A 72,089-nucleotide genomic window follows, 5' to 3' on the forward strand; every position below is an offset into this window, starting at 1 on the left:
GTGGATACACTTTCCACTAACACTGCAGAAGCTCTATTACTTGTAGATACTGAAATGGTAGCTATAAGACCTATGGTTTTGCAGAGACACCTTGTGTTAGACATTCCCCTTGCCAAAGAGGGCAGAGTCTGTTGGATGTTAAAGCTCCAGCAATGCTGCACCTACATCGCTGATATCCTTATGGACTTGAGAAAATACATTAAGAACATCACTGATCTGAAGGAAGATTTGAAGGAGTTAGAAGAGACAGGTGCTTGGGAAACTATTGGATATGGGTTTGCTGCAGTTGGTACATGGGTTGGAAATTTAGGAAGTGGACTAGTAGGTTCTGTTTTGAGGCCACTTGTGATAATTTCTCTGTGTGCTATATCTTCAGTTGTGACCTATATGGTGTATAAGAGGATACAAGCAAGGAAAGGAGTGAAATGAAAGAGACAGGACATAGAATTGGAGAAGAGTCAATGTAGATATTATGATGAGATGAAACATATGGGGGAGACTAGAAGAAAATACATGAAACCTATGAGATTTTGATTGGTCCATCTGATAAGAGTCTAATCTTGATTGGGAAGGCTTGATTGGCCATCAGAGGAGGGATTTGAGCAGCGTAATTGTGGCTGCACCCCTGCACATTACAGAACTGATGCAAAAATTTAACTGACATCAAATATTCTGTGTGCCTTAACATTATTAATGTAAAGTGAAGCATCAAAACATTGAAGGTGTATTTACTGTAGGAGTTAGAGTATATTCATATATATATTTTATTTTCACTGAAATAACAAGGGTTACAGGGACATTATAGTTCGGTTCTGAATTTCCTTGCACAAAAACATAGAAATTTAGCAGCTATAGTTATAGTTAACTCAAGTAACTATAACTTGCACTCTAAGGTAACCATAACTCCCCTCCACCATGCACAGTTTTCTCATCAATAGTTTTATTACCAATGTTGCAGTCATTATATCAATGATATAATAGATAGAAAAATCAGCTACAGTTACTTGAGTTAACCACAACAATAACTGCTGAATTTCTATGGTTTTGTGCGAGGAAATTCAGAACATAACTATAACATCCCTGTAACCCTTGTGTTTTTTTTCTGTGAATTTCAATGGTTTTTTAGCACTCACAGACATAAAGATAACCATTACATGGGCCGTGCCCCGCAGGTGTTGGGCAAAGGGCCTGGCCTATGGCCAGGCACAGCGGCCAAACCTCCTGCATTCACCCAAATCCATGACGTTGGATGCAGTGGGTGGTTTTTTTGAAGTTTTCCCCTGATCTGTGGGTCCGCAAATCCGTGGATCCACCTGTGGATTTGCGGATTGGATGAAAAAAAATACTTGGCAACTTTTGGTCCGTAACCTCTCTGTGTCCTATGGGGTCAGGAGACCTCTTTCCTGACCCCTTATGTGTTTTTGCACTCTTTTTTTCCCACCTGATCCTATGTGACAATCAAAATTGCGTCCGCAACTTTACTGTCAGGTTGTGGCCAGCCAATCAGGGCCTTGCTTTTCCTCCGGATCTGCAGATCTGGACCTGGATCCACAGGTCCTGATCTGTGGAGGATCCGCATCCGTATATATCTATATTTTTTTAACTCTAATATCTCAGAAACTACTGAACGGATTTACACCAAATCACCAAAAGCATGCTTTCTGGACCAAGAGCTAGCTTTCTGCCAAATGTGGTGTAATTCCGTCCAGTGGTTTGGGCTGTAATCATGTTCAAAAATTGGAAAAATCCCACTGATATCAAATGGGGAAACAGTGTTTAGGGACCCCCTTTTTCTCAGCCCCCGCTCGATGGACCAACTCGAAACTTTCAAGACAGCAGCTGAATATAATAAAGTATAAGTTTTAAAAATTTGAAAATGTTGTGAAGATTCAACAAACAGAGCCAAAGTTATTGGCAAAACAAAAAATGCTCCAGCGATGGAAAAAAAGGCCCTGACTATAACTACCTTGTGGCGATATATATTCACTTAAAAAACAAAGGTTACAGGGACATTATAGTTAGGCTCACATGTTAAACATACAAAACCATAGAAATCACCAGTTATAGTTACCTCAAGTAACTATAACTCGTGGCCTAAGATAACTCTATGCACAATTTTTTCATCAAACATTTTAACGCAAATACTACATTTATATTATCAATGATGCTATGAAAGATGGCGTGAGTGTCGTAATTTGTAGGGTAATTAACAGTTCATGACGAGGGCACGAGCCACAGCAAACAGCTATGTCCCAGAGGTGGGCACCCCGGGACATAGCAGGAGCTGGCCCTGGGGGGTAGAGGTCCTTAGGGCCAACAGTGGCTCCAGGAGGGGGGCCGTGCATCCCCCGCCAAATGTGAAGATAGCCCAGAGGCTAATGGCGTCACAAAGGGACCCTCTTTCTTACTTTAAATATTTGTCCTGGGGGATGATGGTCTCCAGGGCAGTGGGTGGGCCACAGGCCCCCCGCATACTATTATGTGAACACCCCGCATATTAACACACAGCCCTGGGGAGGTGGTGGTCCCCAGGGAACCGGGGGGCACGTGCCCCTCCCCCACCTACAAATAATAAGCCCCGGGGAGATGGCAGCTCCTGGGGCAGTGGGAGGGAGACAACAGACCCACCCACCCACCCACCTGGGGGCATGATATTAACAAAGCACGGGAGACTGCGCTTCGTTTTTGTTTTATTTTATGGCAGATCCGTGGATCCACTGCGACTCCACTCGTAAAAGAAAAAAAAATGCTTTTTAGCTCTGCTGGGTCCCTTTGGGACCATAGCACCAGAGCTGAGGGGTCAGACTGTCCGTACCCTGGCCCCTTTTTCTTTTTTTTAAAAACTTTTTTTTGGCACTCGGGTTCAGCCGAGTCCCAAGATGACTGACTACACTTCGACAACTTCAACAACTTCTGTTGTTGAAGTGTTATCAGCCAATCAGATCTCTGCACGAGATCGGAAGGGGTCGTGAATCCTTGGCGTCCCTAGATATACACATTTGGATTTTCTTTAATTTCTCTAAAATTACTGAATGGAATTACACCAAAAAAGTGATATTTCTGGACCAGGACCTACCTTCTTGACAGATTTGGTGTAATTCCGTCCAGTGGTTTGGGCTGTAATCATGTTTAAAAATTAGAAAAATCCCACTGACATCAAATGGGGAAACAGTGTTTAGGGACCCCTTTTTCTCAGCCCCCGCTCGATGGACCAACTCGAAACTTTCAAGACAGCAGCTGAATATAATAAAGTATAAGTTTTAAAAATTTGAAAATGTTGTGAAGATTCAACAAACAGAGCCAAAGTTATTGGCAAAACAAAAAATGCTCCAGCGATGGAAAAAAAGGCCCTGACTATAACTACCTTGTGGCGATATATATTCACTTAAAAAACAAAGGTTACAGGGACATTATAGTTAGGCTCACATGTTAAACATACAAAACCATAGAAATCACCGGTTATAGTTACCTCAAGTAACTATAACTCGTGGCCTAAGATAACTCTATGCACAATTTTTTCATCAAACATTTTAACGCAAATACTACATTTATATTATCAATGATGTTATGAAAGATGGCGTGAGTGTCGTAATTTGTAGGGTAATTAACAGTTCATGACGAGGGCACGAGTTATTGTTATCTTAGGCCACAAGCTATATTTACTTCAGGTAACTCTAACTATATTTGGTGAATTTCTATGGCTTCATATGTTTAAAACCTTTAGTTTTTTAAGTGAATTTCTATGTTTTTTTTCAATTATATTTCCTAACTATAAGGGTTTTTTGACGTAGAGTAATTTTAATTACTATATATATATAAATATATATATATATATATATATATATATATATATATAAATATATATTTAATAATTTTTAAATAAAAAAACCCTTTGCAGTGTCATTGCTTCAGCAAGCACGGAACTGGTTTGAAAGCAGCTCCATGCTTGCTGAAGCATTTAATCTCTGTCCCCAGAGATGAAAGTTTCGCATTTTAAGAGCGGGACCTGCTTTACAGGTACCCCTGTCAAAACCCGGAGTGTTTGCTGTGGCTTGGCTGCAGCTGCAGAGCTGCATCCAAGCCACAGCAAACAGCTATGTCCCAGAGGTGGGCACCCCGGGACATAGCAGGAGCTGGCCCTGGGGGGTATCGGTCCCCAGGGCCAACAGTGGCTCCAGGAGGGGGGCCGTGCATCCCCCGCCAAATGTGAAGATAGCCCAGAGGCTAATGGGGTCACAAAGGGACCCTCTTTCTTACTTTAAATATTTGTCCTGGGGGGTGATGGTCTCCAGGGCAGTGGGTGGGCCACAGGCCCCCCGCATACTATTACGAGAGCACCCCGCATATTAACACACAGCCCTGGGGAGGTGGTGGTCCCCAGGGATGCGGGGGGCACGTGCTCCTCCCCCACCTACAAATAATAAGCCCCGGGGAGATGGCAGCTCCTGGGGCAGTGGGAGGGAGACAACAGAACCTGGGGGCATGATATTAACGAAGCCCGGGAGACTGCGCTTCGTTTTTGTTTTATTTTATGGCAGATCCGTGGATCCACTGCGACTCCACTCGTAAAAGACAAAAAAAAGCTTTTTAGCTCTGCTGGGTCCCTTTGGGACCATAGCACCAGAGCTAAGGGGTCAGACTGTCCGTACCCTGGCCCCTTTTTCTTTTTTTTAAAAACTTTTTTGGGGCACTCGGGTTCAGCCGAGTCCCAAGATGGCTGACTACACTTCGACAACTTCAACAACTTCTGTTGTTGAAGTGTTATCAGCCAATCAGATCTCTGCACGAGATCGGAAGGGGTCGTGAATCCTTGGCGTCCCTAGATATACACATATGGATTTTCTTTAATTTCTCTAAAATTACTGAATGGAATTACACCAAAAAAGTGCTATTTCTGGACCAGGACCTACCTTCTTGACAGATTTGGTGTAATTCTGCCCAGTAGTTTTTGCTGTACTGCTGTTCAAAATCCCTATGTGAAAATTAACGGGGAAAACGTGTTTTGGAACCCCCGCCTTTTTTTCTCATCCTCACGGATGGATCACCCCAAAACTTTTCAGGCAGCAGCTGATGGGACTAGCAAATTTTTTTGGGAAGTTTCGGAAAGATTCGTCAAGTGGTGCCAAAGATATAGGCAAGCAAAAAAACGCTTTCTGTATAGAAACTAGGTAATAACTATAACTACCTAGTGGTGACCGCCACTAGGTAATATATATGCATGTGTGTATGTGTGTGGGTGTGTGTGTGGGTGTTAATGTTTAGCTGTAACATGAAAATTGCAGTTCTCTCATTCACATTTATACTTGTATTGTGAAATGCTGATTTTATTGAAAAGCACATTGTATATGTAATAATGAATCCATTCATTCATGTTTTGCATTCATTCTGGCACAATGTATACACCCCTAATTGTGTATTAAGGCTGCACCTTGACAATGATTTATTAAGTTGACTTAACTAGGGCCTTGGTGTAAACTGAGATGTATTTTTTCTGCTCTGCATGTTTTTCTTTTGCAGGTTCGTGTTTGTGATTTCTTAGCTAGAGAATGGAGTATTGTGTATTAGAGATAGAGAGGCTTGAAAAAAGAAATTTGCACACAGACTGGACAACGAATGAGCAGAAGAAGCCTCCTATTCATCACATATCTGTAGTGAAGGCATTCAAAGATAACATTGTCATTGGAGCTATGTTGGATGGGAGACTCGTCCGATGTTGCAAGTGTGCTGCTTGAAAAAGAGAAATAATTCTGGCTTCTGGTGACATGTTTATCGATGTGGATGCTCCTGGAACTTTCCTCTTTAAGTTAGTGTTACCTTTGTTAGAGTTACGGAAGATTATTTTAGACTTGGAGAGGGGCAGACCTCTCAGCACCAGTTTGCCCTTAGAATGAGTAGCTTCATGCTAACACTAATTTTCTTTCTTCGGAAGACTTGTATTGAGGTCTTTATGATGTTGACACCTGCCTTGCTTCATTCACAAACCCCTAGAGCCTTTTAGCATGAATTACCTTTATAGAGAGAACTTGAACTAGATGATTTTAAAATGTGTTCATGTTTAGAAGTAGCAATCTGAAATCCTTTAAGAATGTCAAATTATGGGGGTCATTCCGACCCCGGCGGTCAAGGACCGCCGGGGCCGGGGTCGGCGGGAGCACCGCCAACAGGCTGGCGGTGCTCCGCAGGGCATTCTGACCGCGGCGGTATGGCCGCGGTCAGAACAGGAAAACCGGCGGTGTCCCGCCGGTTTTCCGCTGCCCTGAGGAATCCCCCATGGCGGCGCAGCTTGCTGCGCCGCCATGGGGGATTCCGACCCCCTCACCGCCATCCTGTTCCTGGCGGTTCCGACCGCCAGGAACAGGTTGGCGGTGAGGGGTGTCTTGGGGCCCCTGGGGGCCCCTGCATTGCCCATGCCGATGGCATGGGCACTGCAGGGGCCCCCGTAAGAGGGCCCCACTTTGAATTTCAGTGTCTGCTTAACAGACACTGAAATTTGCGACGGGTGCTACTGCACCCGTCGCACCCTTCCCACTCCGCCGGCTCCATTCGGAGCCGGCTTCCTCGTGGGAAGGGGTTTCCCGCTGGGCTGGCGGGCGGCCTTCTGGCGGTCGCCCGCCAGCCCAGCGGGAAATCCAGAATGGCCTCCGCGGTCTTTCGATCGCGGAGCGGCCATATGGCGGTTCCCGCCAGGCGGGCGGCGACCGCCGCTCGCCGGCCTCAGAATGAGGCCCTATGTTTCTTAGTATTTGTATTGCTGTGACTAAATTTCTTATGCCTTGTGCTATTGAGATCAAATTTATTTTGGTGGTTCAGCTTGCCTGTTCTGATTCTGTACCTTTAGAACTTGAGCTTGATCTGCGCACATATTGTAGTGCTTACTCATTTGTAATAAACCTATTACATTTTCCATACTGATACCTGGTTCACATTGTGTGCTGTGGCCAAATGGGCTTCACAAGTTTGAAATTGTAAATCTGTTGCTAACTCCTTTGTCTTCCAGTCTATTTTAATGTCCGTCGGAGGGAGACTACCGTCCGCTTCCATGCGTGCTCTTAACTATGTTTCCCTGACAATTCACAATTATTAACAAAGAAGGAGAAAGTTGTGGTAGAGTGTTCATTTCTTGCAGTGCTTGGGGTCAGTGTAGAATATGGAGGGGCCTTGCAAAAGGGACTTAGGTTCCTGAAAGCCACCCACTACTGATCAAAAAGTGGTAGAAACTAACGGCGTGCTACAATTTGTACCTCCCATAGTAAAGAATGTCCCTCGCCAGCCCACATAACAACTGCCTTAAAGAAGTCACCTTAAACCTACCAAACCCACATACATATACACAGGCCTCAAATCAAGGCCACACAGGGCCAGCTTTAGAGCAGTGCGAATTGTGGGGCCACATTGGGCACGGACCTGGAGGGTAGGTACTGACCTGGGGAGGGTGCTGTGTTGAGCAACATCTTAAAATTTAAAAATACCTGCTGCAGTGTCCCTAGTGTCTCCATCTTTCAGGCAGCAATAAAAATGTAAAGATAACTCTTGTGATTAATATTCCTGCTACAGAAAGACAGTTTTGTCTAGTGGCAGTTTTGACTCACCATAAAGTAGTGCTGAGGGTTAATATGCCTGTTGCAAAAAAACACATCTGTATTTTATGTGGCTATCTGAGTGGATTAGTAGAGCCAGCCCTTACTTACCAGAGCTTTAAAACAAAAGAAATGTAAGATATGAGGGGCGCTTTTTCCTGGTGTTGTGAGGGAATCTGAGGAAGATGTCATATGTGGGGGCGCCAAAAACGATTGCTGCTCTGGGCACCATGAGCTCTAAAGCCGGCCTCGAGGCCACATAATGAGCAAAGAAACATCAAAACATAAGGTTGTAGAGGTGGTAGAGCAGGGTGAGCAGACTCTGTAAATGAGTGAAGCAAAGTTCAATTACAACATATGTGGGCCAGTTCGTCATACAGGGTAGGGTAATGGCAAACTTTATCCCGTTATCTTCTAGGTTCTCTAGGGGTTCGCAGTAGATTGATTGACCATTTCCCATTTCAATTTGCTGGTCTCCAAGGGTCAGCAGCACTCTTTTGGGTTTCATCTTTGCTTACGTCTAGATTGCTGTTTCCTGGAAAATTAAGAGATTCGGAAGTTAACAACGCTCCTTCTTTTAACCCTTGCCTTATCCTCCCATTAGCTAAGGATTCCTCCAAAAGTACCTTCCTCCTAAGTCAAGTGGTTTGCTCTCTTCTCCTTTTTGAATGCATGCAAAAACATTTTTTAAGAGCAGGCAGTGGTCCCACGGACCACTGCCTACTCTAAAAAAATGAAAATAAAACTTTTCATTTTTCTTTTCTAAACGCATCTTGTTTTCCTTTAAGGAAACCGGGCTGCATTTAAAAATACACGATTGCTTTATTTAAAAGCAATCACATACATAGTGGTCTGCTGAGCCCAGCAGGCCACCATCCCTGTGATTGTAGCCATTCACAATGGGTCGCAAATTGCGGCCTACCTCATGAATATTAATGAGGTAGGTCAATTTGTGAGCCGTTGGGAAACGCTAAATGAAACGCCTGGAGTTTCATATATTCAAATAGTGATTACCTAATTGCGAATCGCAGAAAATCTCAATTAGGTAATCGCTACTAGGAAAAATTATACATCTGGCCCATAGAGAGGTAGGCAGAGAGAGGTGAAAATAGAGCCAGAGAAAGAGAGAGAGAGAGTCTTTTGACTATCCCAGTCATTTTACCGGAAGGGTGGGGACGAGCTGGGCAGGTGGGGACACTAGGCAACTGCTCACTATGCCCATTCCTTCATTAAGTCTCTGTAGAGATGATTTCAGGAGCTAACGGTGGAGCTCTGGTGTGCTCCATACCTCTGAAAGGGTGGCGACTGATTTTCTCCACATAACAATCAACTTAAGTCAAATAATGGACAACTCTAACTCCTGGCCGAATTAAGGTAAAAGCAATGTCTTAAGGAATACATACCCACGCACATAATGTTTTGTTATGTGTGCTCCACACAGATCCACTAAAGGATCTTGCTGGCCACTAATAAATACAATCCATCACTGAACAATAGATTGGTTTACTTCAACCTTATCTCCTCTGTCCAATATGGGTAACATCTAAACAATACAAGCCAGAGCCAGATACAATATCAAAGAATGTTTTGACTCTGGGGGCGTGGCCTGCTGAGCAGCGAGATGGCCGCTCTTTGAGTGAGCTCCGCCGGCCGGAACGTAATCCTTTAATTATCCTACACTTGAGGGCGAGCCGTAGCTGCCAGGACCGGTAAAAAGCTTGCAGGTGGCGGCGGGGCACGGGCGGAGATACGAGAGGCTTATGCCCTAATGCCCGCGAGGAACTGGGGACCGCGTGGCCTGCGGACGGGCCCGTCGGAGGCGCCTGCCGAGGAGCGCCGCTGGGAGCGCTGAGACTCGGGCCCAGGGCGCGGACTGGCAGCGGGGCCCGAGACAGAGCAGCGCCGGGACGTCGAGGATCCCGGCACAGACAACAGCTGGCCGGGTGATCCTGCGGGCCGGTGTGCTGGTGCGGCCCCCGGGCAGCCTAGGAGCCGAGATCTTGGAGCCGCGCGGCCGGGTGGCAGCCCAGAAGTCAGGGCGCTGCCCGCCGGCGCGGTCGACACTGGCAGGTACAAGGAACCCCTAAAACAATAAGTTGCATGAGCGACACCAGGGCTGCACTCTGTCTTACGGAGGCGGCCCGCTGGACACCTTCGTTGTGCCTAAGGCGAGAGCAGTGGCGGCGGATTCTGGAGGTGGCGGATGACATTTAGGAGCCAAAACACAGGCCTAAGAGTGAGACGGTGCGAGAACTTGTGTGCGGTTGGGCATTGACGCGGGGCCCCGCTGATACCGTGGGCGCACAGGTGAAGGCTACTGGAGCACCGGTGGAGGTAGCAGTGCCTGGCATGCTCCAGGGATGCCGAGGTGAGGAGACAGGGATCCTACGAGCAGGCTCAGCTGGGCTGGAGGCTGAAGGTGGTCAGTTGGGACAGGCGCTGCTGTGACGGGGCCAGTTACCTTGCGTGTGCGGGGAGTGTATGAAGGGCCTCCCCCCCATCGGTTTTTGGTCATGGAGGATATAGTGGACACTTGATTACATCCTGGCAAAGGTTTTGGTCTACCGTGGAGAAACAGTCTAATGGGAACCCAGTGGAGGTGCTGGCAGCGACTAAGTGGTTTACAAGTGAGGAATCAGTCAGCGTAAGCACCAAGCGGGGGATAGAAGTCCCCGGCTACGACTGCTTGGAAGTGGAGGTGGCTGTAGGCCCGGCTCTTAGCTCGCGGCGCGACCCGGTTGATATCTGGCTGCCATGGGGAAACATGATGCTAAGCAGCCTAAGCTGAACTTTGATAACAAGCGCTCTACACGTCATGGAGAGCCGGAGCAGGGGACCCAGGCGGCAGGGGGCCCGACCTAATCGCTGATGATCAGGGTGAAGATTTGCGCACATTGATGCTGGAGATGCGTTCCAGTCTCAGGAATATAGACACTAAACTGGACAATCTTACCAATCAATTAGACTCTGTGAAAACACAGGTGACCACTCACGAGACGAGGTTGGACACGCTTGAGGCTCGCCAGACTGAGTGTCACGAGTTTCAAGTGGAAACGAGGGACCAGCTCCTACACATGGACAAATTGCTGGGAATAATACAGGCCAAAAATGAAGTCTTGGAAGCGCGGTCCCGGCGTAACAATTTACCTATCAAGGGGATCCCGGAGACCAATGCCATAAATAAGATGGAAACATACATTACTGAACTTCTACACTAATTATTTGACCCTGACCTCTTGGCGATGTTTGCGGTGGAGAGGGCACATAGGTCATTGGGCCAGAGACCCCCCTGTTGGAGCGCCGCCCAGGCCTATAATTGCGAGAATCCTGAACTACCAAGACCGTGATTTGATCCTTAAACTGGCTAGGCAGAGAGGTTCCATCACGCACAGGGGCAACAGCATCTCCTTTTACCCCGACTTCACCCCAGCTGTGCAGGCTGCCCGCCGGGGGTTTCTGCCTGCTAAGCGACTTCTGCTACAGGCGCAGGTCCCTTATTCCCTTCTCTACCCGGCCAAATTAAAGGTGCCCTTTGAGGGGTCTACCCACATATTCATGGATGCCAAGGAAGCGATGAAGTTTGCCAAACATGTGGGACGCAAATCCGCACAAAGATCAAGAGAGGCTGCAGAGACAATGGATAGCAGGCTCAGTGACAATGAGTAAACGCAGGCCCAATCTACTATATCCTTTGGGAATGACTCTTACTTAAATGTGTCCTCTATTTGCTTGAGGGGGTGATGCATATGTGTAGCCTGTGATTCAATCTCTGTCATCTGCTATTTTAGATAGATCTAAATTATAAGGTTTTGTGCGGCTCGGTTCCCCTGCAGTTTTTCCGGCCACCCCGTTACATACGGGGAAGTAGCTGGCATCGCCACACCCTCTCGGGAATGTTCCCTTGTTTAGTACAATGTCTTTTTGGGGATAGTATGGGGATGGTTAATCTACGACCCGGTCGGGGGGTTGGAGTGGGTGGGGGGCGGCTGAATGGGGTTGTTATTTTGTTGTTTATTGCCAATATCTATCGTATGCTATTTGTGTGGTGTCTTGAGTGTAAGGTAGGGTCACTGTCTACATGTCCTCCTGCACTTTACATGATGTGTATGAGAAATGTCAAGAGTAGATAAAACCTTGAACTGTCTCACCTGGAATGTTAGGGGGCTCAACGACCACAGGAAGGCTAGGTTGGTACATGCCTATTTGGTACGACATGGTGTGGATGTCTGCCTATTGCAGGAAACTCATCTGAACACCGCCCCTGCCCAAAGACTGCACCACACCAGATGGGGGCAAGTTTACTCGGCTATCTACTCCAACTATGCTCGGGTGGCAATACTGATACGTCGCGGGCTGGACTGGCGTGAGGGCGTTGTTCAGTGTGACCCAGAGGGGCGATATGTTTGGGTACAGGGTGTTATATGTGGTGTTTTGGTAATATTCGTGGCTGTGTATGGGCCTAACGCTGACTCTCCAGGTTTCTTTCATAAGCTGTGGGGACAGGTGAAAGCCACTGGGTGCGATACAATTATATGGGGAGGCGATTTTAATGCAGTACTTGATGACAGAGTGGATAGGAAGGGAGTGGCTCGCACTTTAAATCCGTTGGCGGGCTCCGCGCTGCGGGATATAATGTTAGATGGTGCGCTGGTTGATGTGTGGCGAGGTAGGCATGAGGACCTGAGGGAGGGCACTTGTATGTCAGCCTATAGCGGCGCGTGGTCCCGTCTTGACTTCTGGCTGGTGTCGCGGGATGTGGCGTTGTGGACGGTGCAGGCGGAGCATATGCCCCGCACGCTGTCAGACCATGCACCCTGCATGCTGAAGTTGCTGCTTCCGGGGGGTCCACTCCCGGCTTTCTCGTGGCAGCTTCCACCCCAGGCATTACTTGATACTGTATTCAGAGAGGAGATACGGACTGATATCACTGACTATTTTGAGCACAATGAGGGATCGGTGGACACAGAGGCGACTCTGTGGGAGGCCTTCAAGGTCGTCATTAGAGGCCAGTGTATAGCCCGACAGGCAGGTGTATTAAGGGCGATAAGGGGCACGCTGGTGGGGCTGGAAACTGAAATAAAACGTCTTGAGCGCACTTTCTTGGAGGCTGGAGAATCAGAGGTGGCGGGCTGTTGAAAACCAAATTATTGGAATATGAGGAGGTGGCGCTACGGGAGGTCAAGTTTCTAGGGAAATATGCGGAGGCGAGGCGTTACGGAGAAGGAGGGAGACCGGGTAGCGTCCTGGCAAATATGATTAGACCGCCTCGTCCCGCGACTTATATCCATGAACTACGTACAGCGGATGGCGAACTGCTCCATGACAGGGAGAACATTGTAGGAGCATTCTCCAAGTTTTATTCTCGGTTATATACCAACACTCATGATACATGTCCAGTCGGGTTGGAGCCCTATCTGGACTTCATTGCATTGGCATGGCTCAATAATAACCACAGAGAATACATGGACCTCCCGATAGACGCCGGAGATGTGGCACAAGTCGTCAGGAGCCTACCGCCTGACAAGGCACCGGGACCTGACGGTCTGACAACAGCCTTCTATAAGGCAGACGCAGATGAGCTGTCGCCCAGGTTGCTGGCGGTGTATGAAGAGGCCCTGGAAAGAGGGGTGTTGCCTGCCACTATGCGTGAAGTGCTGATTATCACGCTGCTGAAGCCAGATAAACCGGCTGACGATCTAAACTCATACCGACCATTATCTCTGATTAATGTAGATGTGAAAATTTTGGCCAAATTGATTGCGAACCGGGTGCAACCAATGCTGCCGATGATCGCACTCCCTGACCAATCCGGTTTTATACCAGGAAGGGCGACCTCCCATAACCTACGAACGATCTTCGCTACATTACATCACCTACACCCCGAGATTAGAGCGGCCGTGGTGTCTTTGGATGCCACTAAGGCCTTCGATACTATTGAATGGCCATATTTATTCTGTGTTTTAGAGAGGATGGGGTTCAATGCGCTGCTGATTAGGAAAATCCGCCTGCTCTATACAGTGCCTACAGCCAGAGTGCGGGTGAATGGTCTGGTGTCTGAGCCTTTCCCCGTCTTGCGTGGTACTAGACAGGGTTGCCCTTTGTCCCCGCTGCTATTTGTTATAGCTATGGAGCCGCTGGCAGCGAGGATTAGGCAACATCATTCTGCAAGAGGTATAGGATTCAGCTCTAGAAACCTTCTGGTGTCACTATACGCTGATGATGTGACCCTTTACCTTACCAATCCTTCGGACAACTTGGATCCCATCTTGCGGGAATTTGTCCGCTTTGAGGGCTTCGCAGGTATTTCCATCAACTGGTCCAAATCAGTTATCTTTCCTCTCACGAACGCCACCACGGAAGTGCGCTCTGAATATCCTTTGCGTTGGGAGGCAGGAAGGGTCAAATATCTGGGAATTTGGATTAGCCGGGACCTTCAGGAGATTTGGGGCCTTAACTTTGGTAGAGCAATGTTATGGCTGAGCGAGAAAGTGAAATTATGGGCTTCCCTGCCTCTGTCATTGACTGGGCGGATTGCGCTAACAAAAATGATAGTGTTACCCAAATTCCTTTACCTATTCGTCAACATACCTATACCGCTTACGGCACACTTTTTTGCCACTTTGCGGTCACGCCTGGTGGAGTTGGTGTGGGCAGGTGGACAGGCCAGAGTGGCGTTGGACACGCTGACACTGCCATTGCGATGGGGAGGTTTAGGTGCCCCAGATATAAAACTGTACGCCCTCTGTGCTCAGGCTCAGTTCTTGCATTTTTGGTCCCACCCGGTCCTTTTTCAGCCTCACGTGGCGGTGGAGCGCGATGTGGTGGCGCCCCTTCCCATTGGAGTGGCGATATGCGCTAAGGCAGGGCGTCCCAGAGCAGACGTAGACACGGCTAGGATGCTGCAGTGGGTATGGGAGGAATTGCGCAAGAGGGCCGGGGTACCACTGTTGTATGCTCCATCGCTCCCGCTATTGCATAACCCGTTGCTGCCTTGTGTGGCTGATGGGATGGCTAGACATCTGATTGACAAAATGCACCTCCACCCATTTGCAGACCTTTTTCCCAATGGTAAGTTTATACCTCCCCCGACGTCAGAAGAGGGAGGCACAGCGCCTTTTTCTGAACTATTTCTATACCACAGGCTACGTGCGGCGTGCCGGTCGCTATTTGAAAGTTTCCCTGATGCACCACCCGTATTTACAGCTTTGGAGGCGGTGGTGAGCTCCCCTTCCCCCCGAAAACTGGTAACCCGTATTTATCGCCATATGCAAAGCATGGCACCGGAAGCGACGCCTAAATCTATGCTGTGTTGGAATGAGGAGCTCCAGCCTGAGATTACTGAGGAACAGTGGGAGTTCTGTTGTGGGCAGCTTACTGAGCTTTCGCCAAATTACAAGCTGCGTTTAATACATTTTAAATTATTGCATAGGTTCTATAGAACCCCCATCAACCTGAGAAAGATGGGGCTTAGGGAGACAGATGAATGTTGGCGATGTGGGTCTGTCTCTGCCTCTTTTTTACATATAGCGTGGTCCTGCCCAAGGTTAAAGGGTTATTGGTCCCAGATCTTTGTGTCGGTAAATCAGATAGTGGGCCGCTCGGATGTCCCCTCTCCTCTGCTTGGGCTTCTGGGATATGTCAGGGTCACTCCGCCAGCAATGCGCAGGCTGCATGCACTACTACAACTGTTTGCTAAGCGACGGGTGGCAATCCACTGGGGTAGGCAGAGGGTACGTATGGTGAGAGATTGGCTGGCTGATGTGACTTACGGACACACGCAGTTAACTACATTCTGGGAGTTAATGCCAGCTGCATCTAGGCCCCGTGACATCTGGGACCCGTTTGTGAGTTGGGCTCGGGAACATCGGAGCAGTAGGTTGGGGAGTGATACTCCGAGTGAATGACCCCTGGGAGGGGGGGGGCGGTGGGTGTCATATTGTTCTTCTCCCCTTTCACATCATGTGGGTGGTGTCCATATCGCTAGAGTGTGCTTGGTTACTAACCCTGTTTTCTTCCGCTACTGCCCTATCTACATGCTAAAGCAAAATACTGTGGCCCTCCGATCCATTGAGTCCAGGCTAGAGGCTTGTAATCTCTATTAATACGGACATGATGACTATTGTAACACGTTCTATTTATTCGACACCAATAGCATACCATATGTAACACACTATGATGATAACTGGCAAGTTTGTTTGTTGTATTTTTTATACTGTAAAATGCTCAATAAATAAAAAAAAAAAAAAAATAATAATAATGTTTTGACTCTGGTCAACAGATATCTATTGCAGTGCTTCTACCATTTTAAACGGTGAATACATTTATAAATTCATGCACATTACGCCGGTATGAGCCACATTCTTCTGGGTTCTTCCCCGGCTTATGAATGACTGTGATGGTGGCCTCCAACATGCTGGACGTGAGGGTTCTGGTCACCAGAAAGGAGTTAAAGAGCCGAGACAGGAGCGGAGCCAGTTCCGGGCAGAAAGTCTTATAGAAAAGCACGGTGAAGCCTTCTGGGCCAGGCGACTTCCCAACTTTCAGACGGCAAATCGCAGAGATCACCTCCTCCAACCTTATGGGCTGGTCCAGGGTGGTCGCATCCTGCTCGCGGAGCGGGGCAATATGACATTGCCGGAAGGGTCCGCGTCGTTCCCCGTGTCTGCTGCATACAACTCTCTATAAAAATCAGCAAACACCTCAGCCATTTGTCTGTCCATTTGTACCTCACCCTGAGAAGGGGAACGCACCATCTTTGCTGCCGTGGCCGAGCGCTGCGCCCTCAGATGGTGGGCCAGGAGTTTCCCACAGCGATTACTCCCTATATAGTATTTATGTTTAAGTCCAGCTACTGCATACTCTGCCCTGTCCCAATCCAGCCGTTTCAGCTGATGACGCACCCTCTCCAACTCCCTCCACACTCTGGGGAGTGCGGGCGGTCACTCTGGTAGCGCCCGTATGCTTGTGGGCGCGCTCCAGAGCCGCCACTTTCTGTTCTAACACCGCCCTCTTCTCTCTCCTTGCTTTATTTTCTTTGGCCGAAAGCTATATCACCTCTCCGCGGACTACTACTTTAAGTGCCTCCCAAAGTGTCTCTAGACTAGTCCTCCCGTCATCATTGTGACTAAGGTAGTCCAGGATCGCGCGTCGCAGCGTCTCCTCCGCCACCTGGCTCTGCAGTATAGTATCTCTAAAGCGCCAGCCTGGTGTCCATACTCGCCCCCCATCAAGACGGGCCACCAACGTAATGGGGGCTAGATCTGTCAGAGCTCGAGGCTCAATTGCAGTCTCCCTGATTCGGGAAGTAAACTCTGAGGAGGCTAAGAAGAAGTCTATACGCGTATACGTCTTGGAGGAGGCCGAATAGAATGTGTAGTCCCAGAGCGTCGAGTGCGCCCTCCTCCAGACGTCCTCTAAATCACAATCAGCCAGCCACTGTCGCCCCGCCGGAGTCAGCGCCCCCATCTGCCCATATCAGTGCCCAGAACGATCCAACTCATTGTCCATGACCAAATTGAAGTCCCCCCCCTACAAGAATAGCCCTGTCCGGTGTAGTAAGCATTGGCGATATGGCCTGCCTCATGAATGTTTCTTGCTGCGCGTTAGGGGCATATAATGTGGCAATAGTGAAGTGGAATGTCCCAACACGCACCCTAATGGCCAGGAACCTACCCTTGAGCTCATGTATCTTGGCGACTACCTCCCCAGGAAAGGACCTTGATATTAGTATCGCCACCCCAGCATCCTTCGTAGGAGTAGAGGACCAAAACTGCCAGGGGAACCACCTCGAGCGCATACAATAGGTATCCTTAGACAGTAAGTGCGTCTCCTGTAGGAGGCAGATAGGACTCTCAGACCTCTCGAGGGCAGAAAGGATCGCCAACCTCTTTGCTGGACTATTAAGCCCCCGGACATTAAGCCTTAGACATTTAAGGGACATGCGTGACTAAGCGGGTCGCGCGATCTAAGCGGGGACCCTCACCCAGGGACAGGGGACAAGGACTGCCCAGGTGTGGCCCGCACACATAGTGACAGTGATCAAGACCATAGCACATAAGAATTTCGGGGGAAGCACAACAACATAAAACAAAGGTGCACAACAGGTGCATATCTAAACACACAAGTCCTCTATCACACGTTCAAAAGGAGGCAAAATCCTGACAGGGGTCGGCAACACCTCACAAGGTCATTACTTGGTATCCAGCGACTCCACCACCCGGGCCAGTCTCCAGCAGCTTCATTGTTTGTTCTGAAAACGACCGCAGACCACTGCAGCGACACTCGGGTGCTATCTGCTTTTAGGCACTGGTCCCTGCTGCAATACTGCTCAGTACAGATTGTCTCTCCAGCACTTGTTCGGTCGAGGATGGCCTCGGTTGCCTCCTCTTCCTCTCCGTCCGTCGCCAGTGCGGGCGGTCCTCGGCAGCGGCCTCCTCGCGCGGCCCGGCACCACTCTCCGTCTCCTCCAAGTGTAGGATCCTGCGTGCCTCCTGCAATGATTTCACCTGACGCAGCTGGTCATCCCAACGAAACACCAGGCGGAAGGGGTGACCCCGGGTATAAGCCGTAGAATTCGCCCAGAGGTGCTCCATGATGGGCTTAAGTTCTCGTCGCCTCTGCAATGTCCTCAGCAAGAGGTCCTGGAATAGCTGAAGCATGTGCCCTCTGAACTGGACCAGAGAGGTTTCGCGTTCTCTGCAGAATGTTTTCTTTAGTCATGTCGTTATGCACACACGCTAAGATATCAGGAGGACACTCCCTGGCTCCTCCCGTCCGACCCGCTCTTTGGACCCGATCCAAGGTGATCTCTTGAGTATCTTCTGGGGCCAGGACGGAGCGGAACAGTGCTGTGATGAACCCTCTAATATCCTCTCCTTCCGAACCGACCGGAGCTCCCCTAATGCGTATGTTATGCCGCCTAGAGTGGTTTTCTAAGTCCTCTGTCACCATCTGTAGGAGTTCCAGTTGGTCACGGAGACGCATGACCTCCTGTTGCAGTTGTTCCACTTCTTCCCCTGGGAGAGCTCACTGTCCTCGACATTCGCCACCGTTTCCACTAGCGACGTAATATCCGCACGTAGCTCCCTCATCTCCTGGGAGATATCTCTCCGAACCTCCTGCAGGTCCATCCTAAGTGAGTCAAACAAGGCGGTGAGTAAACCTTTTGTGATGGGGGCGCCACCATCATCCTCTGCCTCACTGCGGTCCTCAGGCCCCTTCGCCATAACAGCCCCTTCAGCCATCTTTCCCTGCGCTGGGTGAGATCTTGTCAACATCTCCCTCACTGATTGGTCCCTTTTCGGCTTAGAGGACGACATCAGGATTCAGCTCACCAGCCGGCACAGGAACCAGCCCAGCACCAATCACTGTCCACACTGCTGCCCAGCAATCCAGTTCTCTCAGAATCAGCACCTCTCACTGGAGTAGCCCGCTCTCGCCCTCTGCACTCGTACCGGCCCGGGAAGAACTTCCGTTCCCCCTCCTCTTCTCCTCCGGGGCCGCAGTAGTAGAGCACTTTCTGTTATGGGACTCCACCAGGGGCCAGCTCCGTCAAGCAGTGTGCACCTAGGCCGGCGCCCGGCCTACTCTCCCCGCGGGCCGATTGTCCCGCCGAGCCGAGGTCCCACGCAGCGGAGCCCTCGCACCTCAGAGACCAGGGGGGGCAAGGGAGCTCCGTCGCCCCCTCCACAACTCACTGGGGGTCCCACTCTCGCCCCTTGGGCGCCAGACGGCCTCCCTCGGTCCCGAAAGGTCGAGGCCACGTGTCGCCTCTTTGGGTTGAGGCCCCCCGACCCCGTACCTCCGCAGCCGGCAGCCGCCGCCGGCACCCGCCCGGCCGTCGCGCCGAGTAGAGCCTTAGTGGTCTCCATGCCCTGCCTCCATCCGCGAGGCCGCTCCGCGCAGCCGGAGCCCCCGGCCGCCACGTCTGCCGACCGCGAGCGCGGGCCAGGCCTAGAGAGGCTCCCGTCCGGCGGCCCCCCCGGCCTCCGAACGCCGGTCCGGCCGCTCTTTCGGGCTCCCGAGTCTTCCTGATGCTCCCCGGTTCTCGAGGGCGCCCTCGCTGATGTTGGCCTGGGGCCGCTGGATAGCCGCAGAGGCCCGGGCGGCGGAGCTCGGGGACACGCGTCTGCTTACGCCACCATCTTGGCCACTCCCCCAAAGCGTCAAGTTTAATATATCTGGTGATTAATCTTCCTGCTGAAAAGAGATTGGAATTTTGTCTATCTGCAGTTTTGAATTATCTAAAGTAACACAAAATGCCTGCTGCAATGAAAGTGTACCATGCAGATCACAGAACTGTATTTAATGTGCACAGATCAGTGGGCTACTGATTTTGTCACAGAGAGCCTTTTGTAACTTGCATTTCATATCTTACAATCCAAATATAGCACAGTGAGCTATGAACTGCCATCAAAGAGTTGCATGCAAACTGCATGGTTCAGGTTCAAAAGGTATGTGTTTCCCCAGTCTTTCATTATCCTAATTTTGCTAAAAGTGGCTGGTTTGGGTAGAAATACATTCTTTTTAGTAAATCCAACCCCAACTACTGCATTCGATTTTGAATCCTGAGTTTGTGCTTCTCCAGACCAAACACTCGTAAAAAAATACCTACCTGTATGGATGACATGTAAATCCTAAGCCTGGTATTCCCTTTTGTCTTATGTCACATTTTTATACACTGATTTACACACGTATGAGTTATTGTCTGGTATGTGTGTGTGATATAAAGTGTTCTGACATCCTACACTGGTATGAGAGGTGCTGTTATACAAATGAAATACATGTGAGAGACGGCTATGGAGAGATGAGGGGCACTGTTGGAGGGTGATAATGAGGGAGGCCCCAGCAATCATTGTTGTGTCCAGGTGCACTGTAAGGTGATCATTTACTATACATTAAGAGCTAATACAATTGAATATATAATGAAAATGTGTTGCAGAATGCACCATTTTTGCAATTTTTTTCCCAAATTGTTTTGGGGATCCCCCCCAACCCCTCTTGTAGTTGTAAGTCTTGTATACTGCGCTCAATGTGCACTGTATGGGGGCTGGTCTGACAAAATTTAACAGGGATGCTTTGGGTTCCCACTCCCGTCCTGCTCATAATCATCTCAAATTGACTTTTCTTTTTTCTGTGCAACATCATCAGTACAACTGTTAGCTCAGAAGACCTGAGGTATCTGACCTGGAGACACATATATCCGCAACCTATGGCACTGAGTACTTCTCATAGTTGTCTGTAAACTTGTTTTTAAGTAATTGCTCCTGATGAAATTGTATAAATGGCATTAGAGCAGTTAAATATGTTGATTGTATCCCCAGTATATTGTGGTACAAGGATATCGAGGACAGAATATTGAGTGACAGCATATTGAAAGGTAAGTGCATATTGGGAAATGTAGATTTACTTTTCCTAAATCCACATCTACGTAACTTGAACATATATAGCGCCAAGGTTCATATATGTGGAGTTAGGTATAGAAAATCAACACTTACTTGCATGTCGATATTTTTTTCTTTATATACTTTGTCTTTGATATTGTGTCCCATAGATTTTCTGTTGTCTATATACAAGGTGCACATAAAATATGTCAACGTTTCATGAGACCGCACATGTGACTTTTACATTTTTATTCATAGTATGGACACACTTCCAGTAAAGCTTTTAAGTGTATCTCAATACAGGTTTTTATGCCACAGTATACTATCTCTTCTGTCGTTGGCCACAATTTCTTTCATTAGAATTAGACTTTGAGGTGGTGCACCACAATTATATCCACAGCTCAGGGAAAGCAGTAGGCTTTGCACAGTTGAGATGTTTCCCCATCCCTCTCTTTCATGTGGCCAGTATGAGACGCACCGATGATGAGAAGTGTGGAGGTGTTTAGTCTCTTGGAAACTTCACATTTTGTGCTCTTGTGAAATGTCTCCATCATTTTTTCACTCCATAGCTGCGCAATGTAGCTTTTTTTCTTGCCATCGTTGCAATGCAGCAAACAGAAAAGGTTTTTCATTTGTTTTTTTGGTTCCATCTAGTGGACAGTTGAGTGATTATTATCCCTGGGTTACCTTTTTTAGCAAAAACAGCCCAGCAGTAAATGGGTTAATAATAGTCACCTGCTTTGCATAGTGCTTCATGCCACAGTGCTGCTGTCCCTAAACACTGTAAATAAAAGATTTTATCATTACCCAATTTAATAATACTCAGGCCCTGACTCATACTTTCTTTGCGCCGCATTACTGTCAGTTATTGACGCAAAAGCGACGCAAACTTACAAAATACAGGCCCATATTTATACATGTTTTACGCTGCGTTTGTGCTGCTTTTTGACACAAAAGCAACCCAAACTTACCAAATACAATTGATGCAAATGTGGCACTAAATAAGTATAAATATGAGCCACAATTGTATTTTGTAAGTTTGCGCCGCTTTTCCGTCAGAAAATTAAGGTAATGTGGCGAAAAAAAAGTATCAATCAGGGCCTCAGTTTACTGACTTCTGAAGGATGGAAGGATGAATCAGCCTATCAGGATTCAAACTTGTGACCTACAGGTCACAGCAGACATTAGCTGTGATCCATTAACATTTTGCCTTCTTTCAGAATCTTGGGCCCACATTTATACTCATTTAGCGTCGCGTTTGCGTCGATTTTTGATGCAAAGTTGCCGCCGCCGCTAAAAAAGTATAAATATGGGCCTTGGTATCAAGACTCCTGAAAAGGAGCTCGTAGACAAGGAATTCCGAAAGAGGCCAAGTCAGTGCCTTCAAGTTTTTGTTTCTAGGAAGGTTAGAGAGATGAGCTGCTAGGGAACTGAAACATTGGGAGGTGTTCTGCTGTGCCTATCAACGCCCACGTTGTATCTCTGTCGACTTATGGGGTTATTCCAAAACTGATGGCCACTGTAGGATCTCGCCAGACTCCAGAGACTAGTGAAAGCTAGGCAGACCCATAGATAGTACTGTATTTTATTTATATGACACCTACTACCCTTGGCAAGATGCAGAATAACTTTTTTCGCTGGGTAGCACAGTACTTTTCGGAATCCTTCAAACGATTAGTGACTTGTCATAGCAAAGATTTACAGTTTGTCATGCTTTTTCATGCTGTTGGCGTGCAGTGTGTGTCATCGTTTTATGCAGTACTATTGTAGAATTGGTTATTCACAAGGATGTTGCAAATTGTCAGGCACGTCTGAATTTTACGGTATATTTCACACCAATTAGTGGCGCTGAGCTGCGTAAGAAAGCTATAACTTGCATTCAGTTGTCACATAGAGGTCACGTGATTTGTAAGATATTCAGCGCACCATTGGTTGGGAAATGTTTTGCATAAAAAGGTGGTAATTACTGATAGGTAAAACAGGCATCCATGACCTATGGTTCACCTAGGGTACCGGAAGTCAGAGAGCAGGTTCTACAAGAAGAAGCTGGGCTGGGGAGAGATACAGCAAAGCAGCAGTGTCAGAAACCAGGTAATCAACGCTGTAGAGTAGGAGGTTTTCTTTAAAAAAATAATTTTATCATTCAAAAATTATTACTAAAAAAATACATGTTAGAGAAAACTCAGATTCATATAAATGTAGCTATTCTGAGATCTTGTCCCAAAAACATGAGTTACAAGGGAGAACATTTAGGAGAATGGGATAAAAAGGTCGAGTGATGAACTCCTATACTGTTCAGTCAAATATAGTTCTTTTCGATACCTAGTTCTCGAGGTTCCATAAAGGGTTTTAAAATAACGTGTTTTGGAAGACTGAAAGGTTATTAAACCCAAATTTGTCAAAGAGCTGCTATTGCTTGTTGTTTTGCACAATGGTCCATTCCCACGCTGCTCGGTTGCATATGGTGACCATCTTGTATGTCAGAATATCAAGCAGAAAATATTGGCCTAAGAAACGTATTTCCAGAATATCAACCTCGACAATATTGTCAAGGTAATTATACCAGGTAAGTATTGACTTACTGTTCTTAACTCCACACCTACTACATACTGTCAAGGTACATATATGTAGAGTTAAGATCTACACCAATCTACATGTACGTATATTCACGAAATGTTGGTAGCCCATTTCTATATATGATATTTTGTAGGAAGATATTTAAAACAAGGTATTACAGTAGAAAACCAGATGGATTTGATGTAACCAGACAGGCAGCAGTTTTTCTACACTTTCTCAGGGCAAAACAGATCATGTACATAGCTGCACTGAATTTTTATTCACAAGATATGAACAACTTGTTCTTTAATATAGCACGCCCTAACCCTCGTCTGCCAATTCTGAGCATTGTGAGTAACAGGTGATACTATTACCAAATAAAATAGTATTCGATTTACCACACTCGGAAGGCTGGAAAGCTGAACTGTATTTGTCAAGATTTAAACTTGTGACCAGCAGAAGCAAGCAGTTGTCAAGTGTCGAGCAAATAACTTTATAAGCCATTTCTCTGGTTGGGACAAACAGGCACTCAAACTGGCACAAAGACAGGGTCCTCTTTCTGGACAGTTAACCCTGATATCCTCACAGGGTCCTAGTCAGCACAGTGTGCCAGTACTGACACTGGATCGTATTGTAGTTACGAGTATTAAAATTGTCTCAAAAACTTCTTGTGCGCGGAAAGGGGAACTCACACACAAGTACATCTCTCGCACAGTAGCCATCTGTCCTGTCTGTGCATCTCATTCACACTCAGCAGAGTGTGGTGCAGTCTGTGAATGAAACATCAAACTGCCTCTCGAGTGTGTTATGGGATATACAAGTCCCTGAGGGTGGAGGCTGGTCCGTGTGAGCTGGTAACACAATAACCATTTGAGAGGGGGCACTAAAGCTATCATCTAATAGAAGTATTGCTGTCCACTCATCACTCCTCACAGAGCGATACTGCACAACTTACAGTCTTTCAGCTGCTTCAGACTTTGCAAAAAGTTGAATTAATCTCACTCAGTGGTAACCACTCTATGGCGTATCCTAGTGCATCATTTTTAGGTCTTGCCTACTAGATAGCACTTGCGCTATCTGCTGCAAGACATATTGTGGGCTTACAAAGAACATACAGCGGCTTGGAGCCAATCAATTGCTTACCATTGATTGGCTTTTCTGTCACTCTCATTGGCCTGATTTTTATCGTATCCCAGTTCGTCAATCTTGTGTTTGTCCCTTCAATGGAGCATAGCTTCTATACCAGCTCTTCTGAATGGCCTTCTTCTGTTTCCACTACTTATTCTTTCAAAAGCTACTTTTTTTTGTATCGGTGAAGCACACCATAAGAGCGCATGAGTTTTCCAGCTGTGCCCCTCGTGTACCTTTCTCTTTCTGCACTTTGTGTTGCTGATTGTCACAGTTGTGCTTCTCCCCACACCCTTCCATGTTGCACTTGCCCTCATGTACTTCCCTGATTGATTTCTCACCCCTGTGCTTCTAACCCGCCTGCTCCACATTACTCTCTCTCCTGTGTGTTCCCGCCAGTGCTCCACTTTGCTCTTTCTGTGATCTACTTTTGGCTCACCCCACCCATGTTGCTCTCTCTACACACTTTAAAAATGCTTTCACACGTTTTTTCTTTTTATTTATTGAGCCAACTTGGATCAGTAACCAAAAAGAAAAAATAAAGCAGGTGTGTTGTTCTCTCGGTGTGTGCATGCATGGTGCTTGCACTTACAAAATGACAATGCTGGCCAAGTCAAAGTTTTTTTTACATTCTTTAGCCATGCTTTACAGAATAGTAGATGCTTAAAATATGACAAAGCCAATAGGTCTCAAAAGTGAGTCCTAGTGGCTGTGCCAAGGCGTATTATGCTCGCTGAGCCACTACAGACAGGTTCCAACCATATCCAAAGCAGTCTTAGGCCTGATCCAGTAGAAACGTTGGTGTTTAGTGGTGATGTTGGGTCACATCAGCACTGAACACCAGCCAGTTTCCACCTTTTTGGTCATAGTCGCATGTATCCATATCTTAATTCAAACATTCTACCTATCACGTTTTTGTTTGTTCTCAGCAAATCCCTTAAGTGTGATGAGTATACAAGGATGGGAATACTGAGCTCATTGTGCCATAAGCCTCAGGCTAACTGATGAAGTACAAACATGACAAAACAATGTTGTCATATGTTTGTGCTACAGTTTAGAGGGGACAAAGTCTGGCAACTTGAAACGGGCTGTTCCTATTGGAGTAGATGCTAGACTGATTTATACATGGTTGGCTTCTGTCTGTAGTGGCACAGACAGTATAAAATCACTGGAATGCGACCCGGAGTAATTATCAGTGATTTGTATTATTTGAAGCATTTCACCCATCACTTTAATTTTTCCCATTACTCAGATTCTTTCCAATCGTTCCTCTTCACCTTGCTATTTAGGGAGATCTTGGCTTCAATTCCAATTTACCATTAAATATTTTTTAAGAGTTCCAATCCTATTATTTCTCAGCACAAAAGAAGGAGGTTGCTACCAAGAAGGAGGGTTAGAAGGTAAGTCCCTTGTGCTGATGAGGTCGCCGAGTCACAGACAAGGGAAGATCTGGTCCAGAAGAAGGTTACACCTATCTATGGCCAATAGGAATATATGTAGCACTTGCATAGTTGATGCGCCAAAGGCATTGACCTCCATCCGTGGAACATGCAGTATGGCAGTATGGCAGAATGTGGGTCACTGGGCCCTTTTGAAGTGGCTGTGTGGAGAAACAAAGTCTGAGTAGGACACAGACATGCCACAGGCAGGTACAGAGACCAGGCGACACACTTGTGGTTATGATGATGAACTGCAAGCTTCTTGCACCGCCAGAGAGATGGGTGCTATGGTCACTGCCACTCTGGCAGACGATCGTCCACCTTATTGAGAGAGCTCCGCCTTCCTGGTAGGTATCTTCTTACTGAAAAGGAGGTCACCACTTCTGGGTCCACATGCAATGAAAGAATAGCAGTTGGTGACAACAGATTATTAGTTGTCGGATACACGCAGAACTGACTCGAATGTAAACCTGCAATCAAGGTTATGGTCAAAGCTGCAATATTTTAGACAAAGAGATGGGCTGGCTGTGCACATACCATATCCTGTGCTATGTCCTGCTATAGAAGCCAAGATCCAGCAACAAAAAATGAATGGACACGTTGTTTGATTTCCAATCCACAAGGTGAGGCTGAGTGGTTCCCTGGTGAATGGATTTTGTAGATTTGCTTCGCACCTGGTAAAATGATATCTCCCCACAAATGTTTTTGCTAACTTTAAATTTATGTGGCCAATTAGTTGGAACTCTACTGTCATTGTACTAGACATAAACTGACCCATCCACACCCACCTTGATTTGGGCGAGCTCTGCACACCTGTGTGGAGGAAGAGGTTTCCCTCAACTTTGAAACTTTATCATTACTAAAGTTGTACAAAGTCACTAAGAGAAAAGAATAGTAACATCAGAACTTATCTTAGTAGTGATTTATGCGATAAGACATGCTTGTGTTTTGTGCGAGAGAAGCCTTTCAGTTAAGGATCTGGGCCCTAACATGACAGGGTGGTAGCTCTAATCCATTGTTCAATTTGCAGAAGGGTTTCCTAGGGCTTCCCTGTGTCTCCAGCCTCTGTCAAGCATAGGTTCATGTGACAATACTGGAGAGATTATATTTCAGGAAGAGAAGATATGATTTATATCTCCCGGACACCGATTCAAAAGGAACTGCAAGCGATTCACGTCTGAGTTGCATTAAATAGATAGTTCTCTCCAGACGCTGATCCCAGGTGAATATAAAAATACCATAAGCTATGCACAAAGACCTGTGTGCAGGTTAGAACTTTCTCTGTTGCGCAACCACTGCTGCAGCTACTATACTGGCTTTATGTTAGAAGTGGCGCTTCCGGTTAGCTAGGGTATGCACCTCAGCCAGGCATAACCTACTACTCTAGTCAAGGCAAGTAAGTTACACACCAAAGATAACCTGTGCTCAGCCGGTGGTAGCTTAGTACAAAGCAGTCAGGCTTATCCCCAGAGGCAATGTGTAAAGTGTTTGCGCAACAAACTCACACCAGTGACACAATAAATACACCAGAAAAGAGACTCCACATGTGCTTATATAAAAATACATGTTTCTCTGTTGTAGATATCATAGGTCATAGAGGGAAATTCACCACACAGAAAACAGATGCAGGGGGGGTCATCCCGGGACCACCCCACAACTTGAATCCCAAAGGGAAAGAGAGTAGGGCCGCCGCCCATGTCCTTCCTGGTGTGCGGTGTGGGTACCTGAGAACAGTACCTCTCCAGTGCCTGAGTGCCTGAGGCTGCGGTCTTCCTTCCTTCCCTTGGGCAGCTGACGCACCTGGGAACTGCTGAGTCTCTTTGGTAGAGAGCTGGAAATCCTCTCAGTGTATGCCTATGGGGCTGGTGTGCGGGGCCTTGCGTACCGTGGGTGTCCGGGGTTAGTGGGCAACATCACCATGCACTGAGGCTTCCTTCTGTCTGTTAACGGCCCTTCTGCGTAAAGAGTGTGGCGCCAGGGTTGGGAAAGCACAAAGCGCTGTAGGCACATGCTACTGCAACTACAAGGGAAGCACTCATGTCATGCTGGTCCCCTTTGAGTAGGCAAGGTGCTCAACATGATCTATCAGGTAATAAAGCGCTCCCCACACACTAGTATGCTTGAATGTGACACATTAAGCGTTGTCCATGCACAGGGTGGAAAAGAAACCAGGAGGAGTAGACAATTTCACTCCGTGCTGGGGCCCCTAAGAGGACACTTGGGGGGGAGGCATGGCCAGCACAATGAAGCAAGTAGGCCGTATGGCAGTCCCCCCTGGCAGCCCAACAGTGCATAGAGAAACTAAAGTCAGGGAGTAGCTGGTAGCAGGGCAACAAACAGAAAAGCAAACTAGTGAGTCCGTTATGACAAGCAACAAGTAGTAGGCAGCAGGGCAACAGCACAAGAGCAGTTCAGATGAGAACTTTGTGAAGTGCAACAGTTCTTTGACAGAAGTTCAGTCCCAGTTCCAAAGTGCTATGAAAGCATGGGGACAGAACCCTGGTATTCATACTCAAAAATGTATTTGATGTAAGGGGTGACTTCAAAGGAACCCTTTCAAGTGTACATCAGCCCTTTGTGTGAGGGCAGGACACAGCCTATTCGCATGTAAGATGTGAACGACCTCTCGCTCTTCCAGCCTAGGAAAACTATCAGTATGCAGATGGATGCAGATGCCTCTCCTGTCACACTGAACCCCACCTGTGTTGTGGCTGTCCGGAAAGTCTGCACAAAGTGTAACTGTCTCTCTGCCCTAGACTTGGATTGGAGCCAGGCTGCAAAACACATAGGGCCGTATTTATACTCCGTTTGCGCCGAATTTGCGTCGTTTTTTTCGACGCAAATTCGACGCTAAACTAACGCCAACTAACGCCATATTTATACTATGGCGTTAGAGGCGAATAGCGCCAAAGTTCCCGGAATGTGCGTCATTTTTTAGCGTGAACCCCTTCCTTGCGTTAATGATATGCAAGGGAGGCGTTCCCGTCTAAAAAATGACTCCCAGGCCTTTACGTGGTATTTATACTCCCGGGCAAAAGTGACGCCCGGGAGTGGGCGTGGCTAAAAACGGCGCATTTGCGCCGCTTTTTAACGCCTGGGTCAGGCATGGCGTTAAGGGACAAGTGGGCTCAAAATGAGCCCAGAGTGCCCTCCCCTGCCCCCAGGGACCCCCCCTGCCACCCTTGCCCACCCCAGGAGGACACCCAAGGCTGGAGGGACCCACCCCAGGGACATTCAGGTAAGTTCAGGTAAGTTTTTTTTTTTTTTTTTTTAATAATATTTTGTGGCATAGGGGGGCCTGATTTGTGCCCCCCTACATGCCACTATGCCCAATGACCATGCCCAGGGGACAGAAGTCCCCTGGGCATGGCCATTGGGCAAGGGGGCATGACTCCTATCTTTACAATGATAGGAGTCATGTTGATGGGGGATGGGCGTCGTTAAAAAATGGCGCAAGTCGGGTTAAGACGATTTTTTCGACGTAACCTGACTTGCCCCATTTTAAGACGCCCATGCGCCATTTTCCCCCTACGCCGGCGCTGTCTGGTCTACGTGGTTTTTTCCCACGCAAACCAGGCAGCGCCGGTCTGATTGCGCCGTCTAACGCCATTCCATAAATACGGCGCCCGCATGGCGCTTCAGAATGGCGTTAGACGGCGCAAAACTTTTTGACGCTAAACTGCGTTAGCGCAGTTTAGCGTCAAAAAGTATAAATATGGGCCATAGAGTTATAAGCACAGAGAAAGGCCAACTTTCCAAAAGTGGCATTTCTAAAATAGTAATGTAAAACCAAGTACACCAGCAAGCAGGATTTTTCACTACCATTCCAAACATACCAAACATGGCAACACCACTCCTTACAGATCAGAAATCACCACTTAAAAGTATATAAGGGAATTCCCAATACTAAACTATGAGAGAAGCAGCTCTCAGAGTAGTGAAAACAAAATAGGCTGTTTGTCACTACTAGGACTTGCAAAACATAAGAGTACATGTCGTACCTTTCACATACACAGCACCCTGCCCATAGTACTACATAGGGCCTACCGCTGGGGTGATTTAGGTGTCATCAAAGGGGAGTGTAGGCCTTGGCAAGTAGTTTGAAATGCCACGTTAGGGTGGCAGTAAACTCCACATTCAGGCCCTGAGGTGGCAAACCTGAGACAGGTTTTAAAGGCTACTTCTGTGGGTGGCGCAATTAGAGCTGTAGGCTCACTAGTAGCATTTAATTTACAGGCCCTGGGTATGTGGGATACCACTTTACAAAGGACTTACAGGTAAATTAAATATTCCAAACAGCTGTAAGCCAATCATACCAAGTTTTAGGGGAAAGAGCACATGCACTTTAGCACTGTTTAGCCTTGGTAATGTGGCCAGTGTCCTAAAGCCAAATGAAGGTCAGACAAATAGGAGAAAGGAAAAACATTTGGGGATAACCCTGCAGAAAGAGCCATTTTCAACACTTTAGCTGACACTCTGGCACTATGTGCTTGGGTAAATCCAACTCTCCCAAACCAGCATTCTTCTGCCATGACAGTCATATCATCAAGTGTTTTCTAGTTATAGCCTGAGCTGTAGCATCAGAAGGCAAGATCATCGCCTAGCTGGACCAGAGACTACATAAGTATGGTCATTTATGATCATTGCAGTCCCTGATTCTAGATGGGAGACATCTAACATGGGACGGGGCTGTCACTCTTTGTGTCACAGGGCGGTAGAACATCCTTTTGAGGTGGAATAGTGCACCTATTCATCAGGGTTGTATGCCAGAGTATCATGGTCATAAATACTGTTGGACCTAAATTTAGTGTCTCAAATTTTGCTTGGAAAAATATTTTCCCTGTGGCTGTAGACTGTCTATTAGTAACTCATTCAAAATAGTTTTGTAAACAATATTTAGGACAGCATATTTTTGTCAAATGATATTCTGAATATGATATTCAGGTCCCACATGCTCATTGGAACAGGGCCATACTCCTATCTTTCCTCATTTATCTGAGCCCAGTGATACAGGAAAATTGTCCTTGACTTTGTACTGAGGAGTGGGGACGCCTTTCTTTCCCATGAGTCTCACCAGACTTCCATGCCCTCACCTCATTCCTCCGCCATACCCTTCTGCTGCCTATTTTACTGACCAGAAGGCTCCATTACTGTCTGTCAAAATGCAAAATCATTTGTTCAAACCTTTACTTTCCTCTCTTTTGTATCTCTTTAATTTTCAGTGTTCAGCATTCTATGCTGTACTCCATTCTTGTCAGCTTCACAGACCTCTGATGCCTTGAACAAATTAAAAAAATGTACATTAAATATCATACTTCCAGTCCTGGGAAATCATTATTGTCTGGCGTATTACTGAAATTTGGTCAAGTCAAGCAAAAGAAGTCCTCTAGAATGCACTGATTTGTTAAATGAAAATTCAAGACTAGAAACATGGGGGTGTGGCTAGGACCCTCAAGATGGCAGACATAAATTAACTGGGCTCCACATTTTCTGTCCACAATTCTGCCCTATCCTGCCCACTTTAAATTTTGCTGAGGCCCCTCTTTGTGTTGGCAAAGCCTGGGGCCTGTTGCCTGATTGGGATCGCGGTGGCAGAGCCCTGACGAGAGCGGTCTAAAGAAAGTGTGGAGCTGCCTGATGATTGCTGTGGAGAGGCGGCACACTGATCCTTGAGTGTGCGCCGCACTCCCTCAGAGGAGTGCTGTAGATGGGGTGGACCTCCTGGCCGAGGAGCAGCCTTGCTGTTGGTGCTGGCCTGGGGCCATGGGTGAGGAGTAGATTGGGTATTGTGTCTGTCTCCTGAGCTGGATTGTGCAGCAAGGTGAGCTGCAGAAAACCTGAGATGGCTGACTGACCCCAGTTGCTGTGGGAGAGGTCCAGTTGGGGCCTGGCACATGCTGCTTGTCACCTGAGGCTGCTGCTGCTATGGTTGTAGACTGTAGGGGGTACCCACCCAGGGCATGCCAGGCCAGTGCCTGAGGCCTCTTTTTTTGACCCCCCCCCCTATTGTGAGAGACCTGAGCCCCAGGGGAGAGTGCTAGGTGAGCCAGAAAATTGAAGAGAGGAGACTGATTGCAGACTGTGAGTGTCGTGCCTTTCAGGGACATGCTGGACCAATGCTTGAGACGTCTTGTTTTGCACCCCCATGCTGTGAGCATCCTGGGTCCTATGGGGGACAGCCTGATTGACCATACCCTTCAGTGGAGCCGTCACAGCATTTTCTGCATCAACAACCTCTTGCCAGAGGTTGCCGTGCTGCTGGGCCTAGTGATGGCTGATCAGCCAGGTTACGTGTGCCACCTCTGGGGAAACTAGAGGGCTGTTGGACCAAAGTTGCCACATGAGACTGGCCTGGACTTTCCTGCTTTGCCATGGCCAAAAACAAGCTACCCCACTCTGAGCAAGGCGGACTAGAGAAATGGACCCAGACTAAGAAATCAATAGGTGACACTCAAGATGGTGAGGGCTCTGATCCCACAGGCCTGACACAAATGCAATCCTAGCAGCTATCGCCCAATCCTGTGATACACTGGATGTGAAAATTGGAGCAGTAGGTACAGATGTTATTCTGCTCAGGCAGGATCTGCACAAGGCTGTAGACAGGACAGAAGGAGCTGAAGCCCGCGTCTCTGATGTGAAGGACAATGTCACCAACATACAAAAAATAATCACAAGACTGGTCTCTACAACCTGGAAGCTGGCTGCACAGGTGGAGGACACTGAAAGGAGAGCAAAGAGGAATAATCTCTGTTTTGTGAGATTTTCTGAGGGCTGTGGAAGCCCTTCCTGGAGAAGTTCGTGGATCAAGTCGCTTATCACCTCCAGGGGCCCCCCACGTCCAATGGTAGCCCAGATACTGAATTATATACACCCAGATGTGATCCTACAATATGTCTAAACAACTTACGCCATTATGTTTCAGTTCCAGAAAAACCTAATTTACACTAAGATTGTCCAGGACAAGCGTGGTCCTTTCTTTCTTCCAAGAAACGACTGAGAGACTTGGAAATTCAATACATGCTGCCTTACCCTGAAAAACGTAAGGTAATCTACAAGGAAAAGACCCATTACTTTAACACCCCAAACTGGGTTGTTCCAATGGACCGACAAAAGGGTCACGCCCCACCCACACAACCCGCTGCGAAGGGACGTTGTCCCACTGCACCGGGGGTGAATGGTTCCCTCCAGGGTGCCTTGTAGCCTAAGGGTGAGGTAGGAACTGCTCCAGATCTTCCTGGAGGGACTGACCAACCTATTTTGTGGGCGTTCTTGGAGATGGTGGCCTGGAGGTCCCAGCGGGGATAGACGGAGAAGAAATAGGGACTATTGCCCTATGTCCCGACCCTGTGACAAACGACCTGATTGTTTTCTACATTTACAATAGCAATTATTAGGACTGATGTTCCACCCAGCACCTCTCCTGAATTGAAGGCATTGACGCGTTTCTGCTCAGACAGTGGGACATTGTTAATTTTTGACTGATTGGCAGGAGAGCACAGGACCCACAGCTGGGTAGTGCACCTCCTTTTGTTAATAGTGACTCATGACTCTGGTGCAGTTATAGGCACCAGAGGGGAGTTGGGTTACTAGAGTTTGACATATTGGGGAGGGTTTTATTGAGGCATGCTGCCACTTGTGCCCTGTTGGCGCTGCTGGGCATCTTGTTCCCCAACAGATGCTTCATGGTTTTGAAGTGTTGGGAGAGTTGTGAATTACTTGTTGGTTTCTGTCCTTGTTTGGGGTTTTTGCTGATGTGAGCTGTGTGCGTGGTGCGGTTGTGGCTGTGAACTCCTCCCCTGTACGCCTATTCCTCTTAGATGTCCTTGACTGATGATGCAGCCCTGGCCGGCTTGGACCTTCCTGGTCTCTTGGAATGTTAATGGTCTATTTGACAAGATCAAAAGTACCGCTGTCCTTCGAGCAGTGAAACTGCTACATGCTGACCTTCTCTTCCTTCAGGGAACCCACCTTTTGGGGCACAAAACTCCCTTTCTGGGACTCTATGGCTATACACAGGTGTTTGTTGCTGGGTTTGTGAGGGGCTCTTGAGGGGTACCAATACTGCTGAAGGGACTCCTTCACTACACTGTGACCAAAACATGGCCAGATCCATGGGGCAGGTATGTGGCGCTTACGGGATACCTCCATGACAAGCCACTAATGCTTATGAATGTTTATGCCCCCTCACCCGTCACCATCCTTCCTGGGTGTGATCGCAAGACTATTGGGAGACCACCTGCTGGGCCCATTATTGTTGGTGGTAATGGGGTGATGGATGTGGCGACTGACCAACTCCATAAGAGTCAGAGTGGGGGAGCCACCCGCTCACTGCTACAGTCCTTTCTTGCATCCTTGGGCCTTGTCGACCACTGGAGGCTGTTGCATGCTGATGTGAAAGAGTACACATTCCATTCTGGGGCACACAACACCTCCACCCATCTGGATTATTTTTTTGTAATTAGGACACTTACGCAAGACATCATTGGCACACAAACCCTTAGTAGGTACCTTTCTGACCACTCATTGGTCTCACTTTCATTACAATCTGGCCAGTGCCTGACCCCCCTGTGCTGGTGCTCGTGGGCATGTTCGCTTCAGGATGCCGAGCTTATCTCACACTTTAGGGACACCCTAGAAAGCTATCTTGAGGAGAACCCAGCTTTTGTGTCCTCCCTGGGCATTTCATGGGAGGCAATGCTGGCAATACTCAATGGGGAGATCACTATTTATCAGACTGCCAAGAAATACAGGAAACACCAAGAGATACAGGAGCTAGAGGTGCAGATTTATCAACAAGAGGGGTTGTTTGCTGTAGACCCTCACATCTCCTGGCAAGGAGACATTGACCTGGTGCGCGAATGGCTGTGCGACAACCTGATGGACATGGCCAAGCTGGTGTGGCTCGAGGCACAGACATGCCTGTATCAATGGGGGAACAAGGTTAGCAAGCTCCTACATCACCTAGGCTTTGCTGTCAGATACCGTGGGCAAGTTCCATATATCTGCAATGCTCTAGGAAATAAAGTTGAGGAAGTAGTGATTGTGAGACAATTTGTGTAGCTCTACACAGAGCTATACACAAGCAGCGATATTCTGCCGTAACCGCTGATCTCCCAATTCATTTCTGACCTGCCCCTTTGAGTACTCACTGCAGTTGATAGCCAATCGCTGGAGGGCGAGATGAATAGTGGGGAGCCGCGACCTTGGCCCATCTCTGGTCTGGTAAAACACCAGGACCCTGGGACTTCAAAGTGAATTTTATAAGTCCTTCCTGTACAAATTGACTGCAGACTTTAAAGGGGTCGTTAAGGAGGTGACTGACTGTGTCAGGTCATCCTCAGTCCTATATGGGACAGTGGTTATTCAGAAAGCCCCTGAAATGAGGCGCCTCCTACAGGCCCATTTCCCTGCTCAGCGCGGAGGTAAAAATCTTGGCCAAGCCTCTGGTGGATGGCTTGATCAGGGCCCTCCCTTCTTTGGTACACCCTGACCAGGATGGGTTTAGGCCCAAGCAGGCTGCCTGACATAACTTTTGCGGGGTCCATAAGGCTATTGCCCTGGCAGCCCAGCTCAACCGCCTGCGGCTATTTTTTGGCAGACATAGAGAGGGCATTTGCTTCAGTTAGTTAGTTCTACCTATACCAGACTCTTCTACATTGACCCGATGGTGCATGTCCGGGTGGGCACAGCGGTGTCTAACCCATTCCCTATTGGAGGGGGCACATGGCATGGGTGCCCACTGCCACCTTTGCTGCTCACAGTACCAATAGAGCCCCTGGCGGAGTGGCTACATATCGAGGCACAGGTGTCGGAGTTCCATTGGAGGCCGGAGTTGTCAGACTGAATTGCCTGTTACGCAGATGATGGGGCAATTTTTTTTTTACACACCCTGACACCTCGGGTCCCAGAATAGTACAAATACTATGGATATTCGGGGAGATGCCCGGCCTTGTGCTAAACTCACCCAAATCCACAATTTTTATGTTCTCGGCTCCATCACCAGATTTGCAATGGGCAGCCAATATACCAAGGTGACCCGGGGATTTAAGTACCTGGGGGTGGCCTGGGCAATGAATATACAGTTGTTGTTGGACAAACTACAGGGAGACATAATGACGTGGTCTGTTCTCCCACTTTCTCTCCTAGGGCAGTCCGCCATCTTCAAAATTGTGTCACCCCCTCACATTCTATATCAATTGCAAAATTACCCTTATGCCCCCCCATAAATCCTTCTTCTACTGCCTTCATTCCTTACTCAGGGACTTCCTGTGACCGCAGGGCTTCTCATATAGCATTTACAAAATGCTTAAAGGCCACCTGTGATGAAGGTATTGCAGCCACAGATGTTGAATGTTACTACAGGGCCTTCCAATTTATAATTATAAATGGTTGGTGGTCAGACACTCTAGGGGATCCTGCCTACTCTACAGAAAAGTGGATTCTCAGTGATAGGGCCATTCCACAACTCCAATATAACAGAATAATCCTGCCTGCCCTCCCCCCGGCCACGAGGGTGGTGATCCTGACTTTGCCGACGACCCTGAAGGCCCTGGCTGGGTTTTTGTGGCTGGGATGCTATTGGAGTCTGTATTCTGGGGGAAGTGTTTGAAGGTGTGATGCTTAAAACTTATCAAAGCTTTCAAGAGGAATATACCCTCCACATCGCAGCCATTTTTTCACCACCTACAGCTACAACATGCCTTCCCGCTCTATATCACAGACTTAGACAAACTCCCTGACTTATATCTACTAAAGGTCAAACTGTGGCAGGGAGAACTGGGTGACCACAAGGTCTCGCAAGTTCATCTCTCCTTGACCTAGAATACACTGGACTCGTTGGCAGAACTGTGCTCTGCCTGGAGGAGGCCCTAGGAGCATTGAGGAGGACTGGATGGAGGCTCGGAGGCAAGGAGCACAGTGATTTCCACAAGACTGCACCTTATTCAGCAGGTTTACTTGCATATGATATACCTTATACACCACAGGCTTTACCAGGTGGGGGCTGATCCCCTCTTTCCTGTGCCTGCGGTGCCATAGACACATTGGGGACTTTCTACATACCACATAGGGGTGCCCTCACCTGCGCCTGTTTTGGGAGGGGGTCTTGAAATGCTTGGGGCATGTTTTAGGACAGCCAGCACCACGAGACCCAAAGCTTATCCTTTTGCATATCACTGAAGTCATTGAACTCACTTGGTATGGCACAATGCTTCTTTGGATGGGTCTCACTCTAGCCAAGAGGGATGTTGCCTGCCATTGGAATGCGGACCCAGAGCTTATCCTTTTGCATGCCACTGAAGGCATTGAACTCACTTGGTATGGCACAATGCATCTTTGGATGGGTCTCACACTAGCCAAGAGGGATGTTGCCCGCCACTGGAATGCGGAATCCCCACCATTGGTCCCTGAGTGTAAGAGGGGAATGGATTGGTGCATGGTGACAGAACAGCTGGTTTACGTGGTTAAGGAGTGCCCTCAGAAACATGTCAAGGTTTGGGGGGAGTGGGCGGACTACGGGGGAATAGTACTTGAGGGTGAACGTTCTACTGTTCCAGGCCTCGATGATTAAATCAGGTTATATGTGGGGCCAGGGCTCCAGTCTATGCCTGATGCATGAATACGCTGCTTCTGCTCAGGGCTGGGGTTGTGAACAGGGAGGTGGGGGATGAAGGACACAGCACTTTCATTGTCATGTTATTCTTTTTATGTTGTCATTTCATGCAAAACCTAATAAAAGTGACATTAAAAAAAGACTAGAAACATGGGTGTTCTAGCAGTGTGGGGATGCCCGGCAAGCTCACTGGGCACTGAGTGCTTAAGGGGCTACCAACTATAAATGTAATGGGTGCTGATTAACCTCATCCCATGGTTTTATATATTCGCTGCTCTGTGACTGGCACGATAATGCCACACTTATGCTTGGGATGAGCCTCAGAGGACTGCTAATGTGAGGGCAGGGAGAGTCCTTACTGAAAAAAACAGATCCTTCTGTATGGCAAGCATGAAGAATAATGAGACCCACTGCCATTAAGAAATGCCCCTTGGAACCTGGTGAACCACAAGAGAACATTTTACTGGGATGTCCCCTATGGCTTCTAATAACCCTAGCATGAGAGAAAAGCCACCCTGTCACACATAGGACATTCCACCATACTTTTTTTTACTCCACTTCCTTCCATCCTTCTCTCTTTTCCATTTCTTCCTCTACTCCTACTTTCCCTTCCTTCTTCTCTTTACTTTGCTTCTTCTTCTTCCCGACATTCTCTTTGCCTATTTTTCACACTTATTTTAGGAAATCTGCATTTTCTGCATGGTCATCCTGGATTTTTTGTCACAACCTCCCTTTTAAGTATTAATAAGTCATTCTTAAGTAGACCTTGTAGCCCAAAAAGGAAGGTGCATGATGTTTAAACGTAGGACATAGAAATTGAATCTTAACATGTCCTTACAGTAACTAGCACCCAAATGCCAAATTTCACTATGGCAGGCATAGCTGTTCTACATCGAAAACCAAAGTACAGATTACAGTAATAATACTGTATCTTGGTAATGGGACAACCTAGAAAAATAATTTAACAACTATATTTGATAGTTATGAAAAATCCAATTCAATGGTTAAGTCAGCATTTAATTAAATATTAATGACAATAAGTTAGAAAGTTAAATTTTGCCCACCTGAAGTGTAAGAAATCTACTTAGCAAACTCTTCTGCCAGCTGTCTGCCGAGTACTTGTCAGTGATTAGGTAGGAATAGATGTGAAGTACCTCCCAGGAGCAAACAATAGGCTGACCTGAATGAGCAGAGATTATTCTTTTTGGGATGACAGAGTATGCAGGATGGAGCTGTGTGCCTCCTTTTGGCAGCAAGGGGCTAAATCCTACTTGATCAGTCTGTTGAGCCACATATAACACTTGGGGTGCACTTGGAAGAAATGGAATAGGAAGTCATCACAAATCTTGTGCATCCACTGTGTGGTTGCTGAGGAATCTTGTGTTTGCCCTACCAGACTTCTGTCTCTGGGTTAACTGTAGGTATATTGGTTGCCTCAAACTGGATTTTAGTATTAGATGTGGGAAGACACTTGGATTACCATAGTGCACCACTTACACACACCACCAGCCCTCAAAGCCCAAGTTTAGTGTGGCTGAAGACTTTTGCCATGTTGGAAATTCCCAAAGTGGGAAGGGTTGGGTCCAAAAACATTTACCTCATTTTTGTTAGGGCATGTCCAGGAGCCATTCCCACCATTTGCTAGTGCCATATATAAATGGTGCACCTCCAGTCGCCCACTTGAGAACATTGCTGGACCTGAGGAAGACCAGAAGAGGACTGGACCCACTGTCTGTGTTCTTTGACCTGAGAGGAGCCTTAAAGGACTGTACCTGCTCCCTCTTATACCTAGGACAAAATGTGGACTCCGAGGATCACAAGGTTGACCCCCTGTTCACGCTACAGTGATACAACAAGCTACAAGAGGTCTTTCATGCAGCTGGTCAACTGGAACTGGACTGGACCAGCATTGGACTATGCTTGACACTCTGTTTGAAACTTCCTATCTCTGGAATCCCTTATTGGGTTTGTGTCATTTTGGTATCATTTTTTTCATGACATGTTACTCTATTTTTGTAATCGGTTTGGGGTTTTTATTGTTTAGCATTTTCACCTTATTACTGTTTAGTACTTCATACATACTTTACCTATTGCCCTAAATTAAGCCTGTGTGCTCTATGCCGTATTACCAGAGGGTTAGGCTCAGTTTAATTTAGTGAATTTTAGGGTTCACCCTGACAAGGCTTCTGATTGTTTCTTGAGATGGGTAGTCACCCACCCTAATTAATTTTCCAGTTTCTTATACTTACACCCCCCAGTCATCCTCTTTCTCCGGTCTCCTCCTTCTCTTTCAGGCTATTTCTCCTTCTTACCCTCATGTCCTTCTCTTTTTCATAGGGCTTTAAGTGGGCCGGGTCCTGCCGGTGCTGAGCACTGACAGTCTTTCAAAAGGAACATCAAAATGGGTCCCTATCAAGCTCTGTTTTTATGCCCTGAAACGGGCGGTTCAGTTTTGTTGTGTCTGGGGTGAGAATGCTAACATCAATGTGCTCATGCTCACTTTTCGCTCACTAGTGAAGTTACTGCATGATGTCACGCCAGGTGAGCGTTGTAGTGGAAAGGGAAATCCTTTAAAGAGAGACATTTTCTCTTTGGATTTCTCCTTTCTCTTTCTGCAGGAGCAGCAACACCATCGTTGTGCCAGCCATGGATTGGGTACATCATCAGAAACACCAGGGTTGGGACCAGCATGACCCTGCTCTGAAGACTGAGGACTGGCGGCAGCCAGCCGGCAGTGCAACCCTGTTCTGCCCTTTCAAAACGAGCACCGAGCATGCAGATTGCAGTGGAATCCACCAACAAGCAAAGCATTTCTTTTTCCCTTTCCAAAGGGGCTTGCAGATGAACTAGTCTGCATGATCCTGCCCCAGCCCTGACAGCAGCACCAGCTAGATTAAACTCAGTTGAACTTGAAATCCACCTGAGCAACAATTTGGATGCAGTGTGTTCTGAAGCAAAGTGAGTTGGAAGGGAGACAATCGTTTTCGTTATTCCGCTTGCTAACTCCAGGGCAACAACACAGGCTCCATAGTTGGATAGACTGGCAAAGCAACAAGCCAACAGTAAGGTTCTTACCCAGCTGGTACTGTAATGGCAGCAGTGGCATGGGTGTCCGTGTGGGGGGAGGTTGCCTGCACTGAGAGCCTGGTGTGCAGGCTCACAGTGCAGTGTAACACTATGGTCGCCGTAGTGTTACGCTGCCTGCACTAATATGGCCACGGCCCCTGTCAAAAACAGTTGGGGACTACCCTGCCCTCAAAACAATTGCTGCGAACACCCATGAGCACTGGTTCATTGAGGTCCATGATCAGTGCCGGTAATAGTTAAATACCAGCAATGCATTGTCAGTATTTTTAGGTCGAGAGTGCAAGTGCTTTGACCTATTGTAAGTATTGTGGGCCTTTAACCACACCCATCACCTTTATTCATTCCTGGGCTTGCCTTTCAAAAATCACTTGATGTCATTGGCAAATGCTTTACATTTGTCCAGCCTTGAGGCTGTTTTTGAACGCCTTGCTGACTGCCCCGTTACATGGATTATTGAAGGATTGCCAATATACTTCAGCAAGGGCTAACTATTTTTTTTTCTTTAGTCTCTCACCTTCGTGCTCCATGGTGGCCATGGCAAACACAGCACGAACAGGCACAACAGCATGAACTCGATCTGCGATATAGGAGCGCTTGTCACATTGTTCACAGTTACCTAATCAGAGTCATTTCTTTTGGGTCTCACCTTAAAACACTTGAAATTGGTAAATGCTTTACGTAGAACAGAAATCCGCAAAGACAAGTTTTGTTAGATGTACCAGTGCCTTATGAAGGACTTCTGGAGCCGGGCAAGATATATTTTGGGGACTCCAGATCAGGAAAACCTCACAACCAATTAAAGCTATTTCAAGCCTGCATGATGCCAAGTACCACTGGATTGCAATAAGCTTTTGGAAATGTGGTCACATCAAGACACATAAGAGATAAGAGTGAGTAAGAAGGTCTCTTGAAGAAGCTTACATCTTGATCCTTTATCAGAGATTTAGGGGTAATATGAGGTGCACTCCAGGAACTCATAGACTTATCACTCTCCATACAGAGGAGGATCATTACAATTGTTAATGCTCACAGACATTTGGTAAATAGTATGTATATTTACAGCAATGAAAGACTTGCCAGGTGAGTTTGTTTCTGTGACTCAGAGAGCAGTTGACAGGGGTAAATTCAAGAATATTCCTCTTTTCCAGGAAGAGGTAAGTCTGCTCCTCTTAATCAGAGACAATTTTACCAAAGTATTTCTGTAAAAATCAATAAACAACGTGTTCCAGGTTCTGAGAAATAACCTATAGCCAGTTTCAGTGTACTAGATGTAGACAACGCATTTGCTGATGATGAATGTATTCTTAAAGGTGAAACAGAAATCCGGAAGCTGTGTTCAAAGTTTCAGTAGGAGAAACTATCCAAGCTTTTAGTCTTTTCAAAGATTTTAGTGGAAAGAAAACCCCATAAGCATAAAAAATATTTGCCAGCATGGAAGCCCTGTCAGCAAGTAATGTAGACCGCAACAGAGGTTTCAGTGCAACAAATCTGATTGTTTCTCAAACAAGGGCCTCTCTTCTTGTAGATAACATTTCTTCATGCTTATGGGGAAAACTCAATGGTCCTCCACTTGAAACATTTGACGCAAAGCTGTGTGTGAAGAGTTGGCTGGCAAAAGGTAGAAGGTCTGCTTATGAAAATTGTTGTGAGAAACCCCAACAAAATAGACAAATTGAATATTTCCAAGGTTTTGGGAAATCCTGCAATAGATGTCGTAGTGATGTAAATAATTTGTATATGTTTTCTAAACTGTTTGTTTTTATTGCTGATGTTTAGTAAATATAGCATTTTCTGCTGTTGTATTATCCTTTGTAGAATGCAACTTTGATTTTCTTAAAAACACCATGCTAGTTTTTAGGCCACACCCCTAATTGGGTTGGCCACTTCCCTTGAAGAGGTTTGCCACGCCCCTTTTAGAGACCCCCCCTCCCCAGTTTGTTCTTCCCACTTAAAGCCCTGCTTCTTCTTTTTTTCTGTGCAGGAGGTGTGTCGGCGTAACCATCCAAGATGGCATCCTGAGCGCAGAGTGTGGTACCTGGATCCCACAAATATTGCAGACACACCCTGAGAAGCTGAAATCGTCAACTCTTATACACCAGGGAAAGGCAGAGCAAATCAGTGAGTTCTACGATCTGAAAACCCTGTGCAGAGTGACCTGATGATTTTGCAGAGGTACCTTATGGTGACTGTGATAGTCCTCGAGACAGAGGCCGTTTCCGACCCTGAGGCAGCTCTAGCCGTTGACCCTCTGTGTCAGGCGAGTTTATTTTTGGGCCTAGTGCCAGCCGGGCATAAGCACAGGCAACAGTGGTTGAGAGACAGCTCTGCTGTAACGTGGATGAAGGCCCCAACAGTGCCGGGCGAACATGAAGAGCACAGAACACATAAACGGTGCAGAACAGATTCGTTCAGTGACACGTCTCACCACTCGTTTAGTGCCAAGCAGCCTGTCGAGGGCGTCACCTGCACAAATTCAAATAACATGACAGCATTACAAATGGCTCTAGCAATGCGGGCTGGACCACTGGCTGCTATATGATGCTAACTAGCAAGGAGATGAACCACAGCCGATCGAGAATGCACCTCCGACATTTTTTACCACTTTTTTGTTTTTAAATATGTTTTTTTCTGGACATTTTTTACTGAGATGTCAAAATAGTAAGTTGTGGTCAATATTTGTAAGGAATGTTTGTAAGCTGGTGAGAAAAATAAAATAACTCCTAACCGGAAGGAAATTTGCTTGTCTACTGACATACAATGGAAATGAATGAGAACCAATGTTTACACTGGTTAAGACTGTCAATAACATAACCTGCAATAATGCTGATGGGCCCTCCCACTCTTGAAAAAAATGTTCCAAAAATATTATCCTACCAAAGAGTGCTCAGCGAATGAGGAGCTGAGCTCAGAGTGTAAAGTTTAGCAAACACAGAATTGAGACAACTACAGCAGAACACTGTGTAACACAAAACAGTTATGAATTTGCTTCGATTGAAGAAATAAATGGTTCCACCACTGAAATAAGGAAATACGAAGCGCAACAAGGTAAACGGTTATTTGATCAGAAAGAAAAAGCCCTGTGTAAACATGGGCAAGGGGTGCTTCATGATGAGATTCCCTTAGACAAAAGAAGTGATACGGGGAGCTATTAGTGGACATGAAAAGCAGTTTGAAAACCATAGCTAACAAGATTAGCTCAATGCTGACAAGCCCAAACCACATGAAAGAATTCTTGAATAAGCATGCTTCAAGAATCAATATTGTTAAATTCCGCATATCGAATATGGATGAGGACAGTAAAGACGTAAATGAAAATTTAGCAAACATCGAAAAAAACATTCTCAAGAAAGCAAAAGATGAAAATGCAGAAGCACGCACATACAGAGACAATATTTGAATAGAAGGTCTGTCAGAAAGTCGGAACGTTGAGAAACTAGAGCAAATTCTCCTGAACTTTCTGGCAAACTTCTTCACTTTTCGGATACATTTGTGATTGAGCGTGCCCATTGATCATTGGCCACATACCCATTTGGTGCAGCGCCTTGGCCGTCGATTGCAAATTTTTTGAATTACAGGGATATAGATGCCACTCTGAGACTGGCCAGAGGGATAAGAGAGTTAATATATTAGGGAGACAGTGGTATCCCTTTTCCTACCTTTAACATAATCACTCATGGAAGCCACATGATAATTTATGAGTTGAAAAGAAACTCCAAACACATGGGATTCAATATAGCATGTTATACCTGGTGGGGCTAAACATCCTAAGGGAAGACAGGCCTTATATCTTGAACATACATTCATCAAAACACAGAGTAGAAGTGCACCCACGTCACGTTAAGAACTGAACATGGGAAATATGAGTGATGTGAAGTAACCCACCATCAAGAGACACTGCAAGATTACTATGAAGATGTCTTAGCAACAAGCCAGACTGATAAACAGTAATGGATTGATTCCAGAAAATTAATGATGCTGAATGTTGAACTCCACAGAAAAAGGCTCACCTACCCAGATTAAAGTAATGAAATGGATAGTTGGAAGCCTATTGAATCGTAAGAACATTCAGCAGGTTCCTCCTTCTCATTCCATCTCCTCCTTCTTCTCATTCAGATCCTTTTTTCCATGTGTTTCTCCTTTTCCATCCTTCTTTTCTTTCTCCTCCAACTTTCCTACTCTAACTACCTCCTCCCTTTCTTCTTCCATCACCAGCCTATGCACCTCTTCCAACCTTCTCCTTTTCCTCCTACTCTATTGACTTCTCTTTTCCTCCCAGCTTTCTTTCCCTTCTCTTTCTCCTTTTCCCCCTAATTTCCTACTTGTCCCTCCTTATCTCCTCCTACCCTCTCATCCGCCTGCACTATTCCTCCCGCTCCCTCCTATCCTCAGCTTTGGCCTTCTTTCCCCTGCCTCATCCATCTCCATCCTCTCCTGCTCTTCTCTTTTCCTCTTTTCGTCCACCCACCTCCTCTTCGTCTCTGCCTTTTTCTCTTTTTGTCACTTCCTTCTCCTTCCGTTCCCCCATGTCCTCCTCTCATAATCTTTTTTTTTACTTTTCCCTGCACTCCTAGTACTGCTTCTCTTTCTTGCTGTTCTTCCTCCTTATTCTCCTCCTTGTACGCTGTTTCCATCGTCTTCTGCCATCTCCCTACCTTGACCCTCTCTTCTTCCCCCTTCACGTTCTCTATTTTCTTTTTTTACCTCTCCTCTGCTATTTTCTCTTGTCTCTTGTTTTTCCATCTATTGCTTCTCCCCCTCCACATTTCCCTCTCTCTCGTCTTCTCACTACTCTTTTCTCTTCATCATTCTTTCCTTATCTTCTTCCTCATCTCCCCACTTTATTTCTCCCTGTCTTCCTCTTTCTCTCTTCTTCTATCCTTTCCCTCTTCTTTCTTCTCCCTCTTCTCCTCTTCGTCCTGCTTCTCTTTCTTCTCTTTCTCTTACTGCTCTTTCTCACTCTTTCTTCTCTTTCCAACCTCTTCCCTCTTCCCTCTTCCTTCTCCCTTTTCTTTTCCTCATCCTTCTGCTTTTTCTCCTCCACTCTCTTGCATCCCCATACTTTGCTTTCACTCTATCTCTTCTTCTCCCTTCCCTTTTCTCTTCATCCCTTTATTTCCCTATCTTCCCCTTCTCCAATTTCTCCTCATTACCTTTCCCTCTTCTTCTTTATCCTTTCTCTCTTTCTCATCCCTCTCACCTTCTTTCTTTTCTGACCCACTCGTCTACCTTCTTCCCCTCTACTCCTATTCCTCCTTCTTTCTTACTCTGCCTCGTACCTCCTCCCTGTCTCTTACTCTTTTTATTTTCTTCCTCCCCTCTTCTCCTTCACTTTCTCTTACTTTTTCTGTGTTACTTTCCATTTCCTCCTACTTCTCTTTCCTTCTCTTCTTCCTTTTCTTTCTCTTTCCCTCTCTTCTTCTTTCTTCCTGATAGCCTTCCTGTCTCTTGCTTTCCCTCTCTTCCTCCTTCTTCACCCTCTTCTCCCTCCTCTTTCCCCTTATCCATCTTCTCATTCTCATCCTCCCTTTCTTATCCTCTCTTCCTTCTCCCTCCTCTCCTTAGCCCTCCTTTCCTTCTTCTTCTTTCTCCCGCCTCTTTTTTTCCAGCTCCTTTCAGTCCTTCTCGTTCCCTCTCATCTACATTGTTCTTCCTCTTCTCTTAATCCTCCATCTATTCCGCCTCTCCCTCCTTCCCCATCGCCTTCCTCGCTCTCTCTCTCCCTCCTTCCTCTGCCTCTCGGTCACTTTCCCTCTCCTTCTCATCTACTTCGTGTCTCACTTCTCTTTCCTCTCTTTCTCCTTCCTACTCTTTTGTCGTCCTTTTCCCCCTCTTGCTCCTCCATTCTCTTCCTTCCTCTTTTTCCTCTACCCCTTCTCACTCCTCTCCTCCTAGTAATCTTTCTCTTCTGTTCTTCCTTTCATTTATCTCTCATTCTCATGCACCATTCTCCTCTTTCTCTTTCCCTCTCCCTGCTCTCCTCCTCCTCATTTCCTTTCCCTCTTCTTTCTTTTGCTCGTCATCTTTTTCCTATCTCTTTTGGCTCCCCTCTCTTCTCTCCATTTCTTCCTCCTCCCACCTCTTCCTCCGCTATTTCTTCCTGCCTCTGATCTCATCGCTCCTTCCTGGTCCCTGATGTGATCCCCAGATGCCACAGGACACAGTGTCTCATCAAGGAAACCCCTTGTTGTTGTTGTTCAGCTGAGGCTCCCAGGGGGCATGGGTTTCCTTCCCTCCTTCTCCCGAGCACATCAGGTGTGCCTGGCAGGGCACCTGGGGCTGACTCACCCTGGGCTGGAGGGAAGCAGGCCTCATCTGAGTGGGCCAGTCCGGATGTGCCTCTGCTCTGCGTGGATGGGGTGAAGCTGAGGACCATATTTGGTGTTTTAGGAAAGAAAAGACCGAAGGTTGGTGGAGTGGCTCCTCGGGGCTGGATGAGCCGATCACAATATGTGACAGAACAACTAGACCTCTACTGCTAAACAACTAAAAAGTCTCTACAACTAAGTACTGAACAACTACTGTCCAAACAACAATTGTGCCTGAATACAAATTGCCTGAACAACTAATATATATATATATTTATATATATATATATATATATATATATTCTAAACAACTAATAAACCATAAAAAAAACAAAAAGAAACCTTCCCTTAAAATTAGTTGTTCAGGCAATTGTTATTCAGGCACAATTGTTGTTTAGACAGTAGTTGTTCAGTACTTAGTTGTAGATACTTTTTAGTTGTTTAGCAGTAGTGGTTCAGGCAAGTAGTGGTTTAGACCTAGTTGTTCAGGATGTTTCCCAGTGTGGGTACCACCCTCTAAAATGTACAGGAATCCTGTTGAGATGCGCTGTTACAGTCCCATTAGGTATACACCGGCACTGCTGAGAAGTGCCAGCGCTGTCCCAATAAAAGTGTGGCAGTCCTGCTGAGAACCGACAGCATCTTTCCACTAAATGCACAGGATTACCCATACTGTTCCTTTAGAACAGTGATGCTGAAGAGCAGAGGTACTGTCATCTGAAATGTACAGCATGCCTGCTGAGAAGTGTTTGTACTGTCCTACTAAATTTAGAGTAGCCATGCTGAAAAGTGTCAGTAATGTCCCATTCAAAATATGTCATACCTGTCGATAAGTGCAGAGAAGTTAATTTAAGCCTATAGCAGCCCTTCTAGGAATTGCCGGATATGTCCCCTTAGAAGTACTGCAGCCTCGTTGAGCAGTGCATGCACTTTCCAAATACTTTTGAAATAGCGCTGCTGAGAGTTGACAATGCTGTGCCATAAAAGTACAACAGCCTTGCTGAGAAGTGCTGGTCCTGTCCCATTAGAATTACAGCAGCTCTATGGAAAAGTACCACTTCTGCCCCATTACTAGTGAAGCAGCCCTGACAATAACTTACAGAACTGTTCTCTTGAATGTGCAGTAGCTCAGCAAAAAACTGCCTGTCATGTTCTACTAAGAATACAGGGCCCAATTTATTTGTGGGTAGAGAGGGAGTTCGGTTATACAATGCCTGTCGGGAATAAGGGGCACTAAACAGTGCTCAATGTCCCCAACTCTATGGGAAGAGTCTCTTGGTGATGGGGACATTTTTTTCATTTTTAAAAATCCTCCTTTGAGATTTTTTTCGTTTTTAATAAAAAAAAAAGGTAACGTTGCCGTATTGCTCTAGCATGGTCCACGGAGCCGTACAGCAAAGATACTATACATTGGCAGGAACTGCTCTCAATGCTTGAAATGCCCGCCAGCCCGACGGACATTTCAAATTTGGCCTTCAGGACCTTCATCAGGGCCACTGAGTAATTACTCCATCAACCTGGCAAAGGATGGCCTGATCACCAAATTATAAATTGGGCCCACAGTCTTTCTGAGAAGGGACAGACCGTCTCAAATAAAGAAGAGCAGCCCTGCTGGAAAGTTACTAGTGTCCAGATAAAAATACATTACACTGCTGAGAAGTGCCAGTTAAATTCTGTCAAAAGTACAGCAACCAGGTGACATATGTAAGTACTGCCCCGGTTATGATGCACTAGCCTTGCTGAAAAGTGCTTGTACTGTCCCATTAAAAGTATAGCAGCCCTACGGAGAAGTGCAAGCTCTGTTAAGGGTACAGAAGCAATGCTGAGAAGTGCCAGTTCTGTTCAGGGTAGAGTAGCCTTTTAAGAAGTGCCTATTTGGTTACAGGTATTGAAGCCTGCTGAGAAGTGGTTGTTCTTTTAAGAAAACAGCAGAGAAGTGCCTGTTCTGTTAAGAGTACGGCAGTACTGCCAGTTCTTTTTAGGGTGCAGCAGCCCTGCTGTTAAGTGGAGTTCCTGTTACGGGTACAGCACCCCGGCTTAGAAGTGCTAATTCTGTTAAGAGTACAAAAGCCTTCTGAGAAACGCTGCTTCTCTCTCATTTCATGTTTCGCACTCCCCCCTGTTCCCGGTTGCTCCTGCCACGCTTTGTGAGTTCAGGTGTTTTCTTAACCACAAAACATGATTTTACCTGGTGTTTTCCCTTTGAAGATGCTCTTGAAGGGGGCCTGGTCTCCTTTCATGGGGCAGGTGTCCGTGTGATGAAAGGCAGAAGTCCCCAAAACGAGGATTTTAATAGATTTGCATAACAAAAATAATCTCTCGAACAGACCTGCCTAAATGTGTTCTGAAGTGCATGCTTCTGCTTTGTGCATGTGGGAGGGCAGAGAAAAACTGAGCCTGTCACTTCCAGAACTGAAGAGCTGCTGCGGATTGGCACAAAATACACCGGCCGTCAATGCTAGAGTTGGGTAGGCTGAGAGACTGCTGCAGGGTGAAGAGCTTGTCACCTCTAGAATAGAATAGTCACTGTGGATTGACATAAAAATGCAGAAAGAGTCATTGCCGGGGGTGGGTAGGCTAAGAGATTGGTCCAAGGTAAGAGAGCCTTTCACCTCTAGGAATGAACGATTCTTAGACTTGATATTGCCAGAGGCTTAGCACAGATCTGTCTTTGCTTGGTTAGGACTGGCTCATGGGACTGGTAATGAGACTCAGAACTTGTGACCTCTTGGACTGGATGGGCTCGGGAGATTGGTTGGTGATGCACAACCCACTGGTAAAATAGCTGGGTGGGTTGAGGGAATTGGCACAGGAGTACAGAGCATATTAACTTGTGGCAAACCGGGCTTGTGAATGGATGGCACATTCATGCAAACCCTGGCATATGAGCATGCCTCTTGGGATTGGTGCAGCAATGCATACAGTGTCACCTTTTGGAGAGGATGGGCCCAGTAAACTGGTTCAGGAAACAGCGTGTCACCTCCTGGGCTGGATGGGTCAAGCAGGCTGGCAACAGAAAAGAGGGCTGATCACCTCTAGGATGGAATAAGCTTGGTGGATTGGAACAGGGATGGTGAGGCCACCTCTAGGATGGGATAAGCTTGAAGATTGGCACAGGGATGTTGAGATTGTAACCTTTAGGAAGGGATGGGTTTCGTAGATTGGCACAGGGATGCTGAGCCTGTCACCTCAAAGACGAAATAAGCTTGGTAGATTGATACTTCGATGTTGAGAGTGTCACATCAAGGATGGGATAAGCTCAATAGAGTGGCACGTGGATAATAAGCCTGTCACCTTTAGGAGAGTATAAGCTCAGTAGATTGGCACAGGGATCCTGACCTGGTCACTGATAGGAGGGGTGGCCCTGAGAATTGCACAGGGATGCATCTTCTATCACCTTTAGGACTGGAAGTGCCCAGGGCACCGAAGCAGGAAGGTTTGTGGGATGGACACAGGAAACAGATAATGTCCCCTCCACATGTAGGAATGACTTTGGAGACCTTGAATTCTTTTCCTCTCAAGCTGCTGTCTATAACACCCTCAGTCTAAGGAACTGTCTACACTTGTCTTAGATATATGGGTTGTAGAAGCCAGTTATTTCCAGGGATGGTCCTAGGACATTTTGAGCCCCCGACAGAAAGGGAATGTGCAGGACCCCTCTAATTCTCATACAATGTGACACATTTAGGGCTGTTAGCATCACAAAAGATGCCCCTGCTCCTGAAGCTGCTTTGTGCAGACCCCTCATGGCTTCAGTCCCTCCCTCCCGGCCACCTACAAACACCTCTTAAAACTCATAAAGGGCTGAAAGTATGAGAATTTCTTATGTGTTAATACTGGGATTGGTGGTAAACTATAGGACAACAGATAGCCCACGGTGCCTCTTTGTGGGCAGCCAGGCAGGAGACCTAATTGCAGGGCAAACCAGCAGAATGTGTCTCCTTGACCATAGGAGGGGGGCCCTCCTGTGGGCCTCATCTCACTACAACATAGCAGCGAGGCCCAGGGGAAGGGGGCCCTCTACCGGGGGCCAAATTACAAGATGTCTTTTTTTTTCAATTAGGAAGGCACAGGACACAAAAGGACATGGGCACCGCAATGGCATGACTGTGGCATCCTGATGCTGGGCCCTAAGCTGGTGGACTGAGTGCGAGACCCTGGGCAGCTGCCCACACTTCCCATGCCTAGGGCCATCCCTGGATATTTCAAGAAAAGGGCTGCTTCCATGAGTAGGCCACATAGGCAGCTACCTATGGTATACAATAGTGGGTGACACCATTCAAAAACCAGTGAACAGTAATCCAAAATGGATCTGGTCTTGAAGCAGCCTTGTCCCACAAAAGACTGCTCATGGGTTTGGGTCAACAGCTAAGTTCACTCTGAAGTAGTTGCCATCTTGTCTGTAAAGGATTTGAGTTTCTGCCTGGTTCACCTCATGGCCAAGACAACTCCACTTCTTCAGTGGCAACTTATTTTTACTGGACGTCCAGCCCCCCCTGTTATGCACCTCAGTGAGGTACTATAAGCTAGAGGGACCCAGGGTAGCAACAATGGCCAGCTCTGCCGTATGAAGGAGTACAGGTTGTTCATCACAACAAATAGCAAGACATTGATTGTGTAGAGGTCCACGGGAATAGTGAAGCTGATATCTCCTAGGCTTGTGTTCTGGGCACCTACTAACACCCTTGAAAATGATCCCTTATAAAAGTGATATTGGCAGCTTCACAGGTGTGCTGTGACTCATCGGTTCAAGGTTACAAGATGTGCATCAATTGAGGTGACCGATGCTGGTTGTTGATAGTCAAAGCAGAGCCTATTGGATGCTCTTTTTAGAGGTAATAACCAACAGGCTTCACCAGGGGTTGTATGGGAGTCATTTTCATTTACCAATGCCACTTATCCTAGGTTCCGGCCTTTACCCATGCCCTAGAGTCTTAGGTGCCCCTCATCTCTCCATCACTCCATTTTCACATACATTCATGTGTTTTAAAGCACTTGTAAAGACTGGCTTTACTAATCCACTCAGCTAGCCAAAAAAAATATAGGGGCATATTTAAGAGCTCCTAGCGCCATTCTAACACCACATTAACGTAATTTTTTATGCTAATGTGGCGTTAGAGGGCCAAAAACGCTATGCCATATTTACAAAGTGGCGCGATGCATGCATTGCATCACTTTGTGTCCCTTTGCGCTACATTATGCCTGCGCCAGATATAATGTATGCAAAGGTGGCATTCCCCCGTTAGGGGGGGCCAAACAAAAATGTTGCAAGGAATCTGACAGATTTCTTTGCATCATTTTTTTCAGGTACTTTTAGCGCCTACTCAGATCAGGAGTTAAAAGGAGGCTTCTGTTGGTTACAATGGGCCTCAGGGTGCTTTTCAGGATTAGCATCAACATTTTTTACGCTAATCCTGCAAAGCGCTGGACTAGCGTAAACAATTCTGACACTAGTCCCCTAACTATCGCCATATTGCACCGTATTTTAGATATAGCGCGCACATGGTGGTGTTAGGGGAGTGCTGAGGGGTGAAAGAAAAGTGGCGCTGCACCGTGTGCAGCCCCACTTTTCTTAAATATGCCCCATAGATCTGTTTTTGCAGCAGGCATATTAACCCTCTATGCTACTTTATGTTGAGTCAAAGCTGCCACTAGACAAAACTTCCATCTCTCTCTCTAGCATGATCATTAATCACATGAGAAATCTTGACATTTTAATTGTTTCTTGAAGGCTAAACGCACAAGAAACTTTTCAGCAGGTGCTTTTAAATCTCAAGTTTCAGAAGTTATTGCTAAACACAGCGCCCCCCTGAGGTCAGCGCATGGTGTGGTCACAGCGCCCAAAAGCCGGCCCTGCCCTCAGTGCAACGCTGCTTACAATGGAACTATTCCATTCAACTCACTCTACGTTTTGGTGGTCTGGTCTGCTACCAACCAAACACCTGTTGCCCCACATCACAGGACATGGCCCTGACAATCTGATCGTCCCATGTGACCTTTGCAGTTCTGTTCTCACTGGGGGAAATAATTACCACTCATAACTACTGCTCCACCCTCAGGAAAATGGGAATAAGGTAGGATTCCTATGTGCTGCCCTGCCAACCTTGTGATGAAACCCCAAACATGCCAATGATTCTGAAGTTCAGCTGGGCTGAACGTTGTGTTCTTTTGTGCCGCCTTAAAGTAGTGGAATCAAAGGTGGTTGAGCAACTGCACCCATCTCCCATTCTGGTCCACACTATTAGAGAGGTTGCGAACCATCCTAAAATGTTATCACTCTTTGAAGATAATCATTTGCAGATGAAAATGTGCCTGGCAGACCCAAAAGACATGTTCGAGTCTGTGCATTGAGTGACTTAGGAAGGGGACTTTGGACTGAGCCAACATTTACAGGAAGCCCATCCTCCTTGCTGCTCATAGCCTGATTCATGATGGAAATGGTTGAGAAGATACATCACAGCCTTTTGAAATTATGTAAACATCACTCAAAGCTACTTTTGGGTTGCATTCTGCTGCACTGTTGCATAATTGTTTTTGTTTTTTTGGCACCATTACAGAACGGTAAGCGTAGTCTTGACCCAGCCCCTAAGGAACAGTTCAAACTAAACTACAAAACAGTGAAACTGAATGCCACACTGATGGAGTCTCTGTGGGGAAAACAATTTGCTCAAGCTTTGTTCTTGCTGTACATAGAGGCTTAAGCATAACATAATAACATGCTCTAGAGGGCAGGTTTACCCTGAGTGATTTCTTTATACTTCTGTGAGATAACCCATGTTTATTGCTATTCAACTCACTATTACACTTTTCCTTGATGTTTTAAGGATGAAAGGCTGGTGACCCCACTGGGTTTCAAACCCTTGACTATGGGGTCAAACGAAGGTAGCTGAAGTGGATGCAGTAGTCCACTGTGCCTCCAGGCACAGTTCTGCAAAATGCATCTCACTGGTGAGGCCCAACCTGGCTGAAATGTTTTTAGCTACCAGGGGTTCCCATTCACAGAAGGCATGAACCTGCAGTCAAGACTCATGTGCTCGGTCATGCCTTGAGGAGGCAGTTTTACATATGGTATTATTCCTCCTGTAATGGCACAGGGAAGCTAAAAACAACGGAAAGAAATGCTAACAAGAAGAATTGCTACAGTTAGGAAATACTGGGTCAAGCATTTCAAGGTCAGTTTCTCAGTATTGCTGTACATCCTCCCACATAGATCACATGGCCTGTATTGCCTCCACCCTCGTCCTAGCTATCTAAATCAAAAGTCAACTGGGTGTATCTTTTTAACTCTTCCTCAGTAAGAAGAGGAAGAAGCTTGGAAATAGGCCTTCCGACAGTTCAGCCAGTCTCTCAGATTGCCCTGTACCAAGCAGGCCCCAGTTTCCACCTGGGAATTTCCAAAGCCATGGCTAGGGCCACATTGGCCATTCTGCCACTCTGGCATTTCCCGAGCAGCTGCAGGCAAGGGGCAGTTTAGAAAGCAGGATGGGTTACCTTGAGCCATCTATGTCCCCTTAGTGCCTTTTAGTTGTGATTCGGCACCTCATTCCTGGTCTTTAGGGAAGCTCTCTCTAGTCCTGAACTTTTCACCCTCAAGTTACTGATTTCAGTTCTGTTATTCTAATCAGTTCAATTGAAGCAAAATAAGACTGCAGGCAGTGCTTTAAATGGAAATACAGAAATGCTGGTACTCACTATTCAGAGTATCTATTTGCTCCTGAGAAGTCCCATTACTGTTGCAGTAAATGTATTGCAGCAGAGCTGAGAGGTGCAGTTCTCCCACTTTCAAATTAAAGAAGTGCAGGTAGATAGTACCGGACAGTACCTGCCTATTTAAGGCACTGAATACAAGATCCAGAGTTCATTAGGCCTATCATACAAAAGTCCTGGATGGGAGACAGTGTCCTTAATGATCTGTAGGGATGTGGTAACCCTGGGTTGCTTCCCAAAGGGTAGAAATTATTTGAACTTTTTTCAGGTCTTTTGGTGTCCAGTCTGGCACAGAGATTCCAACTCTCACAGCAGGCACCACTGTTTGCAAAGATGTTTGTCTTACCTCAAGAACTGGAGACCTACACCAAGATCTGCACACAGGGAAAGGTTTTAATGAACCTTACTTGGAATTGAGAGAATCCCTCAAAGTCTAAACTGACAGGCCTGCCCTAGTAGCGCAGGAAAGAGCATAACATTTGTTTTAATAAATGGAGCGCAACAGTTTCAAAGAACAATTTAAGCCCAGTTGGAAATAAATGAGAGAGTTTCCAGACGCATACCTTCAAATAAAACAATGAGGAGCCTGTGTAAGGGGGGATGAGCGCCTGCCTTGAGGAGAACATGCTTTGGGGCGAAAACCGCAAGAATTGCAATTATATGAATCTGATCTGGAGGCAGTTCGAATTGTCCTACTCTGGCATGTTCTCTTTTAAGGAGAAGTGCGGGTTGCCTGAACAAGTCGCTTTCTTTTGGAATGAGCCAGAAGAGTTGTAGAAAATCTCGGAAAACAGTGTTTCCGTGTAGAAGTGTGTGATGTGTATAACCCCTAAATAATCCAAAGCGTAAATGGCGGGAACAATCGTGGCTGCAGCTCTCTTGTCTTAAAAGCAATGCATGCCAATAGACCCGATGCCAAAAGAGGTTTTATTTTGGCTGTGTCCCGCCTGAACTTGCCTCTGCTTCCATAGAAGTCAGTGGGGGAAATCCATTCTCCTCATTATATATTTTTAATCTCCTCTTTCCTCTTCTAAAATGATGGCATGTCTGTAAACCAGTACTCTGTCTGTGAACTGGCTGATTCTCTTGCTGCAAAGCGATGGCCAATAGGATACAGGAAGTGAGCATCTGTAGTTGGCAGGGCCAGACTGGGGAACCAAAAGCAGCCCTAGCAAAAATGTTCAAACCAGCCCCTACCTCTTCGTCGCCTAGGGCTATCTCTCTCCTTCCATCCATCCACCTGCTTCTCTTCTGCTCTCACTCCGTCCTTCTTCCTTTCTCTTGAAATCTCTCTACCGCTGCTGTCTTTAATATGCGGGAACTGGAGAAAGTGACAGATGCACCTGGGTTTTAAAAAACAGACTCCAAAAGCTTCAGCCTACTGGGAAATGTCTGGTGAAATAAAAGACCTATCAAGCCCTAGAAGTTGGTTGCTGGAGCCAGTGCTTACTTTGTTAAAAAACGAAGCATAGAAGTGCAGAGGCCTAAACTTTTTCTTAGGAGCCTGTCACCAGTGCTGCAGAATGCTGGGGGTTGCTGAATGCCAGAGTTTCTAAATTCCAAGACTCCTAATCATGTACCACCTCTTTCCTCTTTCTTTCACCATCCTACATTTACCGTTGTTTCAAATCACTTCTGCAGTATCATTTTCATCCCTGCTCTCTCCCTTTGCCACAGTTTTCTGGTCTTTCTTTCTTTCTTTCTTTCTTTCTTTCTTTCTTCGTGCTCTGTTTTTCTGTTGCTTTGGGTAAAAGTAGGTGGTCCTCCGGCGCACATTTTACACGTTTGTCCTGCAATCCTAGCTCCAGTCCTGCTGCAAGCACTGAGGGATTGCAGCGACACCCAGTGCCCTGCATTTGATCCCCTGCCACTTCTAACCCTGCCAAAGGTTGTAAATGTTACACCATATTGCATTTTGGTGAATAGATTGTGAGACTCAACACTTCTCCGTCCAGTCCATTTTTTAACCACATGCTTACCAGCAGGTTTTACATGTATTCTAAATGCTCACAATTCTACCAAAAAGGGATCAAAAGAATAAGTTCAAAAAGTGATTGTACAAAAGCGTACATACAGTTTGCCAGACAGAAGGCGGGGATTAAAAAACACGTCTCCTGCGTCTACATTTCCAACTCGTCCACTAGCTCACAGAAGGTTTGGCAGTGATTCTGATGGCAAGGCCAAGGGGCTGCCGTTCCTGGAGAACTCTCACTGCGCTCTGGTCCCTGCCTAGCTTTAGAAAGCAGTGTTCATTTCTACCATATTTAGGTAAACTGGTAAAGCTGAGATTAGATGTCAAGTATGCTAGTTCCAACGTTAAACGTACCCCCTGAACAAGGTCCAATGATAGAACGTGTTTACTGGGCAGCATGCAAGGTAGAAACTGGCCATTGTTGTTTTAAGCTTAAGTCTACTTCATCCCGTATGGATACCAGAGTTGCTAATGTCCCAAACTTGTCGCTCAAAAGTTGCGATACTGAGCATTCAAGGTTTACTCCAGGAGGTAGTAAAGGGGCTGGAACACCTACACAAACTGAACAGGAGGAGATACAATGAACGATGATTCAGTACTGGAGACAACTGCAGGGTTTTGGGCTGGCACACAGGCAACATGGGTGCCCCTGAACTTCTCTCATCTGGTACCACACTTTAAAGAGCCCTCTTTAGCCCCTCTTTGGCTGACCCTTCCCTTTGCCAGGTTCCATATCCTCTTGGCATGGAAGGAAACCGGAGTCAACCTCCATGTACATCAATGTTCAGATTTCAAAATAAATGATTCAAAAGAGGTGCTTTTGTTTCACTGGCTTTAGCTCGAATGGCTCAAACATAAACAACGGACTCCCTGCCTGGTCTCACATAGAGAGACTTTCACAAGGTTGATAAGGGTAAAATGAAGCAAGATGAAGATGTGACAAGATTTATTACAAATTCATAGTATAGAGTAGAAGAGAGCAGGAACATTTTACGCAGGGACTGTTCTATATTTGGATCAGACCCAGTAATTGGTGGAACTATTTTAACCTGTCTGAGGATATCATTCAGTAAGAGTGCCTGCTTGAGAGAAGATGTTAGCAAAATTATGTTATATTCACAGTATGTAAGGAGCAGAATTATATACAAGGTCTTTATACATGTCACAGGTGCAAGGCCTGTAAGTTTGGTGGCAATATCTTTGAATGCCATGTTTCTTATGAAGATACAAAAAGATTACTAAACATATTAATTGTAATCTGAATCACACAGTCTATGTCTTGACATGCCCATGTAAAAAGTTGCATGCTGGCAGCACTATTTAACCATTAAAGAAAAGGGTATTAGAGCACATACAAGCTATTCATAATGTGGACAATACCTGTTTGCCAGGCATTTCGAAGACATTCTTAACAGCAATCACAATGTGTTCCTGTTTTAAGGAATTGCCCATATCCACAAATCTGTAAGAACTGGTAATCGTGAGCTCAGATTAGGGAGAATAGTTAGTTCATATACTGTGTTATTGGGCTGTTGGGTTCAGCAAGGCCTTAATATTGAGGAGGACAATTTTGCCCCTTTAATTGCAACTAAGATTTTATCATATAATAGACATTAATATACTATTTTGGTTTTGCTGAAGTGACCATGTCAAGACAGAAGGGGCACACTTGGGCCTTAATCTATAACTATTTTTGTACTGGATGGTAGTTACACTATGAAATACCACTAATTGAACAAAATCAAAATAGCGGTCACCTCAAATCATGCATCACATGTATCATCTAATGAAAGATTTATGGACATGTTGTCAGGTTATTATCAATGAGAGGAAGCCAACATGGACTGTGTTTTTGTATCACGTATTCTGCCACATGAATCACCTATTCTGGTGGTTGGCCATAATCATGTTCTCGGGCAGGCCATGTGTCTCCGTCTTCACTTGAGGAATGGTACACGAGTAGTTTATCACAATTACATCACTTTTGTTTTTATGTGGGCACGTACATAGAGCAACCTCACATTAGGAGATCTGATGTATGCATACATGAATATATTGATATTTCAGAAATATGGAAGTAATTTCCGATAATACATCTGAGATAAACTGACCTTCAATTTTGAGGATTCAATGGTTTAAATGGTTTAATTTGTATAGGTGCAATGCACATATTATATGTTATTGGATATTGCAGGAGGGTGCCCGTTAATCTGTGTTTGTGCTTATGCCATTGTTTGTGTTTATTTACCTTGTAATTTACTATGTTACCACTACCCATGAGCAAGTCTGCAAAGCCGAAACGCATAGGGTTGCTTGATTTTCCTTAATAAACTGCAATTGCATCATTGTAATTCCAGATTGTTTATTTGTCCTCTTCACGCCACGGAGTGTTGAATTATTGACTGAAGGCACCTCATGCCCTGGCGTGAGCCCCAAACTTGTCTAGGCCAATCCAGCAGAAATGTGAGAACCATTTTACAAAGTTTTAGAATATGTCTAAGTATATTATTTTGTACTTGAAACATACTTTTCTAGTTCAAAACCTACGCTGTACATCACACAGAAACACTTAAGTGCAAAGGTGTGTGTGTGGGGCAAGACAGCCTAAAGTGAGCTAGCACAGGGGGAGAGAGGAGTGGTGCCATATTTTAGAAGATATAGTGCTGCCCTGTCAGTTTGTCTCTGATTATCCTAATGAGGCTGCTGTATTAACGCAGCAGCATCACCTGAATTGTGGGGCACAGAGTCCAATCCCACACCATGTGACATCTGTCAGCCTAACCCGTTTCCGGCCAGCTAGCAGTGCCTCATCTCTGTCCAAGAGCAGGGATGATTTGTGGCAACCGGGCATATGAGAAGATGATTTCTCAGGCAAATAGTGGTAAATCAGATCTCATCCTTTTCTCTCAGTTACATCAGTTTCACATGTTTTAAAACAAACAGAGGCAGTAAATGGTTCAATAAAATATATTGAATCAGCTGTGTCTTAGATAGAATGGCATGAAATGCAATCATTAGAATGATGAAACATACCAGAAGCAAAATGGTGACAAAAAAAGTAAAAAACACAGGAAAAGTCACACTATATGGTCACTATGCGCAATATATGCGATTTCTACCTAAGCTATGTTTGAGCACAGCATGATAAGCCCTAATCTGCCCTTAAGGATTCCCCCCTGGGTAGACATCATCCCCCATACCTGAGCAAGGAAGCCTGTTGTTTATAGAGACACCATCCCCATGTAGACCAGGGAAACAGTAGTCTCAGCAAGCAGCTGTAGCAAAGTCAATTAGCATGCAAAAAGATTACTAAACACATTTATTTTCAGCATGCGGTTGTCGTCATCTAGGTGGAATCTCCCTCTAATGTGCATGGGACAAAGGAGTGTTCTTATAATAAAACAGCTGATGATCTGGGATGTCCCTAGGTAAGGATGTGTGTGTTTCTCTGAACGTTAGAGACTCTGTGTACCACTTGTACCGGCAACCCTATCTCGCTGCAGCCTTGAGGAAAGTACAAAGTGAAAAGAATGTCTTGCTAAGGGATGCAATGCTCTCCTAGGCGAAAGAACAACTAAAAAAAAGAAAATAACACCACAAATTTGGCCTATGCTGAAATAATAAACAATTAAGCTAAATAAAATGTAACTGGGCTAAAGGGCACAAGCAGCAGGCCTAGTTGCTAAAATTGCGTACCCAGAGACATCACTAAAATGGCTATGCAACAGCTCTGCTCTCTCTTTTTCATGGAAGGCAGCACAGCAACTTGTAACAAAGTGTCCCATATGGGGAACTACTAAGAGCAATGAGAAACTGTTGCGTAAAAGGGCACTTCCAAGCAAAATGGGTACTCATGATACAGAGTTTCAAAGAATGTCACTACTCTGATGCAACTTTAAAGGCTGCAGTGACACATGCACAGATTGTCAAGAGGGAAGATCTTCGATACAATATAAACAGGGGCGGCTCCTTCGCAATGGTGGAGGAGCTTCACCTCCCTGGCCAAGAGCCAGGAGATGTAAAATAAAATAATAGGTTACTATTGTTCTATTTTACATCTGCTGGCTCAGCCAGCAGTGCAGGGCGGGGCTGGGTCATTGGAGGTGGGAGGAGGAGAGAGTGCACTTAAGTGCGCATGTGTGCTTGGCCGGCCTCCTCAGGCCAGCCAAACACACATGAGCCCTTATGTTTCTCCAGCCTGGCTGTGTTGAACAGCCGGGCTAGAGAAACTGCACAGACCCCATGGCTGTGTCTGAGCAGTAGTCGAAGCTGCTCAGATCCATCCTGGTGCTGCTTTCATGCTAGCTTTAGCATGAAAGCAGTGCCAGGATTGCTGTGGAGGCTGTGCTGGTGTCCCAGTGAATGCTGGGTCACCACAAGAAGAGGAGTGATGAACGAGGTGGCAGGAGTTGGCGGTGGCGATGGAGGTAATGGCAGGGAAGTTGTGTTTAAAAAAAAAAGAATTTCATTGTTTCCCCCGTCCCCATTTGACATTAGCAGTAGCCGCCACTGAATATAAAAGTTGAGAAAATGAAGGAAGAGAAAGATTTGACAAGATTTTGTTGCATGAGTTTTTAGGGTATCTGCCCTACAAGTTGTAATTGTAATTGTAAATTGAATTTATGTTGTACTTAGTATCCCTGACAATATGTTTAAGCTCTTTGCTGAAAGTAGCTTGCTACTCCAGAACCCACGATTAGAGTTATCTAGTAGATTAGTAATATGTGCTTCCTTTTTCCCTTGTGGATTAGTTGTGGTAAATGTATTAAGTTTGTGCTCTTGAGTTATTGTGCACTTAATAATGTTATTACAATGTCTATCGCACTAAAGGAGTAGTTGGATTGCAAACATAATCAGGCTGTCTGGTAGTTTGATGGCCTTGCATTCATGTGTGTAATGAAGGAACTTACACCTTGAAGGGCCCCATTCAGTATTAAGCCTGTGGATGTCTGTAAAATAAGGGAATCTTGGGGGGTGCTCATCACATTCTGCAGGGCAGCCTCTTCATTTTCCTTCACATCACTTAGTTCCCCTGACAATGGTCATCAGTATCTTCATTGTATTTCTGTGGACATCTGAATCCCAGATTCAATGACACAACCGGAGGCTTCGTATTATGCTTCTATTTCTTCACTGTTTATTATACAGCAGCCAATCACACTAACCCTTAAACAAAAACTACATTACCCATGACCATTATAATGATGTGACCAACCATAGAGCTGTAGCCCTATAATGTCCCATTACAACACACTCTCCTCCTCTTTCTTTGCTGCTGCAGCAGCCTAGATAAGTGTGTCTTTATTATTTTATTAAACAAATGCTGTTTTTGAAATGTTTGGAAATGTTGACCTATGGTAGTTTACGTTCTTTGTTGTAAGCATACCTGCACCGTATCGCAAGCATAATTAGAGGAGCGGGAGTGGGACCTCTGTACTCTGTCCTCTTTCAGCTGCCTGCGTTGCACATGGGCGCAGAAACGATTCAGAGGTTTTCCCTTCGGATCAGCTCTCCGCGCAGTGCAAGTCTTACATAGGCATGGGAAAGGTCCCTAGAACGCCAACGGGTCAGAATATCACGCTTCAGGGCCGATCCCAGGAGAAACTGATTTGGCCTGTTGCCAGTTAGTGCTGGAAAAGAATTACTTTACTGGCAGGTGGCTCCCTCCACAATAAACAGTATAAATCATTCAGCCAGTACAACAGTGTTTCTAATTGTTACTTGACTCACCTGCTTGGGTCTGATTCCCCAAGCCCCCAAACCTCTTCCTCTCATCAGCCTTGTGGCAATGGTGTACTAAGCCAATGATGAAGATGACCAATACCAGGAGGAAGGTGAAATTCCCATTACATACCAGATGGAAGAGAGACTTGTGGAGACACTGGGTTACCATGTGTAAGACTCCGTGAACCGAGCCCTGATCAAAGCCCTTAAGCCATTTAACCAACCTCTGGCTAATTATGGCACACGTGCATTGCTGGGTGATCCCAGTCAATCATGCTTGATCCCTCAAACAATGTCTTCTGCTTCGGACCCCTCCCAGAGGCAACATACAGGTGGCTCTTCCTCAGCAAATTTATTGGCGCAAATAGCTGCCTCAGTACTGCGCGTCCATGAATACTAGGACTCAACTCCTCAAGGAGCCATAGATGTTTTTCTCAAAGACCTATCCAATCCCAGGGGGTATCTTACGATCCTTCTTCCTCCTCTAACTCAGAAAATCTATTTGGGGATCTCAGAAAGACTCTCCCCCCCTCAAAGGAAGAGCACAAGAAGAACTATCTCTCTTCTGATATCCCAGCGCCTAGTGAGCCGAAGAACATTGTTCATCCAAAATCCACGGAGTGGGTCCCCTGTGTGGAAGTCGCACACTACGTGCAGGATCGCCTGCGCAAAGGTTTTGAGAAGGATGTGAGAAACACCTTAAGATCTGAATGCCCTCGCCCTTCCCTCCTGGGGAAGGTGGCGGATATGCCGGAACTGGATCCAAACATGACGACCTTCTTGAGGAAATTTGCTAAGGATCCAAAGGCGGTTGTCAAGACAAACTCTTGGACCTCTCCGGACCCCTTACGAAGATCATAGAGTTGGCGGTTGTTAGAAATGGGGTTTCTGGTTGACTAGGATATACACCTAAGCCTGGCAGAACCCACGACTCTAGTCAGGGCAAAAGAGGCACACAACCAAGAAAACTCCTGCTCACCCGCTTGGTAGCTTGGCACAAGCATTCAGGCTTGTCCCCGAGGCAATGTGTAAAGCGTTTGCACAACACACACTACACACGTGACACAATGAATACACCACAAAGGAAACACAACACCCAGTTGTATAAAAATAAACTGTATTGCATAAAACATCATTAGACCAAACACAACATGTATCGGTAACACCTTGCTACATAAGCAGCTGTCAGAACATCACACAGGTTACTAGTACTTTGCAAAGCCAAGCAGTAGTCACATAAAACATGCTGGGATTCTGCAACACAAGCAGTAGTCAGGTTGTCATTACCACCAAAAAATTGCATAGAATGGAACATTCCCAAAGGGCAGATCATCATTACCCCCAAAAATGCCCATATCATAATAACCATGGTAATACATCATCATGAATGCGCATAGCATGAAAACATTTCCCTCTGCATATATCATGGCTCCTGAGAGGACACATGGCCCCTTCCAACAAGAGAAGCACAATATATATCCCTACTCCAGGGCACACTTGAAGTAATACAGAAACGAGGGCAGTAGATACTGTAGTGAGAATGCGGTTTACACAATGAGAATAAGAGTACCACCAGGAAATATAACTCTTACAAGAATCCCCCTGAGCACCGTCTAAATGCAAGGCATTGCACACCTGCGCTGCTCGTACATAAGGGATGATATCACAGCACACCGGGTCTAGTGCAGGAGCTTTTGCGCTCCTATCATGGATAATCTCTTCGTGCAGTATAGAATAAACACACCTGCCAGCCTATTAGGGCAACTACGGTAAAGGTAACGTCCAACGCAGGGAAACCATCCTGTCAGGAATTTGGCAGCAACTCCACTATGAGCCACCGTCAACCGGGTCCCCTACTTGTGGAACTGTCCCCCCCTGCAGATACTGCAAAAATGGGGGATGGAGGAATGTACACCTTTGGAATCGGCAGAGAGACCTTGTTGGGTCCCCCATACATATTGCAGAAAGGGCAGCGGCCCGTAATTGCATGAGCGGCTGCCAGGCAAGGGAGACCTCCACCCAGATTCCCAGTAATGTTGTAGTGCGTCGAGGGCCCTCCCGGAAAGCTGTGTGCAAGAGCTGGATGTCCTTGGGTCTCTAGCGGGACAGCTGCTTCCCTCTGCTTTGCTTCCCCTCACTGGGCCGCCCACACCAACAGTGTGGTGCTAGCCAGGGAAGTAGCTGTGATTTCCCAGAGGGGCCGTCCCTGTCTCCTGAGTCCTCGCTGGGCCACCCATGCTGGCAGTGCGGTCCTGGCTCACCGGATTCTGCACTGTCCACCGAGTCTGCGGTAGTGAGTGGCCCCTAAAGGTGGTGCTTGCCTGTGCCCCCGGGGCACAGAAAGGCGCATGCACCTCTGTGCTATGCCAGCGGGCTCCTTGTGGCTTCTCCACTTAGAACGGGGGGAGAACTGCACACAGGAGGATACAGGGACACTTTTCCTGTGCCCAGCAAAGACACACCCCCACACAAACAGATAAAGCGCTCTTCATGCCCTGAAGTTAAAAAGGGGCTAGAGCGCCATCCTCTCGATCTGACAAAGGAAAACACAGAGGGCTCTCCTTGTGTACCAGAGTAATCCAAACAGGATAAGAGGGGACACACCACCCAGCCTCTGGAGACAGCAAAGAGGGCACAGGGCTGCAGGGCCCAAGCAAGCAGGCTAGCACTAGGGTTTATAGGCAGTGGCAGTCCCTCTCAGTGACCTAGCAGGTCACAGGTCAGCACAACAGCTGTAGTCCCAAGGTGGTTCCTGGTGAGTCCTTTCAGCAGCATCCAGTGTTCAGTTCAGTAGTCCATTAGTGTCTAAATATTTTGGAAGTGACCCCCTGTACTTATACTCATTTTACGCAGTCTCCACAAAAGGGGGAGACGGGGTTCCAACCAGTACTAACCGGTTCTAGGCGTGCCCCCTTTCTCCACTAGCACAGGCTCCAGACATCAGTGGGGGGGAAACAAGCCCTTTGTGTGAGGCCAGGGCACAGCCTTTACAAATGCAGGTGTGCCCCACTTCTCCCTCTCCCAGCCCAGGAAGACCATTCAATATGCAGGTGCACCTTTGTGACACCTCCACCCTCCCTGTGTATGGGCTGTCTGAAAGGTATACACAAACCCTAGCTGTCACTCTGCCCCAGATGTGGATTGGAGGTAAGCTGCAAAACACCAGAGTCATAAGCATAGAGAAATGCTCACTTTATAAAAGTGCCATTTCTATCATGGTAATAAAAAATCCACCTATACCAGTAAGCAGCATTTCTCACTACCATTACAACCATACCAAACATGCATACGCTACCCCTCATAGATTAGATAATACCACCTAGACATATGTTAGGACATTTCCAATACAATCGTATGAGAAATCAGCACTCACATTAGTGAGAAACCAAATGGGCTGTTTTAACTACCAGGACAGGCCACACAAAAGGCACATGTCCTGCCTTTTACTCACATAGCACCCTGACACGGCTATCAAGGGCCTACCTTAGGGGTGACTTATATATCGTAAAAGGGGAGTTCCAGGCCTAGCAAGTAAATTTAGATGCCCGGATCCTGTAGCAGCAATCTGCGCATGCGGGCCCTGTGGTAGACGTCCTGAGACAGGTTTGAAAGGCAACTTCTGTGGGTGGTGCCAGCTGCACTGCAGGCCCACTAGTAGCATTTAATTTACAGGCCATGGTTATAGGAATACCACTGTACAAGGGACGCACAGGTAAATTGAATGTGCCCATCATGTGTAAGTCAATCATACCAAGTTTAGAAGGGAGAGCACATGCATTTCAGCACTGACCAGCAGTGATAAAGTGCTCAGAGTCCTTACGTCAACAAAAAGGGATCAGAAAAAATAGGAGGATGATGGCAAAAAGTTTGGGGATGACCCTGTAAAAAGGGCCAGGTCCAACAGTGGTCCAGGCTAAAGACCCCAAACTTGCAGTACTGGCCCCCAGTGAAGCAGAGACCTTGGCCAACAGTTTATTATTCAGCGACAAGTTTGTCAAGGACCTCAGCAAATATGTAGCTACCTTCGCAGCCTTAGACAAGGCGCAGTTCTCCATCAAGGGGGTGTTCAACTCCCTTTTTGCCAAGGCCGGACGTTTCAGAGATCAAATGCCCCGCAATGGATACTACCAGGTTGCACAAGCAGCCCACCAGAGAAGCAGAGGAGGTGCCTATGGCAGTTCCAATTTCTATCCGTCCTGCTACAGAGCCCCCAGAGGAGGCTACAGAAGCAGTAACCATGCTGCATCCGATGTTGCCACTACAGGTGAGAGTAATTCCCTCTTCGGAGGTGGTTTTAGGGGGAAGAATTTACCTATTTACAGCCAAGTGGTTGAACATCACACAAGACCCTTAGGTCCTTCAGACATTGCAGGGGTTTCGGCTGGAACTCTTTTCCCATCCTGTTCAGACGTCCCCTCCTCCCCCTCTCCATTTTTCCCACTCAGAACGTATTTTCATAGACAACAAAATTCAGGCGTTACTTCAGAAACAGGATATCATAGAGACCATGTCCCATCATAGAGGTTTTTAAAGCACAATATTTTTGGTACAAAAGAAGAACTGGGGCTCACGTCTGGTATTAAATCTCAAACACTTCAGTTCATGGATGGTGTATCGCTATTTCAAAATGGAGGGCATCCATTTACTCAGAGATCTCTTAAAACAAGGCTAGTGCGCCTCAACTTAAAAGACTTGTATCTTTCTGTCCCAATTGACACTCCCCACAGGAGGTTCCTGCAGTTTCAATGGGGCTCTCGTTACTACGAGTACACCGCCCTTTCCTTTGGCCTGTCCTCAGCCCTTTGGTGTTTCACCAAATTGTTGAGACCGGTGGATCAGCTTCTGAGAGAAAGGGGAGTGAGACTAATCATTTATCAAGACAACATCTTGATATTCGCTCAGGACAAAGAAACTGTAATCTGTCATCTCTCATGGTCAATACAATTGCTACAAGATCTGGGGCTTGACTCCATTTTGGACAAGTACAACACGCTGCCTTCCCAAACCATAGAATGCTTAGGATTTCAGATAGATTCTGTTAAGGCGCAGCTCCATTTACCAATTTCCAAACTATCCTCTATAAAGAAAGAGTTGAGGAGAGCCCTTGCCTCTTCGATTATATAATTGAGGATCTTAGCCCATCTGGTGGGCCTTCTGGTGTCCTCCATACAGGCGCTCTTTCCAAGACCCTTACATCATCAAGCCCTTCGGCGTTTGAAGATTTTACACTTTCAGAAGGGCCTGAAATATTCAGAGCAGATTGTTCTGTTGGAAGAGGCCAGGATGGAGATCTCTTGGTGGTTCTCCCACATGGATGAGTGGAAAGGCAGGGCAATATTCGCATGTGCTCCGGAGGTGATCATAGAGTCAGATGCCAGCCGTCGGGGCTTGTGTGCACGTTGCAGTCTGGTGGAAACGGGGGCAGGTCGTCTCCGGAGGAACTCTGATACCACATCAATTGCCTGGAATGCTGGCAGGAGCTTTTGTCACCCTGAAAAGTGCAATGTTGCATTCTAATCAATATGGACAACCTGTCTGCAGTCAGGTAAACCAATTGTTTGGAGGGTGCCTGCTGCCAGAGATAGCAAATGACTTATGGCATTACTGTCTCAGACACCAGATTTCAGTGGTGGCAGAGTACATTCCAAGCAAGTCCAATGTGACGGCAGACTGGAACTCGCATTTCTTCGGCAACTCCAGCGATTGGAGGCTTCTGTCCAGAGTGTTTCAGGCGTTGAACCTTCGTTAGGATCCATGCAAGAAAGATCTTTTTGTTTCCCGTCTGAACACTCAGCTGGCAATATTTTTCAGTTGGAGCCCTGACCCTCTAGCGGCGAGTTTGCATGATTTTCTCCAGTTGTGGTCCCAGAGTCTACTCTATGTGCATCCCCCATTTGCTATGATCCCCAGGGTCTCTCTCAGTTACAGCGCCAGTGTGTGGAGATGGTCCTGGTGACCCCACGTTGGAAAGCTCAGCCATGGTTCCTTCAACTATGGCCTTGTCCTGCGATCTCCCAGTACAGATACTGAGCTTCTAGGACCTTCTGACGGATCCCATGGGTCTTCCTCACCCCTTTATAGCCTGTTGTCGCTCATGGGGTGGAGCCTTTCCCGAAAAGTTGGCAAGAGCAAGGAGTTTCGGACTCTGCTATGTTTTTCATATCGCAATCCTGGGCCCTCTCTACTCATAAGAGATATGAACAGGCCTGGAAATGATGGGTTCATTGGTGCAGTGCACGGAGTGTGGATCCCATGGTTTGACATATGGGACAGTTAATAATTTTTGCTCTGCTATTTCGGCAGGGAATCCCCATATTCAGGGTAAACCCATTAATGAGCATCTATTACTCTGTAAATTACTTTGAGGCATTCGAATGGTGAAACCACCTCAGTCTAAGTATTCGGTTGTATGGGATTTGAATGTGGTACTGAGGATCATTAGGAATTGGCCATGCAATGAGGATTTGTCCCGGAAACAGCTGTCCGCCAAATTGACAATGCTCCTATGCCTAATCTCTTGCAGGTGAGTTTCAGATGTGAGAGCCTTGGACATTACGGGTAGAGTTTTTACTCCCACTGGGGTGTCATTTTCCACTTACAAACGTACAAAAACTGTGTCCTATTGTATTTCTTATCCTGCATTTCCACATGTTAGTAAATTGTGTGTTGTGTGATGTCTTGGAGCTTATGAGGCCTGTACCAGTGAATTCAGACAAAATGCAGCAGGTCAGCTACTTATTTCTCTGTGGAAACTATTCCCCCGGTCTATTCAGCCACTTTAGCTCGTTGGGTTAGATAGCTGCTAAGTGAAGCAGGTATTGACGTGTCTTGCTTTGGAGCGCATTCAGTTCATGGAGCTATGGCCTCTAAGGCTTTTCCCACTGGATCACGTTTGGAAGATATGATGGCGACAGCGGATTGGTCCTTTGACTCTACTTTTAAAATGTTTTATCATAAATCTATTGTTGATGTAGCTTCTGAGGTGGTGAACCAGCTTTGAACTAGCATAATCCGAATCCTCTGGTCCTGCCATAGAATATAAAGGGCCTTATTTATGAAGGCCCTAGCGCCACCTTGCGCCACATCAGCATAATTTTTTTTACGTAGATGTGGCGTTAGGTTGGCAAAAATTCAGCGCCATATTTGCAAAGTGGCACAATGCATGCATTGCGCCAATTTGTAGACCCTCGCCCCACATTATGCATACGCAAGGCATAATGTATGCTGGGGGGTGTTCTGGTGTTAGGAGGCCCAGAAAGATGGCGCAGTGGAATCTCTGAGATTCCACTGTGCCCTTTTTTGTGTCATTTTTAATGCCTGCCTAAGGCTAGCGTTAAAATGAGGCTCCCATTGTTTTTAATGGGCCTCCTTTCACTTTGCAGGATTAGTGTCATCATTTTTGGCGTTAATTCTGCAAAGCACCAAGCTAACGTCAAAATTTCTGACGCTAGTTTCCTAACGTGCACCAGGTGTGCCGTATCATAAATACGGCGCACACAAGGTATCGTTAGGTGCCGGTAGGGTGGTGCAGAAAAAGTGGCACATCAGCTCTGATGCAACACTTTTTCAGAAAAAAGGGCCAACATTTTCTACCTATCGCATCAAGTATTTTAGATCCTATTAAGGACACAGAGGCGAGGATTATCCCACCCAGACAAACAGTCAATGTCATGATGATGGATGTAATTTTATGCGTACAATGTGATTCACATAATTTTATGTGTTTAATTACATTTTCCACCCTATTGTATATTTGTTCTATTTAAAATGTGGCTTACTGAGTCTTTATCTTCATCAAGGACAACTACCACTTGAGGTCATTTGCTGGCTCTCTGTAAAGGATGTCTTACAGTTCTGGGAGTGAAGATGGTGGTCCTCCAGTGTTTTAAACTTTCAGTGGCTGTTCCACATTCGTCTTCATTGGTCATCCTTCTCTTACAGTCGGGGTCTTCTGGTTCCGGTTCCAGAATGTCACGGAAGGTCCAGTTGAGCTCGGAGGTTCTGAGTGGTTAGGCCCTGTCATTGCAGGGTCTTGGACTATTTTGCTTTCAGACTGTTTTTCGTTAAAGAATGCAAAGAAAGAGGAAGAGAGTGTGTTGTAATGAGACTTTATAGGGCTATAGTTGGTCACGTTATTTTGATGCTCATGGGTAATGTAGTTTTTGTTTAAGGTTTAATGTGATTGGCTGCTGCATAATAAACAGTGAAGAAAGAGAAGCATAATTCTTCCCTCCATGCCCTTAATAGAATCTAAAATTCTTGATGCAATAGCTTGAAAAATTTGTATTGTGAAATGACCTAAAGCCAAGTTCACACGCATGCGCTTTTGGAAACACCTTAAAAAATTAATTCAGAGTTGCTCTCAACTGAACTTCACACAGAATAGGGTTGTGTGGATGCTTCTGACCTTATTTGGTCTTTTATAATTTATTCATAAGGGGATGGGTTAGAGGTTTGATAGATTTGGTGGAAGTTCACCATCACTAATCTCAGTTTATTCACAACCAAATCTAGTGACAACAACATATACAGCAATCAATTTGCCACAATCTTGAGTCAGTAAACATCATGCCCTATGACCCATGTGGCCATGAATAACCACACCTTTTAGCTTATGTTAGAAAATGTTTTTTCCTATATTAACAGTGCTAACATCACGTATATTAGTCTCAATACCAAATGATAAATATGAAAAACACTGGCTGACCAAATCTTCTAAAGAATCTCAAACTAACTAATGCATTTACAATTAAGCATTCCAGAGTCACAGTACAAATCAATAGCAACAATAACTGCGCAATAGGAATGACATACATCTAGATTCAACAAGTGAACAGAATCAATTCTTAGTTAATTTCATTTGTCAACATTGGGATTACTAACTAACCCACCAATTAGTATAGCATGTTAGGACTTTATGCAAAAGTAATTTAGTCAAAAGTTAATTTGGAAAACATCTAACTAGGGCTCTATCAAAATAGCTGTTGGTACCTAGAAAGCAAAGAACAAATATCTACAAGGACCAATAGCATTTTGTTCTACCTCTCCTTTATGGATCAGCAAGCTGCGATTCTCTTTGTCAGTTGGCCATCCATCTGGTAAGCTTCAGCAAAGGAACAATGAGAGGGAATGGCCCAGAAACGGTGGGCTCTAAACTATCTGAACCACTTAAGTAGTAACTCCTAAGGGATCAGCATCCACCATTAGCAATTTAAGCAATAAAGTCAAAGTTTGAAAATAAAGTCATCAGGAACTGTTCAGCTCCTCAAACAGAATAAGACAGCGTGCAAAAAAGGAAGAAAGGGGGGGATGGCAAAATGACACTGAACTCTCTCTGCAGTCAGGCTAAGTTAGAATTCCCTAAATAATCTTCTCATATCGTCATGGTCAGGAAATCGTACGTTTACAGTTGGTTCAATAAAAACTAACACCCACATCTAAGATATAACTAAACTGTCTTCCACATGTCGATGATTGGCTCCTCTCCTCCTGTTCCCATCGTCAGGCCCGTTAGGTAACTCATGGGTTGGAATCCATACTCCAGACAGTGTATCCATTGTTGGTTCCTGGGACCATCTCTGTCTCACGCATCAAGTTAACT

The sequence above is a fragment of the Pleurodeles waltl genome, chromosome 4_2 (assembly GCF_031143425.1).
Source record: "Pleurodeles waltl isolate 20211129_DDA chromosome 4_2, aPleWal1.hap1.20221129, whole genome shotgun sequence".
NCBI lineage: Eukaryota > Metazoa > Chordata > Amphibia > Caudata > Salamandridae > Pleurodeles > Pleurodeles waltl.